Source organism: Neltuma alba, unplaced genomic scaffold, assembly GCF_004799145.2.
Source record: "Neltuma alba isolate B1F8T4 unplaced genomic scaffold, ASM479914v2 tig00005764_pilon, whole genome shotgun sequence".
Lineage (NCBI taxonomy): Eukaryota > Viridiplantae > Streptophyta > Magnoliopsida > Fabales > Fabaceae > Neltuma > Neltuma alba.
Window position 1 is genome coordinate 151,747 of NW_021634221.1, and position 72,089 is coordinate 223,835.

The 72,089-nt window shown below is 35.0% G+C and overlaps 1 protein-coding gene, 1 long non-coding RNA gene and 1 pseudogene across 2 annotated transcripts; all 3 read left to right on the forward strand.

The window, feature by feature from the left end:
* Positions 1-22,865: 22,865 nt before the first annotated feature.
* LOC114748613 (uncharacterized) lies at positions 22,866-23,495 on the forward strand. Its single transcript, XR_003740490.1, has 2 exons — positions 22,866-22,912; positions 23,093-23,495. It is a non-coding gene; the product is annotated as an uncharacterized LOC114748613 (long non-coding RNA).
* Positions 23,496-25,279: 1,784 nt separating this feature from the next.
* Positions 25,280-27,774, forward strand: LOC114748618 (adenosylhomocysteinase 1-like; annotated as a pseudogene).
* A 14,479-nt stretch (positions 27,775-42,253) lies between these two features.
* Positions 42,254-54,322, forward strand: LOC114748619 (adenosylhomocysteinase 1-like). Its single transcript, XM_028937056.1, has 2 exons — positions 42,254-42,958; positions 53,720-54,322. The coding sequence occupies exons 1-2, from the start codon at positions 42,254-42,256 to the stop codon at positions 54,320-54,322; spliced, it is 1,308 nt and encodes a 435-aa protein (XP_028792889.1).
* The last annotated feature ends 17,767 nt before the right edge of the window (positions 54,323-72,089 follow it).

The following is a 72,089-nucleotide window of genomic DNA, read 5'->3' on the forward strand; positions in this document are numbered from 1 at the left end:
CAGCACTGAAATTGATAAATATGATTCATTAAACTTTATATTCCTCGACGATGAAGCTCCAGAACATGATGAACTTGAGGAGGACCCTGAAGAGGATCCTAATGATCTCATTGAATTCCTTGAAGAAGACCTGGAGGAGTTAATGTAAGAACAACTACTTGAGGAACCTCAAGTGGTCTACAAAGATTCCAAACTTGGGTCAGAAACTTTATTCTCCATTGAAGCCCTCCGTGACGAACCTCACTTGGTCTTTACAGATTCACTAGATCTTCTCGATGAAACCGAAGTTGAGGAAGGAGAAGAGGTGAATCAACCATGTATCCCTGCTTTAGCTATGAGTATAGCTGAAAGAGATGCAACCAAACTGACAAACATAAAAGGCATTAATGGCGTGTTTGTCAATTACATCCAATACATGACTGATAAGAAGAATATCGAATTCTACCTTAAAGTCATAATAGAATATATAAGAGTAATAAGGGTTAGAGGCGGACCTAAAGACAAACCCATAAGGAAATCTTACTAGATTTGGTCTAGAGAATTAGTTTCCTCCTTTATGACCAAATCACACAAACTTAGAAAGCTGAGGAAAGCAATGCTTGATTATTGTCGTGCCCATATCAAATGATGTAATATTTGTATTTGCTTTATTAATATTTGCTATGTTAAGTTTTTGAGTTCATGCATTGTAAACAGCCTAAATGTCTTATTTTATTTAATGAAATTATTTAAATTATCATTAAATGATTATTTGTGAATAATATGTATATTTCTTTTTATAAGTGGAAGCTTTTAGAAGATGAGACTTCTAAGAGTCGCAATTTTAACTAAAATGGTTATATAAAATTCTTGATAGAACGTAATGATTATTGCTTGTATCTGTGTGATGGGAGATACAAACATATGCTCTTGATCATAGATCTTGCAGTGTCATTATTTTCTGATCAAGAATAATATGAATACATGACATTGTATACTTCGCTATGCTATATAACTGAAATGTTTTATGGTACGTCTCTCTTTTAGAGAGAACGTAGAATAATGTTGGATAAATTTGTCATAGAACTGAAAATGGCAACCAAGAAGATTATTACTGAGCTTAATAAAGGGAAAAAGCTTAACGGGGATAACTAGGACATTTGGCATCGAAAGGTCCAATACATCTTAGAGGAACAAGATGTTATTGAACCTCTAAAGACTGCTATGGTCAAACCTGAAGCTAGGAACATAGCCCAACATAGGAGAGACCATGAAGCTTACCAAGTTTGGACGAAGAAAAACAGCATAGTAAGAGTTAAGCTTCTGAGTACCATGGCCGATGACATAATGTGCAAGTTTGAGAAGCACAAAACTGAACAGGTTATGTGGATAACACTGAAGGATAAGTTTGGTGGTACTTCCACCACTAAACTTAGGAGGTTAACGATTAAGTTCGACACCTACAAACTTAAGGAAGCTGGACATGTTCTGTCTGATGAATAGCAGGTGCAGGCTATTATCAGATCGCTCCTTGCTAGCTGGGAGCATATGAAGGTTAATTTGACTCATAATGAAAACATCATTACTTTTAACGATGTAGCTAAGCACTTGGAGCACTTGGAGCTGGAGGATGAACTTTATAGGCTTACAAGACCTCTGGACAAGCTTATTACAATGAGGATGCTAGCATTTCCCAATCAAAGTCTGATTCCAAGAAGGGCAAGAAGTTCCAAAAGAAAGAGAAGAAGGGTGGTCCTTAACCTAAAAAGGGAAAGAAAAAATTTAAGAAGGGAAAGAAAGGCAGGAAGAAGAAGCTAGACCTGAAGAAGGTCAAATGTTTCGCCTGCCAGAGAATGGGCCATTTCGCGTGTGACTGTTCGAAACAGGCTGAGAGCGAAAAAGTATTAGTGAATTATGTGAATTCACATGCTTCAAATGTTTCTAGTACTGTTTTTCTAACAGAACCTGTTTCTTCTTCTTGGATTATAGATCAGGCTCCACAGACCACGTAACCAGGGATCGAGGATCCTTCATAGAGTACTGTCGGTTTCCATATCAAAGCAAGTGGCTTTATGTTGGGAACAACACAAGAATCGAGGTTAAAGGTTTTGGCACCTGCAAATTTACTTTGTGTGGTGGGAAGACCTTGATACTCCATGATATGTTTTACACTCCCAACATTCGGTGGAACTTGATTTCTGTTTTATGTCTTGTAGAATTTGGGTTTGATGTAAATTTTCATGGTAAAGTTGCAGACATTTTAAGTAACTCAGGCTTTTATAGTTCAGTTTTCTTGTTTAAAAAGTTCTTTGTTTTGGATATTATTGGTGATTTTAATCGTAATGAATGCTTTGCTATTTCTTCGAATAATGTTGATATAAATACCTGGCATGCTAAACTAGGACATATTAATCAAAATAGAATGATTAAATTAGCTAAAAAAGGGTTGTTAGATGCTATTCCGAATATGAAAATGTCACTATGTGAAAATTGTCTAGCTGGTAAGGCAACAAGAAAACCTTTCGGTAAGGGAACAAGAGCTGAAAATCCATTACAATTAATCCATTCCGACATATACAGTCCAATGAGTGTGAGGGCGAGACACAAAGCTTGGTATTTTATTACCTTTATTGATGATTTTTCACTATATAGTCATGCCTATTTGATCTCACATAAGTCTGAAGCTCTTGAGTGCTTCAGACGATACATAAACGAGGTAGAGAATCATATGGACAATAAAATTAAAGCATTACGCATTGATCGAGGTCGTGAATATTTATCTGAACCATTCAAATAGCCCTGTGAAGAAAAAAGGATAATTAGACAACTGACTATCCCTGACACTCCACAACAAAATGGAGTTGCCAAGAGAAGAAACAAAACTCTTCTAGACATGATTAGGTCTATGATGGCTCAAACAAACCTGCCAACTTCATATATGGGTGATGCTTTATTAACGGCAACCTTCATACTTAACCGTGTGCCCTCAAAATCGGTTGCTTCCACACCCTACGAGTTATGGATGAAATGCAAACCAGATCTAAGCATCCTAAGACCCTGGGGGTTAATGGTGTATATCTATGACGGTTCCCATAAGTATGGGAAATTGGGTCCTAGAGGAAAGAAATGTATCTTTATAAGGTACTCTGAACAATAAAAAGGATACGTTTTCATAGGTGAAAACAAAGATGGAACGGTGACTGAAATAGAAGCAAGAGACGCAACATTCATTAAAACTGAATTTCCTAATAGAGGAGATGTTGACCGCACTGTTTCTCTTTATGAGACACAGGAACAAAACAATGCAGAATAAATTGACAAACTAGAATAGTCTAGGTGTGTCAATTTGAGTGGGAGCCAAGAAAGGTCAACATTGAGACTTGAACAAAGAAAGAAAGATAAGCAAACAGCTCCCGTCAGAAGGAGTAATAGGAAAAGTATTTCCAAAAGATGCTTTCAAATAGAAGGTAAATCTTTCTTAGTTACTCCAGTAGGGGATGATGAGCCCCGTTCTATATGAGAAGCCTTATCAAGTACTGCTAAAGAGGAGTAGAAGAAAGTGATAGAAGAAGAAATGGATTCAATAAAAAAGAACCAAGTTTAGGTGTTAGTTGATCTGCCAAAAGGGTGTAAAGCCATTGGGAACAAGTGGGTTCTCAAGATTAAAAGAAAAGTGGATGGATCAATTGACAAATATAAGGCTCGATTAGTGGCAAAAGGATACACATAATAGGAAAGCATAGATTATGAAGATACTTTCTCACATGTTGTACATTTCAACTCTATTAGACTCATTCTAGCAATAATAAATAGTTTAGACTTAGAATTACACTAGATGGATGTAAAAACTGCATTCCTGAATAGTGATCTGGATGAAGAAATATATATGGAACAACCATTAGGTTTCATTAAAAAAGAAAAGAAGAACAAGGTTTGTAAACTTAAAAGGTCCATTTATAGATTGAAACAATCATCTAGAAAGTGGTATTTGAGGTTTCACAAAACAGTAATCTCATATGACTTCCAACTGATAGTGGAAGACCACTGCGTCTACATTAAGTGGTTTGAGGGTAATTTTGTTATATTATCCTTTTATGTAGATGATATACTGTTGGATGGAAATAGTCTAGATTCGGTGGTGGCTATTAAAGAATGGCTCTCATCGAATTTTGAGACCGGGAGAAGCAGAGTATATACTTGGAGTTAAGATCCAAAGAAGTTGTTCAAAATGAATCCTCTCTCTTTCACAAGAGAATTACATCAACAAGATTCTTGAGAGATTTAACATGAAAGACTGTAATCCCATGAGTAGCCTTGTTGCTACCAGAGTAACCATGAGTCTTGACATGTGTCCCAAAACCGAGTCGAACAAAAAAAAGATGAAAAGAGTTCCATATGCTAGAGTTGTTGGCAGTCTGATGTATGCAATGATGTGTACAAGATCAGATATCTGTTATGTAGTGGGACTGGCAAGCAGATTCCAGTCTAACCCTCGATGAAAAGCATTGGAAAGCAGTGAAGAGGATCTTAAGATGCTTAAAGGGCACTTCTAATTATGCACTGTGCTACGAAGGAAGCGATCTGTGCCTTGTTGGGTACCCTGATACTGATGTAAGCGGAGATGAGGAAGAGCAAAGATCAACTTCGAGTTATACCTTTTTGCTCAACAATGGGGCCATATGTTGGAGTAGCAAGAAGCAAACGTGTATTACCTTACATTCAATGGAAGCTGAGTTTGTGGCATGCACCGGAGCAGTGCAAGAGGCTTTATGGCTAAAGAGATTTATAGAACATCTTGGATTTGGAAATGAGAGTACCAATCCGGTGTTAGTGAACTGTGACAATACTGCAGCCATAGCCTATACCAAAGATCCCAAGTATTATAACAAGACCAAGCATATTGACATTAAGTATAATTTTGTTAGAGATTATATAGCACAAAAGATTGTTACTATACAATACATTTCAACTGAATGTATGATAGCAGATCCCTTAACAAAGCCAATATGCGAGAAAGTTTTTAAAGAACATGTGTAAGCCCTTGGCATGTGTAAAGCGTAATATGCAGACCTTATATAATATTTTTTACAATTAATGAAATTATATTTTTCTATCATCACTTTATGTGTCTGTCTGGAAGTATACAATGTCTAGTATGTCACACAGGTTAAAGAGGTTGGCTCTCTCACACGGGCAACTGCCTTTGACGCTCAGGTAAAGTGAGCAAAGATGAGACATTTGTGTTCATCAGTAAAGCAACTAAGAGTGCTGATATGGTAGGGAAGAAATACAAACTATATGTCGCCTTGACTGAAGTATAGCAAGTCAAGATGAGATCCACATAAGTAAAGTCAGATCAAAGCTTGGAATCCCACTTCTATAACACCTGTAGCTAGATGACAAACTCTTCAACATCAACGTCGTAAGTATGAGAAGAGTTGAGGAATTTGAGTTTAGATATTGAGTGTGTCTAGACTTAAGTCTGCACGGTGTTAACGATAAATGACATACGCTCTTATAGTGAAAGAGTAATACCATAGCATATGTTTCATACCACATGTGCTGGGAGAATTGCAAAAGGGAAGCAAATGAAAGATCCCTACTTCGTTGCTGTGTAAGTCCCAGGGAAGGAACAATCCTCCCATTGATGTCCTTTTGACGTTGACAATATCACGAAGATATGTTTCAGTAACTGCTACTTTCGTATGTTTCCTATAGTCATGATAGATGCGATCTAAGGTATTATGCTAAGAAAGTGACTGATTCATATCAAAGTGATATTTGAGCGAAAGGAAGATTAATTGCAATATACACATCTATGCTAGTGTTTATGACATGTCCCTTATGACATTTCGTTGTCGTAAGTATGGACACTAGACATACGAGAAGGGCAATCTGAGTCAAATATTGACTCAAGAGAGATTAGATTTGCCATGAAAAAGTGTATATAGGTAAATCTAGGACATCTGAGGTATAATTTTAAAATTCAAGCTACACGAAGGAGAAGATAACTTGTGCTGGTCCTATATAAGGATTTCTAGTACAGGCACCTAAATGAGAACGTCATGCCCACGCGGTCACGACAAACTACTAAGTATGAAATTAAGGGGAGACAAAGAGACTAGAATCGCAACATCTAATCCACCAAGTATGAGTGGGAGATATAGGAAAATGGGCTAGTCCACCCTTGGTGGATTGGACCCAAGCCCATTAACCTTGAGGCTCTGGTGTAAACAACATAATATGGGGGTCTCCAATTGTGATTTTACCTTTTGTTTAAACTGAAGGGCGGAGGGAACAGTTATCCTACGTGAGTATATGGGGGGAGTTGGTTATTCTCATATGAAAATGCAAACATAACTGAACCCACCGAAAACTCCCCCTCCCCCCTCCTCTGTTCTTCCCTCAGTGTGCATTTGCTGTGAAAGACTGAAGATTTGAGTTCGTAATCATGATCGGACCTCTGCATGGCTATCTGAGATTGTTGGACACTCCAGGTATGCTCTGAAAACCTATAGTTTATATGTTATATCGTGCATTAAAATGTCTCTTCATCTCTATAGCAATAAGACACATGATTTTCTTAAACAAAATATTTAGCGTACATAATTAATTCAATTGAAATTTAATTTATTGAAAAACTAGACTCCCAGTAATTTCACTTCCAAACTTGAAGTGCTTGGGAAAGAAAAATGGGAACGAGCTATGAGAATTGAAATAGAAGCCTTAAGCAAGAGACACTTGTTGCATAGAAACTTGTGGACCTGCTTTTGGTTTATAAGGAGCAGGACTTCGCATCAAAAATGCTTATTAGATGCAAATCATCTGTCGTATTAATTTTGTTATTTATAAGATGATTTTCTAAAATACATTGGTAAATAAATAAAAAGTAAAAAGTAAAAGGAAACGTGCACATTAGCCTTAGCCAAACCTAATCATGCTGGTCCAGCTTGAACATATGAGGTTGAACAAACGGAGAAAGGAAAAAAAAAAAAAAAAAAGAGGTTAAACAACCAGATCGTATATAATTCCTTTGACACAAAATGTTTCAGAAAAATATACGAAAGCCATTTTTAAGTATCCTTATGAAAAAATATGTTTTCCTAGTAATATACATTTTTACATAGAAATTTAAATATTTTTAAAGGGCTACATTTACATGGGAAAAAAGAAGATTCTTTTTTTTCCTAAACACAAGTGTCCTCCTATTGGAAGTTCCTGACGGGATTCAAATATTAATTCAGTACATTATAAAAACTAATCTTTTTTGTTAAACCCAACTCTTCCCTTTATTATATTCAATTCCCATTAGTACACGATTCTTTTTTTGGTTTTTGAAAAATGGAACTTTTACTTGGTTCTACTAGCCCAACTAAGTTTAGGGCCCAAAAGATAGGTTTGATCTATCAAGAAAACTCAACCCAACTGAGATCGTGGCCCCCTTACAACATAGTTTTTTTTTTTTTGGGTACCAAAACAAAGTAAAGTTTAAACGAACCCACTTCACTGGGAAGAATAAAAATATATAACACCAAGAAGCAAAAGGAGTTAATCATCATAACGTGACAATTTAGAATCCCTGTTGAAGCATGTTCTAAGAGAGCGCAATAAAATGGCTTATGCTCTTACTAAGTTAGGGATTTCCAATCTTACTTGATGCATGCCCGGATAATCAAAGGCCTCTTGTGGACAAAGATCATTAGGGTCGAGTTTCAAAAATTGCTACATACTACTTCTGATCCTTAATATAAGACCTACTTGACCAATTTAGGGATATTAAAAAAATTAATTAAGTTAGTTATTTGTTATAAATATGTATTGTCTTTCCTAGAATACCTGTCCTAATCATGTATATTAATTAGAATTACAATTTGATAAAACATTTAACATGTGTAACTATCATGAGAACTATTTAGAAAAAATGAATAAATATGAAAGATAAAATGAATTAGGTTATTATATTTAAGATCAAATTGAAAGTTAAACAGACTTTTATAATAAGGCATAGAGGTAGTAGTAGATATGAGATATAATAGGTTATAATGGGCTTTAGCCTTTAGGGTCAGATTGGCCCATTACCCGCCTGTAGTTGCACGTGACCTTCAAACTCAGCACTTTATAATTACATATTTGCCATTACTGAAAAACATGAATGATCCTTACCTAAAATGCTTTTTTAAGGAAAAAAGATAAAGCAAACCCAATAGAAAAGGTTTTGTAATGATTAGTTAAATATAAAATAAATTTGAGACTGTTATAAAAAATAGGTTAATATAATTTTTGGTCTCTCCAGTTTGTTCTTATTTTGATTTTAGTCTCTCAAGTTTCAAATCATAGATTTTAATTCCTCAAAAAGAAAAATGATCCAAGTCTTTATTAAATTATAGAGACTAATGTTTTAAATGAAAAGAAACTTTAAAGATAAAAAACTTAAGATTTGAAATTTAAAAGATTAAAAAATTATATTAATCCAAAAATAAAGAAATAAATAAATAAACGTGAGACTATGTGAGCGAGCCTTAACCATATATGTTAGCCTATATGAGGTGAGATATAAAATGAGTTAGGTTAGGCCAATCCATTTTCATATGGCTTGATATTTTCCTTGACCCACACTATCTTTCCAGATAGAAATTCTCTCAAAACCCTCTTCCTCCTTTTGTTTTTCACAAAATCCTAGTTACTCTTTCTGTCCTAAATATAAGACCCCTTTTATAGTATAAATTATACTACAAAAAGAATCTTATATTTAGGACTGAAAGAGTATTAAATAGGAAAAAGAGGATGAACATCCATTTTTTAAAATACTGAATCTCAATTATTCATTTTTTTGATCTACTAGTGAAGGTGAAATTTTGAGAGGGAGGGATTCTAAGAGGATCTGGCCCAGTTTTTCTTTAGCAATTGTAAAATTTTTGTATCTTGAATCTTATCAATAAGCGATACAAGTCATTTTAATCATATATATTACACCATCCGCATTACCTAATTTTTATTTTTATTTTTGCATAAGAGACAAGCGTGTGGATGCGATGTGGGTGCTTTGCATGACTGGACCAGGTCCAGATCTTTTTGTTTCACTTTTCCTTTTCCTTTTTATAATCTTATCTCTGCCCCAGGATTAGAAAAATGAATAACTCAGATTTTATATTTTATAAATTTATTCTTATAGAAATAAATATATAAGTTTAATTTCTTCTCTTGATTTAGTCATGAGAACTATGTCATTAGTGAAAACCATGCACTTAGATATTTCTCCTTGAATAAGCTCAGTTAGGAAGTCTAAAACAAGATCAAACAAGTAAGAGCTGAAAGAAGATCCTTGGTATAGTCTAATCTTGATTGAAAAGTCATCTGTTTCACCTTCAAGTATTCTCACACTAGTAGTTATCCCCTCATACGTATCTTATATGGCTTTGATATATGCAATCCGCACACGTTTCTTTTCCATAGCTTTACAAGGTATTTCTCTTAGCACACGATTATAAGTTTTTTCTAAGTCAACAAAAAATCATATGTAAATCCTTTCCTTTACTCCTATACTTTTCTATTAATCCCCTTAGTAAATAAATCGATTCTATTGTGTATCTCCCCAACATAAATCCAAATTAGTTCTCATAAATCAAAGTCTCCAACCTTAACTTATCTTCAACCACTTTTTCCTATAATTTCATTGTATGGCTCATAAGTTTTATTCTTGTAAATGGGAAATAAAGTGCTTTTTCTCCATTCATTTGGTATAGTTTTGAAGCGTAAAATTTCATTAAAAACGTGGTTAGTCACAATTCACCCTCATTGCCTACACATTTTCAAACTTCAATAGGAATATCTCAAGTCCAATAGCTTTATCATTGTCTCATTTCTTAAAAATTGCTTTAACCTCCCCAATGGGGATCCTGCCGTGAAAAGCCAAATTTTGTTCCTCTTTGCTAATTAACAAGTTCTTCAAGTCCTGAGTTGAACATTTGCTTCCCTAATTAGACAACTTGTAAAAGTAAGCCTCCCATCTATCCTTAATATCTCTATCAGTAACTACAACTTTACCATTTTTGCCCTTTATATACCTTACTTGATTCAAATTTCTCTTTTTCCTCTCGTTTTGCCTCACAATCTTGTAGATATTTCTTTCCCATACCTTTGTTCCTAACTCCTTATAAAACTCCTCATACACTTTAGAACATTCTTCACTTACTACTCTCTTCGTCTCTTTTGTAGCCAAACCATATTTTTCCTAGTTTTTCATATTAATGCACAAATGTATGGCTTTAAAATAATCTCTTTTCTATTTGAATTTCTCTGGTATATTCTCATCCCAACATCAAGTCTCTTTATCCCTCTAACCTCGACCTTTGGATTCTTCCAAAATTGTTTTAGCAACCTTACGAACCCTCATAGTCATCTCCTTCCATATGATGTCAGTATTTCCCTGCGACCGCCAAAACCCTTCCTTCAAAAGAGTCTTTTTGAAAAACTCCTGCTTCTAACCTTTTAATTGCCACCACCGGAACATGGGGTTAACAACTTGATGATACTTTTGTCTGGTACTCTTAAAACACACATCAATGACAAGTACCCCATGTTGGGTAGTCAACCCATCCCCCAGAGATAACTTTACAATTAGTACAATGTCTTCTGTCTGGATTTTTAACCAAAAAGAAATCAATTTGTGTTCTTGAGGCTCCACTCTTATCTGTGATTAAATGCTCCTCTCACTCCTTGAAGCAAGTATTGACAATATTGAGATTGTATGTAAGAGAAAAGTCAAAAATAGATTGTCCTTCATTGTTAAGCTCTTCAAAACCAAAACCACCATTAGGTATATAGGCACTAATGATATTGATAGTATCATTTCCAACAATCATTCTTAAAGATATTATTCTGTCCTCAATCCTCTTAGCTTCCGCCCTATCCTTCTTCCATGTTCCATCAATGATGATACAAACACCATTCCTTATACTCACTTTTCTTGTGTACCAAAGTTTAAATGCTCCAAATTCCGTGAAAGCTCCTCCAACGCATTTAGTTTCTTGGAGGCATAAGATGTTGATTCTTCTTTTTCTCATAATCCCCACTACCTCCATAGATTTCTAATACAATGTCCCAATATTTCAAGTGACAAATCTAATCTTGCTTTCATAAATTAACCTCTTTAGCCTTTCACAAATTAACTTCTTTAGCCACCTTTGTCCAGAAGAGTGTGGTAACTCTTGCTGCTCCGGCCACCATAAATAGTTCTAAATATTTCTTTTGATACAAAGCACCTAATACGGCGTGTTTAAGTAATATGGAATAGATTATGAGTTTCTGACCACGATAAATGGGCTTGCTCATATTTATTATTCTTCCAAAGAGTAAATGGTTTAAATTTTACCTTATTTTAATTATTTAGATATTTTTATTTATGAACACCTAAAATATGAAATAAAAATAATTTTCTAATCTTTTTGCAAAGTATTTTTCAACCTGAAAATTTTAAAAGAAAAGGTCTTATAATTAATGACTAATCTAACTGCTCCTTTTTCTATCTCGAAGAAAACCCCTTTCAGCAAACCTTTAATTTATAGCCAACAAATATAACTTAACTAATACTCTTAAAAAGATTTAAACAAACTCCAAAACCAGCTATGATTCAAAGGGCAAGTCATAATAGAATTCATCCACTTAAAATACGTAAATTCAAATTAAGACATGTACTTTTAACAAAAGAGGGTTTTGGCCTTGTTTAGTTCAACGAAAGGGATGGGGGAATTTTAATGAAGGGAAAAGGAGGAAAGAGGAGGGGAGGGCAGGACCTTATTTGGTTCAGGAGGAGATGGGAGAGAGAACATATTTTGGTAGGGACAATTTCATTCTATTTATTTTTATACGAAAAAATATTTTATATCCTTTTAAAACATGATTTTTTTAATTTTAACAATCTCATTAACTTATGTAAAAACATATGTACATAAAGTTTCCCAAATATAAAACAAGATAAAAAAACATATGTATATACATAATATAACATTTTTTTAACCAAAGGCAAATTTTATTAGATAAAAAAATTTACAACTAAAAAAAAAGGCAGACCTATCCCATGTGACCCAGTTGGGCAAAGCTAAACGAACCCAATAGAATAGGCCGGCCCAAGGTAACAAAAAGGCTAAAAGGAGAGCAAGCGAAAAGCGCCCAACAAAACTAACAAAAACAACAAAAACCAGCAGCACATGCGGCGAAAAACTTTATATAAAAGATGATTTCTAAAGCGAGGGGGTTCGTGGGGAGTGTCACTTTGTTGTGGCTCCAGTCGCGGTGTTGGGGGAGGCATCTCCACAGCGTAGTGAAGCTGGGTGATTCCTACCTATTGGGCCAGAAAAAAAGGGCTTCCTTGTCATGCTCCCGTGCCCCATAGGGACAGGCCCTAGTGGATCAAGCGTTAGGTGCCCTGCCCTTGGATCGTGGGTGAGCCCAACCCCTTTCCTAAAATTTCTTTACCAAAAAAAAAAAAAGATGATTTCTGAAAAATAATACCCTTTTCAGACTTACCCCTATTCAGTTCTGCTAAAAACCATGAGATGATAGATGCTACTCCGACCTCTATTATAAGGCACTTTATAAAAGAATTGATGATGATATGATACATATTATTTATAGTACACATATATTTATATTGTATATATGTGTATTAAAGGAAAACGAATGTCTCTTTTTCTTTAACTTAAATTTTCAATTTTATCATATTTTAATAGGTAAATTTTTTTATAAAAAAAAGGTAGCAAAATTGATGATAAATTTACTTTGGTTATAAATTTATAGCAATTAATTTTATAAATTTACTTTATCTAAAATTTATTATTGGGAAAAAGATAGAACAATGACAGATTAACTTGGGAATGATAGAAACATCTGTTGAATTTGCAAAATCCCATTTTGGTCACATGAGACCAAATTGGGATTATCATGTTAAAAGAAAAGACCAAATTACCCTTCATTTTATTTATTGTTTTTAAAATACCAAAGCCCCCCTTGGCCAGTCGGTCATTGGAGCTCCAGTGGCGGCAGTCATTGGAGCTCCAGCGGCGGCAGTCACCGGAGCTCCGGCGACCAGCCGACAATTGGTCACCTGAGCTCTGGCAGTCGGAAACAATTTTTTTGAAAATTTTTACAACTTCAATATAACGGTTAACCACTTTTGTAATGCTATTAACAACTTCAATATAGCAGTTCACAATAGGTTTTCTGGGAAATTCAAGAAGCTCCGGCGGCCGGAAATAATTTTTTTTTTGAAAATTTTTACAACTTCAGTATAGCAGTTAACAACTTTTGTAATGCTATTAACAATTTCAGTATATCAGTTAACAACAGGTTTTTTGGGAAATTCAACAATTGGTCACCGGAGCTCTGACGGCCGGAAACAATTTTTTTAAAAATTTTTACAACTTCAGTATAAGAGTTAACAACTTTTGTAACGCTATTAACAATTTCAGTATAGCAATTAACAATAGGTTTTCTGGGAAATTCAACAAGCTCCGGCAACCGGAAACAATTTCTTACAAAATTTTTACAACTTTAGTATAACAGTTGACAACTTTTGTAATGCTATTAGCAACTTCAGTATATCAGTTAACAACAGGTTTTTTGGAAAATTCAACAATTGGTCACCGAAGCTCTGATGGCCAAAAACAATTTTTTGAAAACTTTTACAATTTCAGTATAACGGTTAACAACTTTTCTAACGCTATTAACAACTTTAATATAGTAGTTAACAACAGGTTCTTGAGTTTGTTAACGGCATTACTGAAGTTGTAAAAATGATATTTTTTGAATTTCTTGAAAAACTTGTTGTTAACTGCTATATCGAAGTTGTTAATAGAGTTACAAAAGTTGTTAACCGTTATATCGAAGTTGTAAAAGTTTTCAAAAAAAAGTAGTTGTTAAAGTTATAAAAATGCTATTTTTTTGAATTTTTAAGAAACCCTATTGTTAAATGCTATATCGAAATTGTTAGTAGAATTACGGAACTTATTAACGACATTACTGAAGTTGTAAAAATGCTACTTTTTAAATTTTTCAGAAAACTTGTTGTTAACTGCTATATTGAAGTTGTTAATAATATTACAAAAGTTGTTAATTGTTATACTGAAGTTGTAAAAAATTTTCAAAAAAAAAAAAGTAGTGCTAAAGTTGTAAAAATGCCTTTTTTTTTGAATTTTTAAGAAAACATGTTAAATGCTATACAGAAGCTGTTAATAGAGTTACGAAACTTGTTAACGCTATTATTGAAGTTGTAAAAATGCTAATTTTTGAATTTCTCAAAAAACCTGTTGTTAATAGCGTTACAAAAGTTATTGACTATTATACTGAAGTTATAAAAATCTTCAAAAAAAATTGTTTCAGGCCGCCGAAACTCCGGTGACCAATTGTTGAATTTCTCAAAAAACCTGTTGTTAATTGATATACTGAAGTTGTTAATAGCATTACAAAAGTTGTTAACTGTTATACTGAAGTTGTAAAAATTTTCAAAAAAATTATTTCCAGCCACTAAAGCTTGTTGAATTTCCCAGAAAACCTGTTGTTAACTGCTATACTGAAATTATTAATTAATAGCGTTAGAAAAGTTGTTAACCGTTATACTGAAGTTGTAAAATTTTTTTAAAAAAATTGTTTTCGGTCGCCGGAGCTCAGGTGACTAATTATCAGTCGGTCGTCGAAGCTCTGGCGATCGGGCTACCAATGGAGGCTTTGGTATTTTAAAAACAATAAATAAAATGAAGAACAATTTGGTCTTTTCATTTAATATGATAATCCCAATTTCGTCTCATGTGACCAAAATGGGATTTTGCAAATTCAGCAGACATTTGTCATTCCCAAGTTAATCTATCATTTTTCTGTCTTTTTCTGCTACTTCAAGAGTGATTTAAAAAATGTTTTCTTGCATAAAGATCCCGCTGAATGAATTCACGTGGGAGTTCCACTTTTTTTTAATCAATATATACCACAAAAAAAAAGCTTACTAAGAAAAGTAATGTTTTATTTTTGATCAAATTGTAGTTGATACAATTTTTGATGCCTTAAATTTGCCCTCATCTTAGTTTGGTACCTCAAATTTTAAATCATAAGTTTTAGTATCACACCCTCCTTTTAAGACCACATTATATTTCAAATAGAACCATTTGGAACCATTTCTTATGGCCTTAGGTTAGAAAATTTTAAAATTTAAAATTCATTTAATTCGGATTACTATTCATGTAACCCTAAACTAAGGCCAAACTTTGAAAAATCATAACTAATTTTAGAACAATCAAAACGAGATGATTCTAAAGTTTATTTAAAGCTCTTAATATGATCTTCAGAGAAAAAATCCTCTCTGGTATCAAGCCCTTATCATTCAATCCCAAAATTAACACAAAGTGGCACTGTTCATTTAGTAAATTTCTGTTTTTTCAGAATTTATGCCTAACTTTAGATAGGCATAACTTTCTGTACATAACTCCAATTTTGATTAATTATCATATGTTCTAAAGCTAAAAATATAATCTACAAGTTTACCAAGTTTCAGACAAAATCTCAATCATTTGACTAAAATCACCTTGATGTGAAAACAAGGCATTTTTAGAGTTATTTTATCTATTTTTCATGCTTTTTCTTAACTTTTCTCTTCTTTTAACATCATGGAATCATTCCATTCACATACCACATGTTTAAGCATGATTCCTTAGTTAAACATTCACATTCATGACATCTTAGATCATCATTACAATAGTCTAAGACAATTCACATAAGGTTACAAAACAATCTTCCAAGAGGCATCAAAATCACTTTTATTCCAAGATAATCTCCTTGCCTTCCTCCTTGCTTGGTCTAACTCCTAATTGGTGAATAATTTGAACATAAAGGAATGAGATTTCATAGGAAATTTCCATAGCAATGAATCACAATTATCATGCTAGTCATGCTATGCAAAAATGTGACACGTTACTATGGAACTACAATTATTATTCACAAGCTTTCATATACGTTTTATTGCCATGGAAAGAGAGCCACACATCATATTATCAAGCCACTCACATTACCTATTTCCAAGGCATATTATACATAGAAATTCACGCACGATCACATAGCTTGCTCAATCACGACATAATAAAGCAAATAACACATGCATATTCAAGCAAGCAAGATAACAATCAAATTATAAATTCAATACTACCTCTTGCTTAAGTATATATCTCGGCCTCTTAAGGTCTTCAGCGCTCCTTCTTGTTTTTTTGCATAATGCCTATTAATCTAAGCATAAACACATTCCACATTACCAACAATTCAAAGCATAAACATCATTACTCAATAGCATACTCATATAAACCCCTTTTTTCTTGATTTGTAACATTATTGTGTCCTCTTTGTTTTAACTAATCTCTTGGGCCATTCCTACATAATTTTTCATGTAGAATCCAAATATCAATTTAGATTTAACAAAATCATATTTTTCCCCCTTAATTCAACTTGGCCAAGAAGGGTGTTTAAGGGGTCATTGTTTTCCATTTTTTATTCTCATGATTTTAAATACTTTTTTTTTGGCATTTACCACACAAAATCACCTTCTAAACTCATTAGAATTATCAAATCATGTTGAAACAATTTCTAACCTCAAGAATCAAAAGTGTCGGAGAGGTACCCCTAATAACATAACTTAGGATTTCTTCTAAAATTCAATCCAAACACCAATTAAACATTCCATTCTAAGCTTATATTCAAGGTTTCTATCCTTCCCTAATCCTTTCTCAAAATGACCAAAATTTTGGCAGCATGATAGCCTAGGATTTTGCCATGAAACCTTAGCCAAAACAACCCTTGTACATAGCCAAAATCAAGTTTGAACATATCTTAATCAATCCTTGATTGAAGCTTAGTGATTTTCCTCTTCTCTTTTACGGTTTTAGGTCTTGTTTTGCTTGAGTTTTTAGTGTAGCAGAGTCTTCCCTTGTTTGTCCCAATTTTGGCTGAAATTGAGCTCATGTGAGGGGGTATTTATAAAGCTCTTTAGCTGGCCAAACTCCCTTCTCTGTGGCCTAAAATTCTACCAACTGAAAGGCCATGTGTCCCCTCTCATAGCCTTTCATCCTTAGGTCATGCTAATTGTCCTTTGACATGTGATTTTTCTTGGTTCCTTGGGCTTGTTTTAGGCTTGAACACTTCTTACATGAGGGACCATAGGCTGCACGAATTTACCATGTTTCTTTGGCCCAAAATCAGTTAATTATAGGGACCAATACAAACAAACATAAAATTATAGCACACTTCATTCAAACTTGTAAATCCTTTTTCCCTAAAAAATCATCAGTTAATTTTTACTGAAAATTAAAAACGGCAACTCAACGTGACAGAAGGCACACAGAATAGAAGAACTGGAAAGAAAGCAAGGAACAAAGTGCCCACCAAAACTATTAAAAACGGCAACTCAACATGACAGAAGCTACCCATCGTCCGTGGATTCAGCCATAACAGCTCCACCCTCTCAACCAAAAAGGAGGTTCGATTTCCTGACGTTTTGGGAGGCATTCCTATTTAAGTTAACAACTGATGATATAGTACAGATTCGTCCTGCCTAACATTGGTATCATTTGGAAAGAGCTATTCAAGCGCCCTGCCTTGGGAGATTGAGTTCAAACCCCTGCCTAAATTTTTTTTTTTTAAACCAAAAACAAAAAAACGTGACAGAAGCTTGAACCCAATGATGCTCAGATTTGTCATGCAAGGTTGAGGGACTGATTTACGCTTCGCTGCCCGGGAACGATCTGGATACAACACCTCAGAGAAATCTGCCTTGGAAGTTGACAGTTGCACCAGGTGAAGAACACCTTCAAGATGAAGGTAGAAAGAGCAGCAAATGTTGCACAGACGAGCCCTTCAAAAGAGAACCTATTGAGCAATCAAAAACATAAAGCAAGCCAAAGAGTAGCCTAAACCAAAAAAGCTCCAATCATGGCACTACCCATTCGATGCTTGGATATTAGAGCATCGTTCATAACTCGTCCGGCCGAGCTTTTCTGGCTGAAAGCTCGATGAAACCCAGAGCCTCTAACGATGGTTCACCACCATTCATAACTCGATCCTCACGAGTGCGACGAGCTCCAACTCGGCGAGTTAGCCCATTGAAGTCCCAGGTCCAAAAGTTCATTTGACCAAAGCCTATTGGATGACCCCAATATCCGAAATGCCAACTCAAAACCATCCTCTGCTCCAGGCAACACAAAGATGCGCCTACAGGTGTTCGAAAGTCGATTGTGCAGAAGCAGCGGCTGGTCAAGCTCAGGTGGGTAAGAGACTCGAAGGTCATTATAGAGCTCTCTAAGATGATCGATGAAGAAATCGTCGACCTCGATATATATACTTGAACCTCTGAAACTTATTGAATCATTTTTCCAGCTTTCCTTAACTGACATAAAAATGCAGTAGTGCGTGTTCGGAGAAGCTCTAGGAGTGAGAGGGGAAAACGGGTGTCATGCTGAGGAGGATTGATATATAAATTCCTCTATTTGCTCGCCTCATCTACACTGTGATTACTCCTATGCTTAGGCTTCTTGGCTATAAAATTAATCAGATCGTTGGATGGCTTCCTTTTACACATGTATGGCTATAAAATGATTTGGAAGTTTTTTTTGTTTTTTTTTTTGCTAAAATATAGGCATCCTTTTGTTGAAGGTAATCCTATTCAAGGCATTGTCGGATACTAAGTGTGGATACTTCTCCCAGCGGGGATTCAAATCTTAGTTCTTCACATTGTGAGAGATTAGTCCCTTCCACTAAACCTAACTCGGTTGGTATTTAAAAGTTCATAATAAGGATATTTTAGAGAGAGAAAAATTTTTCAATGACATTGCCCTTCTCTGGTTGGACTTAAGGAATTATTTGGGCTTGAACATTGCAAGGAGCCTTTAACAACTAAGCCCAAATGCCTCCTCAGATAATAAGAGATTTAAATGGGCTGATTTTGGCCCATGGAAAAAGTGAAAGACATTTATCTCTAAGCTTCACCGCCCTGGAGCATTTAATAGCAGTATGACCCACCTCAAGACAATTAGCGCAAATTTCAGAAATAACTGATTCATAAATAAAAAATAATTAGTTAAAATTAGTTTAAAAATAAGTAGACTAGAAGTATTCTTTTGTTTCCAAATATAACCTTATAATAAATGAGGAAAAAGATAAAAGAGAATGTGGAGAAAAATATGATAAAAGAAAAATAAATAATGGCAACATTAAAAAAAATGCATTAGATGTTGAGATAAATCCAAATTAAAGCTTCTAAAATAGATTACACCCTTTCTCAAATTTGAAACTGATAAATAAAACTGGAGGGAGTATGCTCGAGATAGCCATAATATTTTTCTCCCATCCAAATTTGGTGGGAAGAGAGAGGAAAAAGACAAAATTTTCACTCAGAAATGTTTTTTGGTTCTAATATTGCTCTAGAAGTTTAAAATTGTAACAATTTTGTTTTTTACAATAAAAAATCTAATGTTGCTCATTAAAATTTTTAACAGAAAGGGCAAAATCATTATGATTTTAAACTTCTAAGACAATATTGAGCTAAAAAAAAATTTTCAAATGCCCAGCGCTTTTTAGTAAAATCTTTTAAAATAAATTTACATTTTAGCCCTATTCTTTGCGAGGCCAGAACTCTCTTTTTGTTTAAGCCACCTGATTTTAGGCTCCACCCATCGACCAAGACCCTATGTATCCTTTGCTATTAAGAATATTAAGTGCTAAAAGATAGCATTGTCTTATCATATAATATTCTGAGTAATCATCGATTTTGAGCTATACATATGCAATAAAAGAAAGTTATTTATGTTTTTAATATGCCCGGAGTACTAGTAAATTCTCGAATAAAACAAATTATTGATTACATATTTATATATAGCTTAGAATAAACAAATTCTATAAAAACACGTTATGAAAGATATCAAAATAGTATATAATAGTGGGTTATAGATGAAAAAAATATGTTGGAGATCTAGCTTGAGCTCGAGTAGAATATGCTTCTTTACTTAAAAAGAAGGGGAAAAGCTGGCAAAAAAAAAATATTATTAATGGTCGAAAGTAAGAGAAAGGAAGCTTCCTTTGCCGTTTCGCGAGCGAGTCACGGAACAAAGATTCTTGAAGCATCAGATCTAAATTAATGATGCATGCTGATTCGACATGGGAGTCAGCTCATGATTTAAAGTCACAACTCAAAATTTGAGAAAAAACAAAAGTTAACGCAGGCGAATCTAGAGCTACCTAATTACTTTGATGGGACCATGTCACCTAATGAGCAAGCAAACACTTGTACCTAAAGGGTGACATTTTATTCTAGCAGCTCTGTATAATTATCATTTAATTAATCCTTGCTTGTAAAAGCTTAAGGGGTCTTATATATCAATCAACATGTAAGGGCTTTGAAACTATTCAAAAACATGTGTAACATTCCAAATTTATTTAGGTTTTACAATTGTTAGCGGCTATTTAAAGAGGAACAACGAGAATTAAATTATTAACAAGTCAAATTTAGCATAAAAGATTAAAAAAAATCAGAGATTTAAAAGTGAATCAAATTAAAGGATGTAATCACATATAATTATTTTATTTGTATATATATAAATAAATAATTGCAATGAAAGATAAAATAAATTAAAATTCAAAATATTTTAAATATCTTGTTATTTTGAAGTTAGTTTTAAATGGAAAATAAAAAAATCTGGTTTAATTTTTAAAATATTTAACATGATTGTGTAGATTTCCGTATACTCATTTTGTATGTTTAATAGGATTTAAAATAATAATAACATTAAGATAAGAAAAAAAACTAAATTAATTAAATGTAGATTTATTAATTTAAAGATATATTAACCTAATCCTAATTCTCTTTCCCCTCACTTTTTTGTTATTGTTAGCTGTCACTCTTCCCACTATTTTGGCTATCGTTGCTCCTCCCTCTACCCTGTACGGTCATGTTTGGTACGCGCTGCCCTTCATTTTAAGGGAATGGGAATGTGGTTGGCACTAGGATAGTAATAGGATTCAGATTGGAATTGAATTATAAATTTTTTTTGATCAAATCAATTATAAACTTATTAACTTTCTTATTCACTTCTACTTGAAGGAAAAAAACTACTACTCCTCCGGTCTTTAATATAGGATCTAATTGTTGAGTTGGTTTTAGTTCTAAATATAAGACTCATTTTCCATATTTATCAATTTTTTCTAAATTACCTCTATGGATATTCCTTCAACCATAATCAAGTAGAAGAGGAAGATGGGGTATTAAGAAAGATGATTATAGTATTTTAGGAAAAACGTGTCACATTTTTTATAATTAACTAACTTACCTAACTTCCTTAATCTAATCAAATTAGTTAAATGGGTCTTATATTAAGGAGCGGAGGAGTATTATATTCATGAATATATAAGTATATGCATTTTAAAGAGAATTCTACATGATAAAATATAAAAGGTAAAATAATACACACACACACACACTCTTCTATCTGTCACACGAGTATACAGTTATATCATATTTATTATAATTAATTAATTAATTTAATTTTTTTTAATATATCTGAATTGATTAATTGAGTCACACTGTCATGAATTCTGAACCTTGGACTCAAAGGCCGAATCTAGACCGATCCTTTATTTTTTATTATTGAAGTAGTATTACTGGTTAATAACAAATTAAAATTAATTAGAGATGCTGGAATCTAATAATAAAGAAAGATGTTGACTAAATTTTTAAGCATAATACTTACATCAAATTTCATATATTCATTATATTAAATTCTCCAATCACACATAACTATATATGTCTTATTTTTGAAATATTAACATTTAATGACATTTAAATATAAATCCATTGAAATAAAAAAAGACACATGGTCATGCATAATTGGAGAATTTGACATAATAGATATATGAAACTTGACCTAAGTTTTTATTTTTATTTTTAAAGACTAAGATTATATTTGGATGGAGGGGAAAGAGGAAAGAAAATAGAGGGAGAGAATACTAGGAAGGTATTTTTGGGAGTTTTTTTTTCCTATTATTCTTTTACCTCTAATTTTCTCCTCATTTAAATATACGGTAAATTTATTAGTTTTGGCCTTTTGGGACAAATAACTCTTAGCAACGAAGCAACGATGTAATATAAAAATAAAAAGTTCCATAAATGGGCTTGAGGTTCATGCCGATTTCAAATTAAATATGTCGATTGGCCGTGCTTGCATCATCTTTGTTTAAAATTATTTGATTATTTCAAAATTGCCACACCCGCTTTGTTGAGGGAACTGGCGTTGACAGTCCCATGATCACATCGCGGATATCATTTACAAATAAAAACAACTTTTGTAATGGTAAAGATATGAAGTAATAGCTTCAAAAAGAAACAATGAAGAATTGAAAATGTCAAAAATAGTTTAATTTTATAGTTTATAATAATTAAAATTTTAATTATTAATTATATTACCATCTCTAGTCCATAATATAAGACCCGGTTGACTAATTTAGAGAAATTAAAAGAGTTACTAAGGGCCTGTTTGTTTACCTATTTTCCAAACAGTTTTTTGTTTTTAAAAATAAAAAAACATGTTTGGCAACTTATTTTTAGCTACATGTTTTTAAAAACAACAAAACAGTGATTTGTTTTTAAAAACTAAAAACACGAAACAATTTTAAGATGTTTTCTAGTCTAGTTTTCTGTTTTGAAAAATAGGAACCCGATCATCCGACTTTCTATGCTGAATCGATGGCCATTAGAGGGCTTGAGGACTACCGGATGCTTCACTCGTGTTTGTTGTCCCCTCAACTTCTGTTCTCATTGCTCACTGCTCATTGCCTTCATGGCTTGATGCTCGTTGGCTTCTCCGCTCGGTGCTTGCCGCCTCTAATCCCTCCTTTCTCCCTGCTTAGTCCTCAATCAGTGAGTCCTCGGCCTCTACTATCTCTTTTTTTAGATTAATTTAGTGGGGTTTTGAACTAAAATTTGATCTGTTTCATTTAGGGTGTTTTTGTGTATATGGTATGTTTTTGTTCCTTGCTCTAACCCTCATCTTCCTTGCTACTCTAATGCTGGGTACTTTGTAATGATATTTGTTCTCAGAATACATTGATTAAGTTTTACAGAGGTTGTGGCTTCGTAGACGTCGCGCTCAAGCTGTTCGATGAAATGCCGCATAAAGGGTTTCTTGGTCCTCTATGATTTCTTGCGTTGTGAAGAATGATTTTGTTTTCAAATCTCTGGTCCTTTTTCAGCAAATGCAATCAAAGGAGGATGTCAAACCGGATGGGGTTATTATGCCAAGTGTTATATCTATGATTTCTATCCTGGGTGCATGGGAATTGTGGATTTGGGTTCATGTAGTAATTGCCAGGAGTGGATTGCCTCTAACAATTTCATTGGGTACTTCTCTTATTGACATGTATTCAAGGTGTAGGTGCATTGATTGCTCAATCAAAATTTCTAATGAAATGCTTGTTAAGAATGTTATTATGTGGACAGTTTATAACTGGATTGGCAGCGTGTGGCTATGGTAGAGAGGCTTCAAATACATTTTATGACATGAAAAATTGTCATTTTTAGCCTTATAGTGTTGCATATTGGTGCTTTACTGGCTTGTAGTCATAGAGGTCTTCTGGAGGAGGATTGGAAGATTTTTATGACAGATGCGAAGTTGATAAAGCTGGGGACTATTTTACAGTAATGATAGATAAATATGAGATCAAACCATCATTTAAATACTATACTTGGGTGGTTGAAGTGCAAGGCCAAGCTGGACTAATCGAACAGGCAGAAGAACTAATAAAGGGCATGCCAATAAAGGCAGATGCTGCTAGGCGGGCGTCTCTGTTTCTTGTAGGAAGCATACTCTTGGGCAGATAGGTTGCTAACAAGTTACACATAATGATTATAGCAATATACTATCATATAGTTCTAGTGTGGAGATATAGTTAATTTTCTTCATTTTGGAGTCATCTGCAACATTTTTTTTTGAGTAATTCTTTACTCAGCACTATATTGTTTAATGGAACGTCATTGGTTCATTTTTCTTGTGCAGAATATTCTCTCATTACTTATATTCATAGAAAGGAGCTATTCTTTGCACTACACATAGATGTTCCATTTCCAAAAATCGAGATTACGCGTTGGGAAGTTCTGAGTTATAGTTGACATGATTTGTTGTTTATAGAATGGGAGAATATGGATCTGACATGGGTGGAGGATTTGACCGTAAACAAAAATTCAGAAATTCAAAATTTGATGGGAAATACAAATGTAGAAAATACAAGTTACAATCTAAACAACTTGTCGAGAATATCTGATTAAAGTGTAGCAGAGATGTCAGCATATCGTGATCAAATTTCTAGTAGAATGTGGTTGACTCATTACAATTCTATGAATTATATGTTGACATGATTAGATATTATTTTTGACACTATGTTTAAAACAATGTCCATTTAAATTTTAACCATGTTATTATTTGTAGTAAATCATTTTTGTGTTATTTATTGGTTATTCTATTTGATTTTTTATTAAATTATTTTTTTTACCAGCTTTATCCAATTAGTTTACATTATAATAGGAATTAATTTTAAACTTTTAAGTTGATTTTAAAAATAATTTTTAAAATTCATCATCCAAACAAGTTTTTATATTTTATTGTTTTTAAAAATAATCATCCAAACATGTTCTTTTATTTTTTTCCTCAAAATTTGTTTTAAAAAACAGTTTTATAAAATTATTTTGAAAACAAAAAAACAGAAAACAAAACCAAACAAGCCCTAAATTACTTTAAACTATTTGTATTTATCAATTAATTTTCTCCAGACTAAATTGCCTCATTTAAAAAATTAATATATAATATAATGATCTACTTAAATATTTTAGAGAGATCATGTAATATATACTATAATTAAGTAATTTAGTAACTTCATTAATCTCTTTAAATTAGTTAATTAGGAAAAGTTTTTGAATATTTGAATGTGATTGCTTTACGACCTTTTTTCTGCATGAATTTGGTGAACCTTTTCGGCATGTATACCACCTACACCCGGTTGTTTAAAATGCCTAGATGTTGGTGTGAGGTGCCTGTTGCTTTGATGAGCAGCAGCCTACACCTACTCAGAATCTGCTGAGCATTCGAACCCCATTCTTCATTTTATTCAATCATTCCACGGCACGCTATAAATACCCAGCTCCACTTCTGAAGCAAGGCCACCACACCTTCTTCTTCCTGTTGTACAGCTCTGCCTATTCTTCTGTTGCCACACAGAGAAACTCTTCAACGCCATGGCCTTGGAAGCTCAAAAAACCACCGGTGGCCGTGAATACAAGGTCAAGAACCTCTCTCAGGCAGACTTTGGCCGCCTCGAGATCGAGCGCGCCGAGGTGGAAATGCCCAGTCTCATGGCTTGCCTTGATGAGTTCGGGCCTTATCAGCCTTTCGAAGGCGTCAGAATCACCTTTTCCCTCCCCGTGAACTATCAAGCCGCCGTCTTCATTGAAACTCTAACTGCTCTTGGAGCCGAAGTTCGCTGGTGCTCCTCCAACATCTGTTCCGTTCAGGATCGCGCGGCTGCCGCCATCGCCCGTGACAGTGCCTCCGTCTTCGCTTGGGAGGGGGAGACTCCTGAGGAGTATTAGTGGTGCACCGAGCGCGCCCTCAATTGGGGTCCTGGCGGTGGGCCCGATCTGATTGTTGACTACGGTGGGGACTCTACCCTTTTGATCCGTGAGGGTGTGAAAGCTGAAGACATTTATGTCCAGACTGGTCAGTTGCCAGACCCCTCTTCTACCAATGACTATGAGTTCCAGACTGTTCTCAGCATCATCAGGGATGGGTTGAAGACTGATCCCAGGAAGTACCACAGGATGAAGGACAGACTCGTTGGTGTCTCTGTGGAGACAGCCGACGCTGCTGAGAGGCTTTACCAGATGCAAGCTAATGGAACGCTCTTGTTCCCTGCCATCAATGTCAGCCACTCTGTTACAATGAGCGAGGTAATTAATATCAGTGACCATATATAGTTCAGTTTCCATTTCAGATTTCAAATTCATTAACTTTAGAGTCAATTCTTCAAATCTAATGATGAGTAGTCTGAACCTTTCAAGTTTGTACGTGCTGTACTTTGTTTGTTACAGTCCTCCATATTCCATATGGTCAAAATTTACCCCTTGTTTAATGTTGTCTTCTTTTTTTTTTTTACTTCAAAAAATGTTCACTTTTTATTTTTACCTGAGCTTTGGGTATTATCTAGATAATACGCTAGATAATACTCCTAATTCACACGTGGAAAGAGAAAATATTAAAGAAAAATTACAGTAAAGTCTCACAGAAGAGAATTAAATACAAAAAAACTTTTAAAATCATAAATTATTCTGAAGTTCCAAGAAGAGATTTTATTTGTTTAATTACCAAATTACCCTTATTTTTTTTAAAAATATACATTGACAAACAAGAATGCAATTATTAACAACTTAAAGTGTAATGATTAACAACTATCGTGGTAGATATTGACAACCATACATTTCATTTTTGTGATGTGCTAAAAAAATGTTATTAATACCTGTCATGATAGTTGTTAACTGTTACACCTTAAGTTGTTAATAACTGCTCTTTCAGTTGTTAACAACTGCTTAATACATGTTTAAAAAAGAAATAAGGACAATTTGATAATTAAAAAATTAAAATCTTTTGTAATGAGGCTTCTTGGAACTTCAAAATGATCTGATGATTTCAAGAAATCTTTTTTTATTTAATTTTCTTGAGATATTAAACCCTATTCCCGGCTTATTTTATGATAAAGAAACTTTTTCTATCTCTTACCTAGGCTATTCCGTACCAGTAATTGTGCTCTCTGTTTTTGTGCGGAGTTGTCAGTTTAGATCTCTTACCAATAACTGTGCTGTGTTTGGCTTTTCATAAGCAGCCTTAGACTCTTTTTTTTTTTTGGGCCAACATAAGCAACCTTAGACCTATCTTGTTGCTACTTTTGCAAAACTCAACATTATATATCTGACGTATTCTATGTTTGTGTTAACAGTTCATTAACTTGTACGGTTGCCGCTACGCTGTTCTTGATGGGATAAAGAGATCCGCCAACATGACGATTCCTGGGAAAAAAGCTGTTGTGTGTGCATATGATGATGCTAGCAAGGGATGTGCTATCGCACTTAAGCTGGCTGGAGCTAACGTGGTTGTGTATACGGATGATTCCAGCCATGCCCTTCGAGCTCTCTTAGGAGGTTTCGAAGTTATTAAGATCCTCGACGATGTTGTTCCTGAGGCAGACATAATCGTGACCAATATCAAACGAGACAATATCGATGTGGTTAAACACGTGAAGAAGATGACGAACAATGCCATTATTTACAACATGGATCCAATATTGGGCCTTCACAGAAACATAGATGCTGGAGTGGAGCAATGCTTCTGTGGCATGAAGCGCACCATCCTCGATCTTCAAACCGACGAATGGGTCATTCCTGAGACCAACTCAAGCATCATCGTGTTGAGCAACACGGAGTACCCTCATCCGATGCGGTCTTGGTCTTGTACAAGCCATCTGGTTGCTATGCTTGAGTTGTGGAGCAAGAGAGGGACTGGCAAGTACCAGAACAAGGTTTATGATTTGCCTGAGCATCTTGAAGAGAAGATTTCTGCTCTTCACCTTGCCAAGCTTCTGGACGCGAGCGTGGCTACGAGGGGTAAGCCTAAGAAAGGTGATAAGATCAAGAGGATCCTAAAAGTCATCGGTTCTAAAGCTTGTGGGTTTTTGGAATAGTCGCTCTGGGTGTCATAAATAATGCCCCATGAATGGTGCCAGAACTAGGATCTCATTTTTTCAAAGTTTGCATTGATCTCCTGGTTATTTGGGCTGCGGAGCCCAATGCTTTAGGATTCTAAACATTGCATTGAGGGCTCCGTAATAAAATAAAGTGTTGTGGTTCATTTTGAGCTTGAGCAACGTAATGGATATTCTCTGTGTCTTATCTTCAATTAGGTTTCCATTTGCTATTAAGAGAAAGCGGCTCCTTTTTTTTAGTAAGCACGCGTATAGAAAAATCTAATTCGAACTACTTACTATTCATGAATGTTAAAGCTTGTTTGCTTCTAGGTCTTAACAAGGCATCCAAAATTAAAATGGAGCTCTCACTTTTCTGCTATTTGGGGGTAATTAATTAAAGGACGAGAGAGAGGGATTTTGAAATTCTGTCATTCAACAAGCGCATAAAATGGGTTTAAAGTTGATAGCTAGTCTTTTTATTTCTAATATCCAGAGGCCCCTATAATCATATAGCATGTCAATCTGCTTAATTAGTTAGCACTTATAGTGTATCTAATTAATGTGTAGCTAATTAGGTTCCATTGGATTATCGTATCTTAGGAAGCTCAGCCAATCAGATTACCATTTACTAAAGAACCAATTTAATGGTAATGACTTGCAGAGAGGAATGTCTCCATTTAATTTAATCCAATCATTTATTACAAGTCCGCGCAGTTAGATTCATAACAAGATAGGAATCCAACAAATTAAAGCAATGAAAATTTCTTCCACCAATTCACAAACAAAATTAAATCTACAAATCTCGAAACTGGATCAGTCAAGAGACTCACCGAGCCATTGCGCAATAATGTTAAGGAAGGAAAGGACAATCAAAGTAAAGCTCCACAATAATGTTACCCAAAAAAAAAAAAAAAAAAAGCTCCACAAATCCATTAGGATGAATGAAGTTATAAAAGAACAAAATAGCTAAACCTCAATTATGTTGAAAATGATCCGACCACCCTTTATACACGTCAAAAACTTTGGTCATACTTTTATAACAATTAATTTTATAAATTTACTTTATCTAAAATTTATTATTCTGGCCGCCACTTCAAGAATGATTTAAAGAATTTTTTCTTGCATAATGATCCTGCTGAATAAATTCGCATGGGAGTTCCACTCTTTCTTCTTTTTTATCAATATATGCAAAAAAGCTTATTAAGACAAGTAATGTTCTATTTATGATCAGATTGTGGTTAATACAATTTTTAATGCCTTAAGTTTACCCTCGTTTTGATTTTAATTCCTGAACTTTCTTTTCATTTAAAATATTAATCTTATTATTCGATAAAAATCTAGATAATTTAGCCTTTTGAGTGTCTAAAACCTGTGGTTTGAAATTTGATGGATCAAAATTAAAATCAAAATATACTTAGGGCGCCAATTCAATGGGATATATGACTGGGCAAAATTATGACTATAATTTTGAATCCACTATTCTCTGTTTAATTAGCTCAGCCACAAATATCTTTGGATTAGTTTTTTCCCCTTATTTAATATTTTAACTTGAACCCAATATAAACAAACATAAAATTATAGCACACTTCATTCAAACTTGTAAATCCTTGTTCCATAAAAAATCATCAGTTAATTTTTACCGATAATTAGAAGCCTTCTTTTCTAATCGGCCACTACCACACCTGCACACTCCAAAAATTCTTTTTAATTATTATGCCTTTTAGCTTATAATTTATTTGCATTGAAAAAGTTTTCTGTTAGAAAGTTTTGTGCACCATGAGAAGATATATTATTTATAATTTTTTATGCCTATGAGATTTTTTTTAAAAAAAATAATGGGTATCAAAATATCTAAATAGTTCTTCTAATGCAAAGCACCTAATAGCTAATACTGCGTGTTTAAGTAATGTAGTAGAGACTTCTAAAGTTCTGAGCATGATAAAGATGGGCTTGCTCATATTTTATTATTCTTCCATTCAGATTAAAATTGAATGGTTAAAATTTTATCTTTTTTAATTATTTAGATATTTTTATTTATGAATACCTAAAATATGAAATAAAAAAATTCCTATTTTTTTGGAAGCAGGTTTCAACATGAAACTTTTAAAAGAAAACCTTTAGGCTTTGTTTGGTTCACAAAAAGAAAGGGAGGGATTTTAAAAAAGAGGAAAGGAAGGAAGAGGAGGGGAGGGAAGGACCTTGTTTGGTTCAGCCCTTATTTTATTTTTATATGATAAAATATTTTTATGCTCTTTTAAAACATGATTTTATTAATCTTAACAATCTTTAATTAAGCTAAAAAATATTTATATAAAATTTTCCAAATATAAAAACATATGTATATATAATATAACTTTTTTTCGGAACCAAAAACAAATTTTATTCAGATAAAAAGAGCACAACACCCCGTCACATTTGGCCCGATTGGGCAAAGCTTAAACTATCAAGATTGAAAATAAGGGGAAAAAATTAGGATTGAGATTGAGAAAAGCTCAGGTGGGTAAGAGACTCGAAGGTCATTATAGAGCTTTCTAAGATGATTGATGAAGAAATCATCGACCTCGATGTATAGATACTTGAACCTCTGAAACTTATTGAATCATTTTTCCAGCTTTCCTCAGCTGACATAAAAATGCAGTAGTGCGTGTTCGGAGAAGCTCTAGTAGTGAGAGGGAAAAACCGGTGTCATGATGAAGCGATTAATATATAAATTATTGTATTTGCTCGCCTCACCGACACTGCGATTACTCCTATGCTTAGGCTTCTTGGCTATAAAATTAATCAGATCGTTGGATGGCTTCCTTTGAAGTTCATAATAAGGATATTTTAAAGAAAAAAATTCCAATCACATTGCCCTTCTCTGATTGGGCTTGAGGAATTTTTTGGGCTTGAACATTGCCAGGAGCCTTCAACAGCTAAGCCCAAATGCCTCCTGAAAGAAAACCAGTCCCCTAAGAGATTTAAATGGGCTGATTTTGGCCCATGGAAAAGTGAAAGCCGTTATCTCCAAGCTTCACCGCCTTGGAGCATTTAATAGCAGTATGACCCACCTCAAAACAATTGGCGCAAATTTCAGAAATACTCCGTTCTGTCCTCATTAGTCATTACGAGCTTCGAAATAACTAATTCATAAATAATAAATAATGAGTTAAAAATTAGTTCAAAAAAATAAATAGACTAGAAATATTCTTTTGTTTGTAAATATAGCCTTATAATAAATAAGAAAAAAGATAAGAGAGAATGTAGAGAAAATATAATAAGAGAGAAATAATAATGGCAACATTAAAAAAAATACATTAAATGTTAAAACAAGTCTAAATTGAAGCATATAAAATTAATAACGCCCCTTCTTAAGTTTGAAACTTATAAATAAAACCGGAGGAAGTATGCTCAAAATAGCCACAATATTTTTTCCCCCTCCAAATTTGGCAGGAAGGGGAGAGGAAAAGGACAAAATTTTTGCCCAAAAATGTTTTTTCGGTTCTAGTATTACTCTAGAAGTTTAAAATTATAGCAATTTTATTCCTTACAATCAAACATCTAATGTTGGTTGTTAAATTTTTAACAGAAAGAGCAAAATCACTATAATTTTAAACTTCTAAGGTAATTTTGAGCCAAAAAAAAAATTCAAATACCTAGCACTTTTTAGTAAAATTTTTAAAATAAATTTACGCTCTAACCCTATTCTTTTCGAAGCCACAGCTCTCTTTTTGTTTAGCCCACCTGATTCTAGGCTCCACCCATCGACCAAGACCCCATCCTTCACTATTAAGAATATTAAAAGCTAAAAGATAGCATTGTCTTATCATATAATATTCTGAGTAATCATCGATTTTGAACTATATATATATGCAATAAAAGAAAGTTATTTATGTTTTTAATATGCCTGGAGTACTAGTAAATTCTCGAATAACACAAATTATTGATTACATATTTATATATAGCTTAGAATAAACAAATTCTATAAAAACACGTTATGAAAGATATTCAAATAATATATACAGTAGGTTATAGATGAACAAAAAATATGCTGTCGGAGATCTAGCCTGAGCTCGGGTAGAAGATGCTTCTTTACTTAAAAAGAAGGGGAAAAGCTGGCAAAAATAAATAAATATTATTAATGGTCAAAAGTAAGAAAAAGGTCGCTTCCTTTGCCGTTGTGAGTGAGTCAGGGAACAGATTCTTCAAACATCAGTTGTAAATGTAATGGTGCATGCTGATTCGTCATGGGAGTCAGCTCGTGATCTAAAGTGAAAGTTCAAGAATTTTTTTGGGGGGGGGGGGGGGACAAAAAAGAGTTGACTAGGACAGGCGAACCTGGGACTTTCATGGGACCATGTCACCTAAATAAACAAGCGAACTTTTATTTGCACATAATCAAACAAGGGAAAATCACAAATAAAGATCCTCGAATTAGTAAAATTACTCTATGGTCACCTGAATAAGCCAAATTACTATGAGGGGCCCAGTCTCAAATTGCAAATAGCAAATATTGGTGAAAAGACGAAATTGCCCCTCAATGATTTGAACTAGCTGAACCCGCGGCACGTAGTCCCCCCCACTATCGACAACTTCCCACTGTTCTTTGCATTCTCCCCATTGTCTCCATTTTCGCGCACCTGCTTACCGCCATGTTTCCGTAAGAGTAGTGTGGAGAGGAGTGTTGCAACCGTGAAGAGCATATTTGCTGTGACAGAGGTGAACAAAGCTGTGGTTTATCGGCATTGTGGAAGGGTTCAGAGAAGTCGAAGGCATCGTTGAATAGTGCGGCGGCAATCGCTTTGGGTGATCAGAGTTAGCAGCTACGTTGGGCGACTGATTGTGGTAAGTTTGCTGGCTAATTCTGTTTGGATTGGTTGTTGTAAGAATGTGCGAATGATTGGTGAGAGTAAAAGAGTTTAGGGTAGGAAAGTAGAAGTACCCAAATTTTGATTGAGTGATGAAGAATGTTTTACTGTGAAAAATATAGGTTTTTTCTGTTAAATAACCTGTGGGAATGGAATGTGTGGGGAGGGAATGACAATATCAGTTTCGTAGATAACAATAATAGTAGGGAAAATAATGACATAGGATATAGTCAAGGGTAAATTGAATTGAAGAGGTACTAAGTGTGTTTTGTTGTAAATGAGAAGGTGGACGGTGGGATTTGACAAGTTCAGTAATGAAAATGGCAATTTAAGAATAGGAAATGACAAGTTGATTAATTGGGAATAAGAAGATGTCAATGCGAAATTGACAAGTTGGTAATGAGAAATAACAAGGTTATAATAGTGAATAACAAGATTTGTATGCGAAAGTAAGAATTTGATAATAGGAAATGACTTGTTTGAATAACAAAGCTGAGTATAACAATATGACAAGTTTATCATTTCAAATGACAAGTTAAATGACTAGTGTATGATCAGAAATGACAATTATGATAAGTATGTGGGATAACAAGTTGAGCTTAAAGAATTAACAACTTTTGTAGAGAGAATAACAAGTTTATCATAGGCGTTTGATTGACAGAACGAGTGTTGACAGAATTGTTGTTAGTCAGTTAATAAGTTGTGTTAGTGAACTATTGTATGTTGAATATTTTGCAGGAAAAAGGACATGGCATCTGAGGGAGCCTCCGGATCAAAGCCGGCACACAATGGCTGGTTGCTATTCAGAAGGGAGTATTTGGCGACATTAGGTGACAGTGATATCAGAGGCACACAAAAAAGAGACGCTGTGTCAAAAGTATGGAGAGCTTTGTCTAATGAGGAGAGGAAGAGGTACACAGAGGAGGCGAAGAAAAAGAAGGCCAGAAAAGATTGAAGAGTAGGAAAAAAAGAAATATGTACCATCATTTTTAACCCGAGTATCTTTGAAAGGTTTTAAGAAATTACTGCACTTTGTGAATAATAATGATGAGTTAAGGGATAGGGTGGAGAGGATATGATTTGGAAGCTTGTTGAAGGTTGGATTGAAGAGACTCCCCCGTGATCTCATTGTGACTATGCTAAGATCATATGACCCACCAACACATAAATTTACAATCCAGGGGAAAACTGAGGAAATAGGAGCAAAACATGTTGAGAAGCTCCTAGGAATACGCCATGGTGGGAAGAAGATTAAAATTGAAGTTTCGGAGGATGATAAAATGTACAAGAACTTGAAGAATTAGTATCAGAGAGTGCCATTCAGCAAAATACTGGATGACATTATTTCTGGGGAGGAAGATCACAGATTTGAATTCTTATTTGTCCTATACACGCTGGGTACCTTTCTATGTTCGTCATCTAACTCAAAAGTGAGTGAGAGGCTGGTGAGAGTCATGCGTTCCACGATGGATGATTTTAAAAAGTATGATTGGGCAACACATGTTATGGAGGACCTATGGAAAGAGATGGTCGACTTTGTGAAGCTGTATAGACAGGGTAATGATGGGCAGGGGAGCAGTACTGTTGGTGGCTGTGTATACTTGCTTCTGGTATGACTATTTTGTTTCTCACTGTGCAGTACTTTATTGGCAATATGAACAATGTAATTGGTGATGATATATGGTGTTGCAGCTTTTTTTTTTGTGAGCATTTTAACCTTATCCAAGGTTCACAGCGAGGCTCCACCAGTGCTATCCAATACTGGACAAATGAGAAGATCAAAGAATTGACAAATACTGAGATGAAGAGCATCAGGGGACTGTTGTATGGTGAGAAAGGGAGTTATGTTGTGTCTGGCAAAGACGAGAGGATAAATGTTGATTCTCTAGACCCAGTATGTATATCTTTGATAGAGTAATATTCTTGGTGAAGTGAACTTCTTGTTTGTGATAGTTACGTTGTCATTTGATAAACTGAACTTCGTATATATAAAACTTACATTGTGATTAGGTTTAGTGAAGTTGTCATTTGTTATAGTTGACATTGTTACTTGGTAAACTTAACTTGTTTAAAACGGTACCAAAGTTGTGATTGGGTAATGTGAACTTATCATTCGGTAAAGTTCAGGTTTGGGTTGTTATTTGATGAAGTTGTTATTGATTATGCCTGAGTTGTGATGGGGTCAAGTGAACCTGTCATTTGTTACAGTGTAGTTGTTATTTGATGTACCGAAGTTGCTAATTATAATTTATCAGTTGTGATTGGCTAAATTAAAGTAGTGATTTGATATAGTAAAGTTGTTCTCTGACATACCGAAGTTGTTATTTATACTACTGATGAACTTGTTATTCACAATAGTAAGAGGTTGTTATTTGTTATAGTGTAGTAAGCTTGTAATTTCATATATTGAAGTTGTTATTTATAATAGTTAACTTATCACCGGGTAAAGTGAGCTTGTCATCTGCAATAGTAAGATCATGATGTGGTATAATTATGTTGCTAGTAAATTGATAAAGCCATTGTCATGCAAGAGCTGAAGCAGTTACATGCATAATTAATGAAGAGGATAGAAGAAAGCCATCAGAGGTTGATGAATATGGTAGACGAGGAGCTATTGAAGGTGCACATTCCAAGAGAGACAAATGGGAAGAGAAAAGGAAAGGCTCCTGCTGAGACACTCGCATCAACTATTAGTGGGTCTGAAGATGATGATGATGAGGAGAGATAACATGCTGGTGAGACTAGTGAAGCTGTGCAGAAGAATGATGGAGGGAGTGATGGTGAGAGTAGTGACGAGAAGGAGAAGGAGAAAGGTGACGGAGGTAGTGATGATGGGACAAGTGAGGAGGAAGACAAGGAAAAAGATGATGGAGAGAATGATGAAGATAGTCAAGACAAGGATGAGGGACAGAGTGCACAGAAGGACAATGATGAAATGGAGGGTGACATACCCACGCCTACTACCCCCATAAACCTGTCATCCAATGTTGAAGGTGATAATGCAGAGGGTGACACAGCCATGACTGTATCCCCCCTAACAATTGTCGAATATATTGACCCTATTGAGAGCCAAACCCCCATCATGGTGGAACCTGTGACAGCAGCTGAAGGTGTGCAGGCACAACAAGTAAGGAGATCTACCAGGGTTCGCTTCAATAAAATTAAGTCTCCTTGGTTGGAGTTGAAGGCACAAACAAGGTTGAAGAGGCCTGCGGAGGATAAAGATATTTTCTTCACCATTGTCAGCCAAAGTGTGAAAGGTGATGAAGGTGACTAGTAAGTATTGTGATACTTAGCTTTTCTGATGAGGTTTTGTTATCACTTGTTAACATAACCCATATGCTAACTCACTTCAACCATTGTCAGTCATTTGATTAAAATGTATGATGAAGACATTACCCGACGTTTGTTGCATTCTCTTAGGGGAAATAACAGAGTTAGTAATAAGGTCATGTCATTAGTTTGTAAGGCTATGGTGGATGAGTAACAAGTTGTGGAAGGGCGAGTAAGGAGGCATATTTTTGATGCGGACTTCGTGGTGAGGTCTCTTCATTAGTTTGTGAAATGATAAGTTTGGATATGAAAATTACAAGTCTTCAAAGGAAAATGACAAGTGTAGTATATAAAGTAACAACACTGTTAAGGGAAATAACTGTCTAAAGAAAGTAATTGCAAACTGACAAAATCAATTTGTGTTCTTTATCAGGAGCTAATGATCCGTGACCCAGCTCGGTGGGACCCTAACTACCATGCATGACAAATAATTCCTCAATTTGTCAGGTACAATATAGGTGACTATGACTTGGTTATGGGTCCTGCACTTGTTGGTGAGCACTGGTTTTGCTTTGCCCTTGAACCTAACACCATGAAGTTCCATGTCCTGGATTCCATGTGAGGAACTGTTCACCCTAAGAAGACCATAACTAAGAAGAAGCAAGCAGTCACCTATGACCCTCAGGAAATGGCCATAGCAGGATGTGTAAGAATCACCTAGGCATATTACATTGTATTATTATTGTCTGAAATTATAGTGATGTTGATGAATATCTGATATATGTGTAGAGAGAAAGGTTCCACGACATTATCGGCATGGTTAGGCCAAATCTGACTGTGAAAATGCTAAATTTGGAAATTGTACGGCCTGATGTACCTCAATAGAGTAATTTGTGAGTATACATACACTGCACATGTAATTTGCTGATTTCCTATATTTATTCTCTAATTGTTAAGCTGTGATGGTGGTGTTGTTCCCAAGAGGGACTGTAGGGTGCATGTCCTAATATGGCTCAGTAGATAGGAACCCAATGTTCCACTAGAATACACCCAGGTGATGTGGTTTGCTTAATTGTTGTGACTAGTAAAGGGGCAAAGTGAGATTAACTTGCTGTTGAATCTGTTTTGCAGGGAGATGTGGCAGCTTTTCAGCGTGATCTAATATGGTGGCTGGTGAACCATGATAACAATGAATGCTGTGAGGATGTGCTGAATCTTATTCCACATCCACAGAAGGGGCGAACGTCTAAAAGGAGGAGAAAGTCCTTATAGAGAAAGAATTTGGGCCATAAAGGACATTGACTGGAGATAATGTTACTACGTTATCATTATATGTAGTGAACTTGTTGTCTGGCCTAACTGCTACCTAGTTATGACAATTATATAATGGTGAAATAACATTTTTATTGATATAATTTAAATTGTGTTGAAGTGATGCTATTTCCACTTTTCTTTAATGTATGACAACATCAGTATGTCAATTAACAAGTCCGTTAAGCAATACATGAAGTACCTTTTTTTTATAACAAAATGACACTATTTCCACTTTTGTTTAACATTTGACAACTTTAGTATGCTAAATAACAACTCCAGTTAAGCGATACATGAACTTCAATTTTTTGTAATGAAGTTACACTATTTCCACTATTGTTTAACGAGTGACAACTTCACTTAGCGAAATAACAACTTCAGAAGTGGAATTGGTGGAGTTCATTTTTTTCTTGTTTAAATGACAATATTTCCACTTTTGTTTACCCAATGACAACTTCAGTTTGCTAAATAACAACTATGGAAGTGGAATTGGTGAAGTTCATTTTTTCCTGTTTAAGTGACAGTATTTCCGCTTTTGTTTACCCAATGACAATTTCAGTTTGAGAAATAACAACTACGAAAGTGGAATTGGTAAAGTTCATTTTTTCCTGTTTAAATGACAGTCTTTCTACTTTTGTTTACCCAGTGACAACTTCAGTTTGCGAAATAACAAGTTTGGTTAACCAATTGGCAACATCAGTATGCCAAATAACCATAAAGCACAGGTGGTTTGACAGCAACCTCAATTTTCTAAGATAACAAGTAAGCAATATGCATTTACAATACAACCAAGGGAATTTACAGCAATACTAAGTCAAATAACCACAAAGCACAAGTGGTTTGACAGCAACCTCAATTTTCTGACATAACAAGTAAGCAGTCTGCATTTACAATACAACCAAGGGAATTTACAGCAATACAATGTCATTTAGCAAAAAGTAAGAGGTTTGTTTACAACAACTAGATTTTGCAATAGTCAATAACAAAAGGACATTAACAACATCGTTGACTTCATTTTCTCTTGTCAGCAAACATATTACTTGCAAAAATAGCTGTGTAGCTATACAAATCTAGCAACACCCTTCTCCCAAAAAAATTAATAAGGGTGGAGCGTATATACACCAAAAAATTAGTTATCCCTTGTAGAAATTAACTTCAAAATGGGTTGGAATTTTTGGAAGTCCTCCTCGTGTGTCCAGGTTAGTGGCATCTGGTGCAATGGTAGACTTTTTTATTCTGGAATTGTGATTCCTGCCGTTTAGTCCTTGGTCTTCCAGGAGGCCTACTTGTATTTGGTGGTAAAAGCAGGGTTTGTTCAACAAGATTCTCAAACATATAGTTATTTGGGTTAGGCATATCGATTGTTACCACTGGAACCATGCTCCTGCCATATATTTTCTCCTGTGCTGAAATTTTGTAACAGTCTTCAACATATTCATATATATTTCCCCCCACAGTCTTAATGGCTGCACAAGCATGGAAGCATGGAATTCCTGACATTTGCTAACCAAGACAACTACATTAGTATATACCAAGGTCTACTCTTTGATCTCCACAAGATGTATGTACACACAGTCTTCTGCCTCCATAATTGTCACAGCTCATATACCTACTAAAATACACATTCTCCAGAACCTTTGCCTCAGTTTTTGGCCCAACAAAATTCCTCCACTTACTCATAAACATATATGATGCATGCATCTTCCTTGCTACTTTCTCCCGATGCTCATGGATCATTTGGGCCACATTATGCTTTCTCTCTTTCACTATCCAAGCATTGAAAGACTCAACTATATTGGTTGTTATATTGTCCCATCTTTTAAATGGGAACTTGCTCATTGCCCGCCTATTCACATCATCTTGATTGATAACCCAATCATGTAACTTAGGAGACATAGTTCTCAGCTCTGCCATTGCATTATCAAAGTCACTGTCAACCCTTACATAAGCTACTCTATCAAGAACCTTTAATGCATCTTCTTTTGACCATTGGCTTGTCCTTTTACCTTTGTTTACTTTCACTTGTTCAGTACTGAAGTTTTCCTTCACATGCCTATAACAATACGCATGTCTTTCACCTTTAAATATTGCTTGAACAGCTCCTATTGTGGAATTGTGTTGGTCTGGCACAATCGTTACCTGTACCGAACCAACAATTTCTTTAATTTTGAGCAGAAACCAAGTCCAGTCATCAAGATTCTCTTATTTCACCACTACTATTGCAAAAGGCAATAAGTCATTATCTGCATCATATCCCAACACTGACAATAGTGTTCCCTTATATGGACCACTTAAATGAGTTCCATCCACATATAATATAGCCCTTGCACCACTCAAAAAACCCTCAATACACGAACCATATGCAATGAAAACCCGCTTAAATGTATTACCAATGACAGCCCATTCAACAACTATTTTATCATCAGTTTCCTTCAATCTTTGGCATATCCATGGTATGAGCATATAGGATTCTTCCGGTTTCCCATGTATGTGTTCCATGGCCTTTTCCTTTGCTCTGTAAGCTTGAGCATATGTTAGCCTCACACCATATTCCCTTTCCAGTGTCTTCCTTATTTCAGTAGGACGCTTTTCGGTATGGTTCCTTATCTCCTCAAGTATTATTGATGACGTCAACACAGCATCGCTAGCATAAGTGACATCTAGATTATCTTACGCTGAATGAATGTGTTCATTAACGAATGTGATCATGCGTAATAAAAGAGTATCCCTCCCAACAGCATTTGCACAAATCTTCCATGGACACCCTTCCACTTTACACCTCACATTCAGCTTCTTCCTACTATTTCTCACATATGTCGTTGCAAACTTCTGTGCAATACTAAACTTGTACACAGCCTCCCTAAAAGCTTGGGCATGTGGAATATATTGCCCCACTCCTGTAATAACTCCAACCCATTTCATACAATTCAAATTACCCCTCAATGTCCCTTCACTCCCTGAATCGTCACTGAAGTTTGTTTGACTTAAACCCCCTCCTTCATATGTTAAGCATTCAACACCATAGTCAACACTAAGTGGTTCGTAGTTATCACCAAGGTTCACCACACCTTCAGTCATTTCTTCTGACAGCCCAAACAAATTCTCACCCCTACACCAGTAATAACAACATTCGAATAGAAATTAGCAACAACACATTAGGAACTAACAACATTCTACTATAACAAACTTAGCATAATAACAAGATTTGTATGGGAAATATCAAAATTCATTATAAAATAACAACTTACTACTGCAACAGACTAAGCAATATAACAACATTTGAATGGAAATTAGTAACAACTCATTACCAAATTACAACTTCCAACCACAACTTCATTACCTTAATTACAAGATTTATATACAAATTAACAACAATTCATTACCAAATAACAACTTTCTACTGCTACACAATACACATAATAACAACATTTCTTTGGGTATTAACAATAATCCATTATCGAACAATAACTATCAACTACAAAACTTTAACCACTTACATTTCTCCATCATACACTGCTCCACCTTCCTTTTGGTTCCCTTTCGCTGCTACATACAAATGAGCACTGCCATCGTTATATCTAAACATATTGCAAATATCACCTTCATGATAAAGATCAATCAGTGTGCCCTCAGCAAACTTAACTATGTACTTAATTTCACACCCTTTAGCATCACTGTGTACCCATTGTGATATTGTCCCCCTTAATTCCTCCAGTGTTATCCCTTCTTTTATGCTGCTTGCTCTCGCACTCCCTCCACCGTATTTAACTTTACCTTCACTGTTTCTTTCAAAATAACCACCAACATGGAAAAAACAAAACAATTCCTTCCAACAACATGACCCATTGTTACAGTTCATTTTGTCATGCTAACCTGGAACAACAATTTACATATAAAAAATATATCAGCTTCAGTATACTTTTATTCAATCAAATTTGCACTTACAAATCAAGACCAACTAACTCTTCTCTTCCCCACTTGACATTAGGGTTTTACAAGTTGGACATTCTAAATGACAAGATCTTCACTCCTCTCCCCCCACTGCACCATCTTAAACTTCACACTCAAACTAATAATTATTACCTCCTTCCATTTCCCCTCCCCCACTCTCCCATTCATGATATTCCTAATAGAGATCAATGACAACTTACGTCATGAAAATCACATGTCAACAATCTGACTACAAAGACTAATATTTTGAATCTCAACCCAACTGAACCCTCCTCAAACAATATTATTCCATGATCAACTCCACCGCTCACTCCCTCCATACCTATCACCCAACGACCCATAATGCCACTCACTACATTCAAGAACAACATCACATTCCTGGGTCTTACAGGGTAGAGAAGAAGAAGAGTATACTTAGAAACATTGCAAACATTACTTACTTGATTCTCAACCAGGTGCACCACCAATCTTCTCCTCCAAGTTCTCCACGATCACATTGTTTGTCTCAGCCTTCATTAATAAAGTTGATTTACTAAGGGGCAATTTCGTCTTTTCACCAACATTTGCTATTTGCAATTTGAGACTAGGTCCCTCATGGTAATTTGAATTATTCAGGTGACCATAGAGTAATTTTGCTAATTCGAGGGTCTTTATTTGTGATTTTCCCATCAAACAACCTTTTTAATTTGTTTTTGTTTTTGTTTTTTTTTTCTTTCATTAACTAAACATGGATTTGAAATAAAAGTAGCGTTAAAGGGTGACACTTTATTCTAGCAGCCCTGCATAATTATCATTTAATTAATCCTTTCTTGTAAAAGCTTAAGGGTTCCTATATATCAAGCAACATGTGAGGGCTTTGAAACTATTCAAAAACACGTATGGTTGAATCTAGGGTAAGGCCAGCTGGTTGTCTAAAATACCTAAATGGTACTGAAAGAATAAGTTGGTGTGAGGTGCCTGTTGCATTGTTGCTTTGATGAGTAGCATCCTACGGCTATAAATACCCAGCTCCACTTCTGAAGCGAGGCTACCACACTTCTTCTTCCTGTTGCACAACTCTACCTATTCTTCTTTGGTTGCCACACAGAAAAGCCATGGCCTTGGATGTTCAAAAAACCACCGGTGGCCGTGAATACAAGGTCAAGAACCTGTCTCAGGCAGACTTTGGCCACCTAGAGATCGAGAGCGTTGAGATGGAAATGCCCGGTCTCATGGCTTGCCGTGCTGAATTCAACCCTTTCCAGCCTTTCAAAGGAGCCAGAATCACCAGTTCCCTCCCCATGACCATTCAAACCATTGTCCTCATCGAAACTCTAATTGCTCTTGGAGCCGAAGTTCGCTGCATCTCCTCCACTCAGGATCACGCTGCCACCGCCATCGCTCGTGACAACGCCTCCATCTTCGCTTGGAAGGGGGAGACTCTTCAGGAGTACTGGTGGTGTACCGAACGTGCCCTTGACTGGGGTCCTGGTAGTGGTCCGGATCTGATAGTTGGTGACGGTGGCGACACCACCTTCTTGATCCATGAGGGTGTGAAAGTTGAGGAGATATATGCGAAGACTGGTAAGTTTCCGGACCTGTCTTCTACTGATAACACTGAGTTCCACTTCCACATTGTTCTCAGTATGATTAGGGCTGGGTTGGAGGCTGATCCCATAAGGTACCACAAGACGAAGGAGAGACTAGTTGGTGTCTCTGTGAAGACAGCCGATGCTACTGAGAGGCTTTACCAGATGCCAGCTAATGGAACCCTCTTGTTCCTTGCCATCAGTGTCAACCACTCTGTTACAAAGAGGGGGGTAAATATCAATGTGGAAGCAGTTTCAGTACTCATTACCTTAATGAGTACTAAAAACTTATCAAATCTAAACTGTCTATATTTGATTTGAATAATTCAGATTTAAAATATTTAATTAATTATTTTTAAATAAAAAAATTATTTTTAAAAGAATGATAGTTAAGAGATTATCTTTATTTTATATTTTATACATATTAAAATAATTATTTTAAACAAATAAAAATAGAAAAAATCAAATCTGAACTATTAAAATAAGATATAAATGATCTAGATATGATGAGCTTCGAATGCCCAAAGTAATGATAGTTCTATTTCTATTTCAAATTTCAAATTCGTTAACTTTAGAGTCAATTCTTCAAATCTAATGATGAGTAGTCTCAACATTTGTAGTTTGGACGTGCTGTCCTTTGTTTGTTATTGTCGTCCATATTCCACATGGTCAAAATTTCCCCCTTGTTTAATGTTGTCTTCTTTTTATTTATTTATTTTTACTTCAAAAAATATTCACTTTTTATTTTTACCTGAGTTTTGGGCATTATCCCAGAAAGACAATACCCCTAATTCACACGTGGAAAGAGAAAATATTAAGAAAAAATTGCAATAAGGTCTTATAGTAGAGAATTAAATATTAAAAAATCTCTTAAAATCATCAAATTATTATGAAGTCCCAAGGAAAGATTTCATTTGTTTAATTACCAAATTACCCATAACATTTTTTTAAAATATACATTGATAACTTAAGGTGTGATGATCAACAATTATCACGGCAGATATTGACAATTCATACATTACATTTTTTGTGATCTGCTGAAAAAATGTATTGTTAATACCTGTCATAATAGTTGTTAATTGTTACAGCTTAAATTGTTAACAATTGCTTTTTTAGTTGTCAATGTATACTTAAAAAAGAAATAAGGGCAATTTGGTAAGCAATTAAAATCTCTTCCAATGAGGTCTCTTAAGACTTCAAAATAATTTAATGATTTCAAAAAACTTTTTTGTATTTAATTCTCTTGAGTTGGACTTTATTACAATTTTTTCTAATATTAAACCCTATTCCGGTCTGTTGAATAGGAAGCTAGTCACTTGAGGTCTCTTTTTCTTCCCGTCTTATTTTATTTTATTTTATTTTTTGATGAAGAAACTTTTTGGGAAAATGACAATAAAATACCACTTGAATTCCAAAAAGACAAATAAGGGTCCTGAATAAGCAAAATGACAAGGAGGTTACTGGGAACCAATCTGGAATTAATATTTTCGGCCAAAAGACTGAAATACCCTTAAGATGTTTGAAACTTGAGGAGATGGAGAAAAGGAGGAAACCGACTCCTCGGCGAAAACAACACCCCAGTCGACGAAAGAGGAACTGCTTCCACTCAGCGAAAGCAACCCCCCACTAAGTGAAACAGGAACTAGAACTACCTCCCCTAGTCGACGAAAGCAACCCGCCGACCCGACGAGAGCAACCCACCGAAACAGAAAGTGCCCCCACTCGGCGAAACCAAATCGAAGGTCCTCTAGTAACGAAAAAGCGGTCGCCGAAATCACATTGCCGCCGTCGCTTTCGAAACTAAACAGGTAGGGAACTTGAATATTGTTGTTCATAGAGCATTTTTGATGGGTCCCTGAAGCTTAAAATGTAATTATGCAGTGATGCTCTTTGTGGTTCCGTCTTTGTTGTTCCCATAAAAGTTGCTCTAGGACGAAAAAAGTTGTTTCCATGTTATTGCTGATGTGTTTGGTTGTGTACATATTTGGAAATGATTGTGATTGATAGTGTTTAATCCATTTTGGGTGGCCTTTAATTGGAACAGGGGATTGCTTTTGTTGTGGGGATTGGTTTATTTTGATTTGAAGGAAAAGAACAAAATGGAAAGGATAGTTTTGTCGGTGTTAATTGACTTTTCTAAAAAGAGTATAGCTTTCTATGTGGAGAGGGTGGGATTTTAAGGAAGTAGAATTCCACTAATTTGGTCTGCATGCGCGGCAATGACAAAGTTACTTTCATTTTCATTGAATGGTTTAGGGTGAAAAGTTTGTCCTTGCGTGGGTAAAATTTGCAAAGGTTATCCTGTTGTAGTAATTTAGCAAGCAGTAATTCTATTAGCCGAGTAGTAAATTTGATGAGGTAAGTAGTAAATAGTACTAGCGGGTTTGGTTTTGAAATAACAACTGTTGGTCTGAGAAGGACTAAATTTGTGTTGGCAATGATTACATTTGTTAACTGATATGTTAATGAAATTTACAACATTAATTAGAGTAATTGACTACATTCGGCAATGGAAAATAATAGATTTGGTAAGGGAATGACAACATGCTTGTGATGCAAATTCAATTGAGTGGACAATGATATTGAGGTGATATATTACTGAAATTTACTACATCAGTCAATGAAAGTAACCAGATTTGTTACGGGAATAACAACATTGTCGTGATGCAAATTCATTTAACTGTGCAATGGTTTTGTAGGTCATGTTAATGAGATTTACTACATTTATTAGTGGAATTTACTACATTAGTCAATGAAAGTGACCAGTTTTGCTAGGGGAATAACAACGTCGTGCTGCGAATTCATTTGACTATGTAATGGTTTTGTAGGTCATGTTAATGAGATTTACTACATTTATTAGTGGAATTTACTACATCAGTCAATGAAAGTGAGCAGATGCAAATTCAGTTGACTGTGCAACGGTTTTGTAGGTCACGTTAATGAGATTTACTACATTTATTAGTGGAATTTACTACATCAGTCAATGAAAGTGACTAGATGCAAATTCATTTGACTGTGCAATGGTTTTGCAAGTCAGGTTAATGAGATTTACTAGATTTATTAGTGGAATTTACTACATTAGTCAATGAAAGTGAGCAGATGCAAATACAGTTGACTGTGTAACGGTTTTGTAGGTCAGGTTAATGAGATTTACTACATTTATTAGTGGAATTTACTACATTAGTCAATGAAAGTGACCTGATTTGTTATGGGAATGACAACATCGCCGTGATGCAAATTCATTTGACTCTGCAATAGTTTTGTAGGTGATATGTTAATGATATTTACAACATTTATTAGTGGAATTTACTACATTAGTCAATGAAAGTGACCAGATTTGTTACAGGAATAACAACATCGTCGTGATACGAATTCATTTGACTGTGCAATGGTTTTGTAGGTGATATGTTAATGATATTTACTACATTTGTTAGTGGACTTGACTACACTTGTTAATTGAGTGGACAATGGTATTTTGATGATATGTTAATAAAATTTACTATATTTGTTAGTGTAATTGACCACATTTGTTGATGGAATTGACGACATTGTTGTGAAAGAAATATAGTACTATGAATGACTAACAAGTGGTGTCATTGCAGCAGGGAAAATGGAGTTACAAGTACAAGTAGAAGGACAAGGAGAGGGAAGTAGACAAGTAAAGAGTGGGTACATGCTGTTTCTGCATGAATTTAAGGCGGGCAAAGAGTTTAGGAATAGGAGAGAAGAAGTTAGGGAGGGAGCAAAGGCATGGAGGGAGCTGCCACCAGAGGAGAGGAAGAAGTATAATGATAAAGTGAACAAACCAAAGAAGCAAGGGACGAAGAAGAAGCGGATGAAAAAAGTTGCTTTTAGCACCCGTTGCTCAGTCCGGCAATACAAGTCATTGGTGGAATTTATAAATAGCAATGACAGATTGAAAGCCAAGGTACAAAGTTTGGGATTTGCAAGTTTGCTTGACATGGGATGTGAGAGACTCCCTCGTGACCTCATAGTACGCATTCTTCGAGCATATGATCCGCCTACTCATCAATTTACAATAAGGGGGAAGATCAAGGAAATTGATGCACAAGATGTTGCGGAGTTGTTGGAGGTACCCCACACAGGGGAAAAGGTAAGAACGGATGTGGATGATGATGATGAAACATATAAGAGGTTGAAGAATGAATATGGTAAAGTCTCTTTTACCAAGATACTCAAAGACATTAAATCTGGGGAGAATGAGGAGAATTTCGAGTTCTTGTTCATGCTGTACACACTTGGGAGTTTTCTAGCTCCTACCTCACAAACAACAGTGAGTGACAAGCTAGTAAGGGTGATGTGTTGTACTATGCATGAATTTCACCAATTTGATTGGGCCACATACATTGTGAACAACTTGTGGAAAGAGATGGAAGATTATGTTGAAGTGTATAGAAACGTAGGGGAAGACAATGATGAAGGGAGTTGCAACGTCGAAGGATGCATCTACCTCTTATTGGTATGTATTTACTACCATTGTTTTTTGTTCTATGTTTGAATGGAGTGATGATAAAATTAATAATTTGATGTTGCAGTTATATCTTGCTGAGCGCTTCCCATTATCTAAATCTGTTAGAGATGGGTCAATAAGTGCTATTCAATTCTGGACTGATGAGAGGATAAAGGAGATGACAAAGAAGGAAAGGCAGAGCAACAGAGGCCTATTGTATAAGCAGAAGGGCTCGAAAGTTAGGGTTGGAGATGAGGAGAGAAGAAGGAGAAGTGTCGCTGACTTACACCCGATGTGTTTATTTGCTTCGTAATTTCAATGTGCATTAACAAGATAAAGTGTTTGACCTTTTTTTAATGATGTGATGCAGGAGTTGCAAAGCTTACATCAAAAGTTGATGGCTGTAATTGATTTAAGCTACAAGAGACTTGTTAGTGCAGTAGAGGATGAGCTACATAAGGTGCACATAACGATGGAGGAAAATCGTACTGTGGGAGATAAGGGCCCTAGTGAAGTTGGAGCTGAATATAAGGGAGAAGATGAAGCTGATGATGGTGATGATGAAAATGAGGGAGATGATGATGATGGACAGGACTCAGGACACGTACCTTATCATGGAGATGACTCGGACGAGGCTGACATGGTTGATGTTGAGGAAGAAGGAATACAAGCAGGAGATATGGATTCCCCTGATGTTTCCCCCATGGACAAGAATACACAGCCCAGGAGATCACAGAGGGAGGTGAAGTCGGCCATAAATTCTCCATGGATTTTGACGATACCTGTTAAGAGGAAGAAGAGGAATATGGAGGAAAAGGACAAGTTTTTTAACATGATATCCCACATGTGTTCAAGGCAGGAGGGTGACGTGTAAGTTACTATTCCCATGACTGTGAATGATATTACTTATCGGTTGTTTACTAATTAACTACACACATAATGATACTGGGAACACATTTTTAGGACTTTAGTTAAAATATCTGATGAGGATATCACTCGAGATCAGCTAAGGACACTTGGAGGAATTGAGAGAATAGGTAACCGAGTAAGTTAGTATTGTGATCTTCGGCTGAGTACTATAAATTTTTATTTGATGCTCATGTATACCTGTGCAAAAAACTAAAATTTACTTGCAAACAGCTTATGTCAGTTGTGTGCAAGACTTTACTGGCTGATATGAAGAGCGAAGGAGAAGTCAAGCGACACATATTTGATGCTGACTTTATGGTAAGGTTACTAAGATTAATACAAAATAATTACTACTACATGACTAATCATTCGATGCTGCAGGCAATACTAGCTGCGAACCCATCTTGGTGGGATGCTAGAAAATGAGAAAAGCAGTTGCTGCCTGAATATGTCGGTTACAACATAAGAGACTGTGACTTGATATTTGGACCTACACTTGTTGGTGCTCACTGGTTTTGTCTTGTGCTTGAGCCTAAGACAATGAATTTCTATGTGCTGGACTCAATGAAGCCAAGTTTTCCTGCTAAGAAGAGTAAGAAGAAAGGTGCAGCTGATGATGATATGATGACTGTGGTGACCGGATGTGTAAGACTATTGTTACTGTTCTTGTGTAGCATGCTCTTTGTTTACCAAATTATTTACAAATGCAAGTATGTGTTATGCAGAGGGATCGATTTTATGACATGATTGAGATAGTAAAGCCCAATACCATTGGAAAGAAGCAGATGAGTGACATTATTTGGGCCCCTGTTCCTCAACAGAACAATCTGTGAGTGGTATTAGTTGTTGATGTAATAATGTATGAATGCTACTTCGTGTTTCACTCATGGACATTGTTGCCATGTGCAGGCGAGACTGTGGTGTTCATGTTTTAATATGTTTGAGCAAATGGGAGCCCGGTGTGACGCTTGACTACGGTGAAGAACATGTTGCTGATTTCCGACGAAACCTAATGTGGTGGCTTGTTAATCATGAGCTCAATTCAAGACGTGAAGAAGCATTGAACTTGCTGTCATCCGTAGAACCCACACCGAGGAAAAAGCAGCGTGCATCACGGCAGTAAATGACGCTGTCTAAGTTTAGTGATGTGTTAGTTAATGTCATGTATGTAAGGGAATTTGCAAACTGTTTTCAGGGATTGTAAAGGCAACTCATTTTCAAGTAATGTTAAACCATTTTCCCAAATTGTTACAACACATGTGACGAGATTTACAACTGTAGAAGCGAATTTTACCACTTCTTGAAGGGGTTTGACAACCTGTTTTGAGAGGCAGGACAACTCAAGAAAAACACAAATACCACACTGAGTTTGACAAAACACATAGTGGGAATAACAACTTTTACAGTGAGTGTTACTACTTGTTCAGTAGGTTTTCCAACCGTATGTTTATTGGGATGTGCTACTTCGTCCTAAAACGGTAAAAGTTGGAGGTGAATTTTGCAAAACACACGGAGGGATTTACAACTCTCCAACTGAGATTTACTACTTTTACAGTGGGTTTTGCATCCCAAAAAAATTGGCCTGCGCAACTTTGGTCTCAAAACGGTAAAAGTCGGAGGTGAATTTTACAAAACACACGGAGGGATTTACAACTCTCCAACTGAGATTTACTACTTTTATAGTGGGTTTTGCATCCCAAAAAAATTGGCCTGCGCAACTTTGGTCTCAAAACGGTAAAAGTCGGAGGTGAATTTTGCAAAACACATAGAGGGATTTACAACTCTTTCAGTGGTATTTACTACTTTTATACTGGGTTTTGCACCCTCTTGCCGGGCTGGGCAGATTTTCTGCCATGAACAATACAATGCAGCAATATGACAGCAGATACATTACATATATTCAAATCACTGCACCTCAAGTACATCACGATAAACATGAACCGTTTACTTTCATACCAGCTACACTACACGTGCAATGGGATTTACCATTCACGCAACACTATTTATCAAAAAAACAGCAGCAATATGACAGCAGATGCAGTATTTTTGACATGATTGAACCATTAACTTTCATACTAACTACACGTGCAATGGGATTTACCATTCACGCAACAGTATTTACCAAAAACCAGCAGCAATATGACAGCAGATGCATTACATATATTCAAATGACTACACCTCAAGTACAGCACGGTAAACATTGAACCATAACTTTCATACTAACTACACTACACGTGCAATGGGATTTACCATTCACGCAACACTATTTACACCAAAAAATCACCATATCTATTGACATCTAAGTTCAACTTGGGCTTGGATTCTTGCATGTTCTTCTTGTGTGCCCAACTTGTTTGCATGTGCTACAATGGTAGATCTTCCTATTCTGGAACTGTGACTCTCGTCTTTTTATTTTAGGCCTTCCTGGCGGTCGATTAGTCAAAGGCGGTGCCAAGAACACTTGACTTCCTATATTTTCCACCCAGTAATTGTTATGATTTGGCATGTCTACTGTCGCCACTGGAATCATACTCCTGCCATAAATCTTTTGCTGTGATGTAATCTTGTAGCATTCATCAACAAAATCATACACATTGCAATTCACAGCCTTAATAGCTGCACAGGCATGGGGACATGGAATGCCTGACATTTGCCAAGCTGCACAGGTGCATTCGCCTAGACCAAGATCAACATGTACAGCTCCTTTTGCTGTATGGACACACACCCTACCTCCTCCATAAGGTACACTCAGCATGCATGCTGATCTAGCAACATTGTCCACCAATTTTGCATCTATGTTTGGGCCTACACCATTTTTCCAATTACTCATTGCTATGCTTGCTGCATACATCTTCTTTGCCACTTTCTCACGATGCTCATGTATAAGTTGGGCAACATTATATCGTCTCTCTTTCAACATCCAAGCATTGAATGACTCAGCAAGGTTTGTTGTGATGTTATCCCACCGTTTAAATGGGAATTTACTTAAGGCCCACCTTTCAACATCACCATGATTAAGAAGCCACTCAAATAATTGTGGATTGAACTTTCTCATGTTATCCATTGCACCATCAAACTCGGTGTCAAGCCTTGCATATGCAATGGCATCCAGGTATTGCAGTCCCTCCTCCCTTGCTTTCCCACTAGTCTTCCTCTTTCCTCTATTTAATTTAATCATTTGTGCACTGAAGTTTTCCTTAACATGTCTGTAACAGTATGCATGCCTCTCACCACCAAATATTGCTTGCACGGCACCTATTATTGCATTGTGTCGATCTGACACAATTGTCAATTCCATCGAGCCAACTATCTCCTTAATCATATATAAGAACCATGTCCAATCTTCAAGTGTCTCTCCCTTTACAATAGCAATCGCAAAAGGTAACAATTCGTTGTCAGCATCATAAGCAGACGCCGACAGTAACGTCCCCTTATACGGTCCACTTAAATGACATCCATCAATGTACAGTACATGTCTAGCACCAGCTATAAAGCCTTCTATACAACACCCATATGCTATGAATGCACGCTCAAATTTGTTATTAGTATTACCCACCCATTTGGCCACGGTTTTGTTATCTGTTTCCTTCAACCGTTCACATATCCACGGAATAAGCATATAAGACTGGTCAGGCCTGCCATGTATGTCCTCTAAAGCTTTTTGCTTCGCCCTGTATGCTTGTTTATATGTCAACTTCATACCATAATCTCTTTCTAAAGTCTTCCTTATATCATTTGGACGCCTGTCTATGTGATCATTTACCTCATCTGTGATGATTGATGCTGTCAAGCTAGCTGAACCACAATGTTCCACATGAAGATTGTCTTATGCATTATGGACATGCTCATTTATGAATGTTGCCACACGTAAAAAGGGAGTACTCTTTCTACCCACTCTTGCACTTATCCTCCACGGACAACCTTCAACACTACATTTCACATACATTTTTTCCCTACAATTTTTCACATACTTGTACTCAAACTTGTTTGCAATACTGAACTTATGTACTTTCTTCTTGAAATCTTCTGCATTTGCAAAAGTTTGGTTCCGTCCTAACAACAATTCCTTTCATTTCAAAGAATTCATCTCCGACAAAGGTGTAGGTGCACTCACTACTCTGTATGGTAGGCTTACATTAGGTCTTTCACTGCCTCCAGAACTTGTACTTTCCAAAGCATTTCCCTCCAACGTAGGCTCATCACTCTGTTCTGACAGTCCTACCATTCTTGAGATCCTGCATTTATAATTACCACTGTTGTTAAGAGATTTACTACAATATTACAACAATTATCAACTTTCATAACCACCAAAAAAAAATTTCTCACTTACATTTCTGGATAACCCATTCCTTCCTCCACATTGTCATTACCTTTATGTGCTATATAAATATGTGCATTACGATCATTATATTCAAATAGATTATCAACTTCACCATCATCTATAAGATCTACCAATACCCTCTCATCAAAACTCAAAGTGTATTTAATATCACAGCCATGACAATCCATGCTGAACCATTCGCCTATCATTGCCCTCAAATCTTCAAGTTTTGTACCCTCATTTATTACTCTTACTCTGACAGTCCCACCACAGTATTTAACTTCGCCATTGTCATTTTCCACAAACTTCCCATCTACGTGAAAATAACAAGCAAGTCTTTTTGAAGATGTTGATACAATGTTACAAGACATCACCACTTGCTAACCTGCAGCAAACAACATTAAATATAAAAAAATTAACTTCTCCGCCAATTAGTTTCCATCAACGTACGTAACACCCAAAACACACACAAAGAGAGAAACTTTTCTTCTATTCGCAACTTTATTATAGGGTTTCACAACTCCATTATTGATTTTAACAACGTTCACCACTTGAACGCAAACTTCACGCCTACGTAATTGCTTGCCACCTTTTTTGATTTCCGCTACATCATTCAAAATAGTCAATATAAAGTATAAAACCTCATCTCCAGCACACCCGTCCCCACCATTGCGCCATAAAGCAGACACAAAAAGGAACTACCCAAACCCCACCATCAGTTAATGCGACATGTTTACTCTCTCTCTTGCTACAAACCCTCTTGCCCACAACCAAAATCTATTAAATCAGCAATCCCAAAAAAATGATGATGCGGAGGAGTAAGATTATACCATTTCCAAAGACTACCGACTTAAACTCACCTCTTTTCAGCTCTAATGTGTTCTTCCAGCGTTTCTCTTTCCTTCTTCATGTGCTCAACCGGTGCTCCATCTTTATTTTCATTTTAGTTTCACTTCATTTTACCTCACTGATAAGAGCATTTCGGTCTTTTGGCCAAAAATATGAATTCCAAATTGGTACCCAGTGCCCTATTTGTCATTTTGCTTATTCAGGACCCTTATTTGTCTTTTTAGAATTCAAGTGGTATTTTATTGTCATTTTCCCAAACTTTTTCTATCTCTTCCGTTGGCTACTCCGTACCAGTAATTGTACTCGCTGTTTTTGTGCGGAGTTGTTTCTGCCAATAATTATGATGTGTTTGGCTTTTCATGAGCAACGTTAGACCCTATCTTGTTGGTCCTTTTGCAAAACTCAACATTATATCTGACGTATTCTATGTTTGTGTTAACAGTTCATTAACTTGTACGGTTGCCGCTACGCTGCTCTTGATGGGATAAAGAGAGCCGCCAACATTACGATTCTTGGGAAAAAAGCTGTTGTGTGTGAATATGATGATGCTAGCAAGGGATGTGCTACCGCACAGTCCGCACTTAAGCTGGCTGGAGCTAATGTGGTTGTGTATACGGATGATTCCAACCATGCCCTTCGAGCTCTCTTAGGAGGTTTCGAAGTTACTAAGATCCTCGACGATGTTGTTCCTGAGGCAGACATATTCGTGACCAACATCAAACGAGACAATATTGATGTTGTTAAACACGTGACGAAGATGAAGAACAACGCGGTTATTTACAACATTATGGATCCAATATTAGACCCTCGCAGCAACACGGGATACCCTGATTTGATGCCGTCTTGGTCTTGTGCAAGCCATGTGGTTGCTATGCTTGAGTTGTGGAGCCTGAGAAGGACTGGTATAAGTACGAGGACAAGGTTTATGATATGCCTGAGCATCTTAAAAGGAAGGTTTCTGATCTCCACCTTCCCAAGCTTCCGGAGGCGAGCGTGGCTACGGCTGGTGACCCTAAGAAGGGTGATAAGGTCAAGGGGATACTAAGTCATCGGCGCTAAATTAAAGCTTGTGGGCGTTTTGGAATGGCCGCTCTGGCTGTCATAAATATTGCCCATGAATGGTGCCAAAGTTAGGATCTCATTTTTCCAAAATTTGCATAGATCTCCCGGTTATTAGGGCTATGGGGAGACATATTAGAATAAAAGCCCAGCCCATTAGTGTCAATTCTCAGCCCAATGCTTTAGGATTCTGATTCCTTGATGTAAGTTTTACACGTGATACACTCATCACGCTTTTGCCCTTATGCCCAGTGTTGTATAGTTCATTACTTCATTCTGTGTTTGAGAAATGTAATGGATATTCTCTGTCTTGTCTTTAAAAGAAAAGGGCTCCTTTTTTTTAGTAGTCAGCACATGTATTATCTTATTAGGGTCAACTTATTCAAATTACTTATTATTATTATTATTATTATTATTATTATTATTATTATTATTCATGAGTGTTAAAGGCTGTTTGCTTCTAGGTCTTAACAACGCTTCCAAAATTAAAATGGAGCTCTCACTTTTCGGCTATTTTGGGGTAATTAATTAAAGGACGAGAGAAAGGGACTTTGAAATCCTGTCATTCAACAAGCACATAAAATGATTTTAAATTTGATAGTTTTTTCTTTTTTAAGCATCTTCAGACTCCCATAATCATATAGCATGTCAATCTAGTTCATTAATTAGCACTTATAGTGTATCTAATTAATATGTGGCTAATTAGGTTCCATTGGATTATCATATCTTAAGAAGCCTGGCCAACCGGATTATCTTTTCCTAAAAAACCATTTTGATGTAATTACTAGGCATAATAATGTCTTACAAGTCCGCGCAATTAGATTCACAACAAGATAGGAATTCGTCAAAGCAATAAATAAATAAAAAATGCTTCCACCAATTCACAATCAAAATTAAATCTACAAATCATGAAATATGTATTTAATTAATAAATACACAACAATCACAGCTTTTAAGAATCCCCTGTTCAAGCCGAGAAAGGAAAAATACAAGTCGAATTGAGAATCAAAACTGGATCAGTTAAGAGACCACGGATATTAAGCTGATCTCAGGCTTCTCATGGAAGGAAAGGGCGATCAAATTAAAGCCTCACAAATCCTCTTAGCTTGCTCGGCCATGGATGCACCTTGAAGAAGAAGAAGATGATCATCACGTTCTAGACTCCTTGAGACAGCCATGAAGCTGCAACCCACGAGACCAAACCGAGGTGAATCTTGAGATCAAGGAGAGGTTCTGGTGGAGATTATATTGAAATGGATGATGAGAATGAGATGAAACAATGGATTTAGACAGTGACATATATGGAAGATGTAGGCACGGCTAGGGTAGAGGAGGATAATAACCTACTTAATCATAAAATTATTAGTCTTAAATGATAGTTTTTGTAATAGTTATGGTTGTTTTGAGAATTAAACTTAATATGGTAGTACTTGTGAATGTTTTATTAACGTTCAAGGTCTTAATATTGTTATTTTTTTATTAATGATTTTAGGGTTAAAAGACTAAAAATTAATTTCTTTTAAAATTAAAGAACTAAAAGTATACCTTAGCAGTAGATTAAAGTTAACTAACATAATGCTTCATGATTAGTGAATATTTATGTGTTATACCATGAACTAAAATATCTATATTTCTAGCAACAAGAGACATCGTTTTCTCAAATAAAATATATATTATAAATAATTTTCTTTTTAAAGTTTTCCGCTTCATGAGCCTCGTTGCCCTGCAATATTACAGAACGCCAATGCTTTTCTCTCAATCCCTTTGCCACATGTTTTATAGTTCTAGCTTAGACACAGTACCCACTTTATCTTATAGCCATTGCCTCTAATTCCTGATATCTTTAAAGCTTCGGAAGGTTAGGTGTTTGAACATAAAAGATGGATTTGAATCAAAAGGAGCGAAATTAACGATTTAAAGATTGAGGGCAGTAAAAGTCAAAGCAATAAAGATATGATATTTAGAACTGTTAAGATTGATCTTAAAAGTTTGGATGCCTAGTTAAAAAAGCACTTTTGAGAAAGTTAGTTCCCAAGAGGCCTTAAGAAGAGTAAGAGTTTGATTTGGCCAAACTAAATATCCCATATGCTTTTGCTCATGGGGTTTATGTGCTATTTATAAGGGGCACCTGTAAATGCAATAACCAAGAAGCTATAATGGAAATATCAAATTGGATTGAGGATTGTGTCACCAAAATGGCTGAAACTGCCACTCTATGTGCATACATTAAACAAGAGGTTATTGCTTGGCATAAACTTAACTATTTGAATGTCACAAAATTTATTGGAGCATCGATGGGAACTTTGAATCTTAAAATTCCAACAAATTGCTCTTCAACTAACGGGCAAAATCTTCTTTGATTTAGGGCATGTTGTGTTGTTGTTGAGTATTTTCATGGTGAGAATAGGTTGAAGAAATTAATTTGCTTCTAAGATCGTGTGCTCTTGGATCTCTCTGGAAGAATTAGCTATTTATAATTGAAGAAGATTGTACATGTTGATGTCAAAATTGAACATATGTTGCTAAAAATATATGATTTCGGAGTTGCTTGTGCTAAAGCTAGGAATCTGAGTGACATAATAGGCAAAACAAAAACCCTTACCCTCTGTTTGGATAGGAAGAAACGTTGAGTAGAAAGAAAATGAGAAGAGAGAAAATGGAGAGGAGAGAAAATTGGAGAGAAAATATTATCACCTCTCATGTTTGGATAGATAAGAGAAAACAAAAAGAAAATAAAATGAGTAAATATATAAATAAATAAAATACCCTTTCTGTTATATCAAAATATATCTTGATTAAAATTAAATTAATTATCATGATGAAAAACCATATTTACATTAACATAATCATATAATTTAAAATCAAATTATTTGATAAAGATATATTATCATGTTATTATATTTTAATATCAAATAATTTTGTAAAAAAAGAAAAAAAAATTTTGTATAATGTAATGCTAAAAAAAACCAAAACAACAACTCTACTTGTTTTTCTTTTCGGTTCATTTTGGAAGAATTTTTACAATTTTAGTGATTTAACTTTTCAATTAAGCAAACACAGAAGAAAGACTTGATAATAATAAATAAAGTGAAAAAATAAAAAAATAAAAAGGTATTATTTTGCTTAAAAAACACATGTAAGGGCAAGGAGAAAAATATGTTTTCTTCTTATTTTCTCTTTATATATGGAGAGAAAAATTGGAAGGAAAATGAGCTGTGGGATCCACCTTATTTTCTCTCCAACTGTTCTTTTCCTTCCACTTTTTTTCCTCATCTAAACAGGAAAAAAACCACTTCTCCTCCTGTTTTTCTTTCTAATTTTCCTTTCTCCCTTATTTTTTCTCCATCCAAATATAGCATTAGTTACATGGCACTAGAGGTTACAGAGGGCAAATCTTGTAGCCGTAAATGTGGTGTCTATAGCTTTGGCATTATTTGCTTGTGGGAAAGTTATTATTGTGATATGTCAGGTCTAACCCGTAGCTTTGTCATTGTTTCGGACATAGATGTTCTTCATAATGTGAAAATTTATATTAACCTCTCTTTTTGGATAAGGACTCAACCATCCTTCACACCTAAATCATATGCTAAGACTTCTATTTATAGAGTCTAGAAGTGATTAACCAACCAATGACACTTTAAAACCTCCAACATTAATTCAATGCAAACTTAATTTATTCAAGAACCAGGCCCCTCAATAATTTTACTTCCAACTTGAAAGTATTGGAGGGGAAAAAAATAGGAACGAGGTATAAGAATGGAAATAGAAGCCTTTGGCAAGAGACAATTGTTGAATGAAAATTTGTAGACTTGTTTATAAGAAGCAACACTTTCTTTTTTTTTTTGATAAAATTATAAGAAGTAACACTAATTGCATCAAATTTGATGGTAATGGAAGACAGTTGTTGGATGAAAACCATTTTCCAAATAAATAAATGAAAATTGCACAACAGTTTAGAGACTGAGTCAACCTACTCCGGTTTGTGGTAAAAAAAAAAAAAAACCTACTCCGGTTGGTCCAGCTTGAGAGAAACGGAGTAAACTTTGTAAGGCACCCAGAGGCAATGGGTAGCGAGCTGTAAGGGTAGTTATGAAAAAAAGAAGACCAAAATACTGCTGAAAGGAAAAAAAAAAAAAAAAAGGATCGATCAGAATCCTTCTATATATGCAAAACAAATAAAATTGTAATGATTTTCCTTACTGTTAATTTTAAAAAAAATTTATGCTTGGAAAATAGAATGAATTGGGTCATACGTACCTTTTCGACATCTTACTACTTTTCTTTCTTTCTTCTTTCTCCAGCGTTTTTGATGACTTGCCATTATTATTAAACTTGCCAGTATGAGTAGTAACCATTAATTAATAGTTCATGAGGCAGACCAACACAAAGGTAGAGGTAGGATGTCAATTTTCCTCTCATTTTCGGTTGGAGAGAAACACCTTTCCTATTTTTCCTTGGTCCCACTTTTCTTCCCTTTCCACCATTTTTCCACCTATTTTTCCCTCTCTCGTTTTTTTCTCTATCCAAGTAAGGGTATACGGTCAAACGGAACTAAAGAGAGTAAAATAATTCATTTTTCTAAATGTTAATATTTTAATGGGATTAGATAGTTACATGCTCAAGAAGTGCCATGCATAAATCAATCATAATTTTTTTTTTTTTGGAGTTTGGCAAGGGAAAGCTTGAGGTAAAAATACTTTTATACACACACGCGCAAATGCGTAACTTCATTGAATTGAAAAAGGAAGCTTCCATTTACGCGACGTTTCGTTAAAAATTTTACTAGCCGGCTGGGTCATAAGCTAATAAAAAAAAAAAATTATGTACACACCAACACACATTTATGGAAGCACATTCCTATATTCTATACTCATAGTAAATATCAGCATGGAGTGATAATTTTATTCTGAATCATTTAGATTAATTTTGGATAGATCAGATTTAAATTAATTATGCATATATTTTTTAAACATTTCAAACATCCAGCTTCAAAATAAGAAACAAACTCCTTTTCGGTGTATTAAAAAAAAGTTAATATAATCTTTAATCTTTCAAATTTTAAACCATAAGTTTTGATCCCTTTAGGGACAAGATGATCCAAGTTTTTATTGAATTATAGGGATTAATTTTTTAAATAAAAAAATTTTGAGAGACCAAAACCTACAATTTAAAACTTAGGGATCAAAACCAAAATGAAAACAAATTTGGGAGACCAAAAATTGAATTAACTCCAAAAAAAAATAAACTTCTAATACGTTGAATTTATTTATCTTTTTTATTTCCTTAAATTAAAAACGCCATGTCTGGCACCATTTAGCAAATACCACTGATAATTGTGTTTACATGAATGTTGTGATTAGAGGCGTTTCCCAGAAATATTAGTGAAATTGTGAAACTATATATGAGGCTAGAAAGTTTAACGGAGATCCCATTCTAAGTAGTTCGAGGCTTCCATTCTAAATCTCTTCTTCCCAATGGTAGAAGTTAATGCAGGTTAGATGTAACCATTAACAGCTGCTTCACCCCGAGAGGTGAAAAAGAAGGTGCTGGTTTTCGAATAGAGGAACATAGCAGATAATTAATAGTGTTAATACAAATTCTTTGAATATACATGGAAGTTACACAAAACATAATTATGATTTTAGAAGCAGAGACAGATGAAGGAGAAGCATTTTCAAATACACACGAGGCAGATACTTACGCACCGATGAAAGTATCTGACAGATGAAAGCGGTAACCGGCGAGAAAGACGAAGGCAGCGAGTGAGAGAGTACCTAACAAAAGACGATGAAGACAAAACTGAGAGCGGGTTAGAGGGCCGAGCGCCCGAGAGCGGTGAGAGAGCGGCGGCGACGAGCACCGGCGAGCAGCGGGGCACAGAGAGAGAGAGAGAGAGGGAGAGGGAGGCGACTGGCGAAAGAGACGTGCGACTGCGAATGAGCCGCGAGTTAGGCCTGAAATTCGATCCGGGCCGTCCCATTTACGAATGTGTATGATAGAGTTGGGCTTATGAAATGATAGGGAAGAGAGGTGCAAGAGTTAACACGGGACAAGTTTCGCCTGGTCCTTAAAAACTCACTCTTTATTTTGGGATAATTAATATGGAGCACTGCAGGTTGAATTCTTATGATTTTTCCCTTTTTTTTTTTTATCATGTCTTTATACTTTTACTTGTTTTTATTTAAGATCCCGTTTAGCAGAGTGGTGAGAATTTCCCATAAGCCCGTTTCATATAAGTTGAGACAAAACTCCTTTCACATATTTGTTTCATATTCCGTAAATTTTTGTAGTTTTTTTCCTTTTTATTAAGCGTTTGAGTCTTTATAGTTCTAATCCAATGGCACATATTCTGCTTCTTCATTTATCTTTTTCGCTTGATCTCCTTAGCAAACTCATGGTTACAAACCAGTTCAATTTCAGTACGAGTTCTTCAATTGCCAACTAAAAGATGTCACTCAAACTGTGACCATTTGCATGCCTAATCATTGAATTTGGTCGTTTTTTAAGAAAATTATAGAAAAAAATAAAAACAAAAACAAAATTTAGTTCTTACGAGCCTCACTCTAAGCCTCGATCATTAAGGCTGAGTTTTGGAAATTGCTGCTAGATATAAAAGAAACAGGGCTCTCACGACCTTAAAACCTACTACTATTCTACGTTCTTAATACAATAATTAAATAACTAATATACATATATTAAAAAAATTAATTAAGTTAATTATTAGTAATCGATAAATTATCTTTCCCAAAATATTATTAGTACTTATATGCATTGAAACTACTCTTAATAGAACACCTTAATATATGTAATCACGATAGTAATTATTTGAGGATAAAAAAGATAAATATTGAAAACAGAGTAAATTGGGATATTATATTTGGGACCAAATTAAATCTCTAATGAGCTTTTATATTAAGAACATAAACTAATATTTGTTAATCACACATAAGGAATTTAATTGTTCACATTTGAGTTATATGACCTCATTTTATCACTCTATTCTTTCCTCCACGTTTTATTTTCACTCATCACTCCATCCCATCCTCGCTCCTTTCTCTTTCTTTCGCTCCTTGTTTTCCGAAAAGAAGTCCGCGGCCCCGGAAAAACTTGATAAACTCGAACTGTGGTTTATTCATTCTTTTAATTATATAAACCCTAAACCCTATAATTATAATAGCAAAGTATTCCGTTGTAATAATAAAACGAGTACAATAGCAAAAAAAAACCATTTATATACGACTGTGGTGGAAAAAAATCATAACTATGGTTTATTCATTCTTTTAATTATTTTTTCTCAATTATGTGGACTATTTGTAGCAATTTTTTTGAAAAAAATAGTATGCATTTAACATCCTGAAATATTTTTCTTAGTAGCACTTATTATTTTGAAGTGATTTTTTTTTTGGCATAATTTTATCCTTAAACTAAGTAATTTTGCCCTTAAAATTTTCGATAATCAATTTTTAATTTTTTTCAACAATCATCTTAGGCACTATTTTTCATATATTCAACTCAAATCTTTAATCATTTTAAGTACTAAAAATATGAAATATAAGTGCTGAAAATATTTAATATGACTATTAAAAATTGAAAGGTTGAGTAATGAGAACATGGAAGATGAGCGATGGAAATAATTAATTTAGGATCATTTTAAATGGATGATTTCAATTCCTCAAAAAATTCTGTATTTTCATTCATGAAAAAATATTTTAAGGATAAAATTGTACCAATAATCGTTTTAGAAAATTGAGTGATATAGATTGAGAAAATAATTTAGAGTATTGAATGTAGTTTAGCTTTTTAGAAATATATATATATCTACACATTTTCTACAAGTCCATATAATTTTTAGAGAATAATTAAAAGAATGAATAGATCATAGTCATGATTTTTTAACTTTCAGTCGTATATACATATTTTTTTTAAAAAAATAGAGAGAATGACTAAAAAAAATATTTATTGGGAAAGGCATTAAAAATGTGATTATTCAGGAGGATCAAGTATCAAGATATAAATTTAAAAATACTAAAACATCCTCAACTAAACTCACATTTTCTCTGACCACCACCTTAATTTACAACTGATTTTGGATTAGTTTTCATTGGTTAAAGCATAAATTTGATCCTTTAATTTTATACACATTTTTGGTCCTTTACTTTAAAAAACATTCATTTAGTCTTTTAACTCTAAAATTGCTAAGCTTAAATGACGATTTTCTATAACAATTATAGTTATTTTAAAAATTAAACTTAATATCTTAGTATTTGAAAATGTTTTATCAACATTTAATATTTTAATATAATATTTCTTTTATTATCAATTGTAGGATTAAAGGACCAAAACTATACTTTTAAAGTTAAGGAATTAAAATAAAAATCTTTATAAAATTAAAAGACTAAACATATATTTTAGCTTTTTTTATTAAAGAAATATTTTTACGCCATCATTTTAGTTTGGTATCCATATTTCTATGGATCTCAATTTTCAGGTCTAAAACAGTAAAAATTGCTCAAACCAAATAAATTTGGCGCTATATTTACTTCAATTTTGAAGCTATGATCTCACTCCATTTATACTTAATTGATCGTAAACAAAAAAATTATAAACCAAATAAATACATTCAAATTAAGTAAATCAAATAATTGCATGTACAAAGTTTGAAATAGCAACATACATAATAGCAACATACCGACAGCAAAAAGTATTAATAAACGGTATAGATTATCCAATCGAATATTTGAGGCAGTAACATAATCAATCACATCTCTCGGGGAGTGTCAAAACTAATATCCGAATATTATCACTAGCATTATTAATGATCTTAGAAGGACTCAAACCATTCGTTAACTTGTTGAAGATTTAATAATTAAATTGAATCAATAATTTAAATTCAAAATTGAAAATTAATGGCTAGAGAAAAGGTAGGAGATTTGGGTAGCAGTACTTTAGTACCTTTAAATTTATATTTTGCTATTTGGTCTCAAAAAAAAAATTCACACTTTTTGAGATCATTTCCAATAAACATGATTTCCTCTAAATCATTATCTCTAGTTTTTTCTTTTGTTTTTTTTTTTGGCCATTATGGTCATGGGTAGTTAAGGGTTATCATTTTTTTTGGGCAAAAAAATTGCTTTTGGAAAAACAAAACGTGGAAGAACGAGAAGGGAGTGAGTGAAAATAAAATCAATATGTATGAAGGAATAGAGTGAGAAAACCAAGTCGTTAATATGTCATGATTTATTGTTTATTTCATGCACCGAATCTTATCATTATCATGTTACTCGTTATGACACTTTTTAGTTATTAATTACTTATGTATGATTGCACAATAGTTCTTTTTTTTTTTTTTTATCCCTACCCATAATAATGATTTCATCCTCTGAACTCCTCCTTTATATAACATCATTATTTCCCCTTTCAAATTCAATTCTAATTTTGACTTCGTCGGTCGTTTCTTTCTTTCATTTGGTTCATCCAATTTATAACGACCAACCCGGGTGGTCATTGGCGTCCTTCTTTTCAGCACCACATTCCCTCCCAATTTGATTCCAAAATTCCCATAGCTAGTTTAAGAAACAACATGAAAAGTACCTTTGGACATAGACGGACATCATATCATGCTAGAGATATAGAGCTCAAGAAATAATATGAAACAAACCACGACGGGTGGGCGTGATGGTTTGGTATTTTGTCCCTCAAGCAAGTGGTTGGGGGTTTAATCCCCAACTCTTGTGAATAGAAAACGCCCCGTGGCCTGTCTCCTACGGTCCTACCACTTCGTGTGCTGATAGTAGAGACAGGGGATTAGTCCCATGGTTACCGGCTGTGGGGATGCCCCGGGGAAATCTGGAAAAAAAAAAAAACATGAAACAACAACAACCATAAAAATGCCACAAACTTGTGTTTGGATTACACATCTACTGTACTTAATATGAACCAGCTCGGTCCGAAAGAGCTGGCCCATAATTGGTTATGATATAAAAGTGCTGAGCTCAAGAAATAACATGAAACAACAACGACCACAAAAATGCCACAAACATGGGCGTTTAGAGAGAGCTCGAGAAATAACGTGCAAAAATATCTTTGCTTTTTCTTGTAGCCCGTGGGCTTTCCAAGCCCTTTTCGCGGTGTCTCAAGCCAGGGCTACGGGCAAGGTTCCCACCTGCTTAGCGGAAGCGCTTGCTTGCCGTATATATCAGTTTTAATTGGGAAAAAAAAAGCCCTGATCCTTTTCTTTTGATGTGTGTTTTTAGAGGGCATTTTTATCAAAATATTGTAAATATTAAAAATTATTATCCAAATGCTACACTATGAAAACTATTTCCTAATATGCTGCATCTTTGAGAAATCGTTCACGCTGTAATGAACTTTCAATTTGACATCCATATTTTTAAAACAAAAACCAGAAACTCGTTAATCTAGAGGGTGTTTGGATAAAAATAAATTATTATTTTAAAACTGTTTTTACAATATACAAAGTAAATATATGGAGGAGCTTACGGGTGTGTTTTGGATAGCGGTGGCAGAAGTAACTTTTTTTCAATATGACTTTTACAAAAGTCAGATTGAGTAAAAGTCAGATAGTGTAATGTGATTTATGTTTGGATTGAGTTTTGGAAAAAAAATCAGTTTGAAAAGTTGAAACTTGTTTAGATGATAAATGTAAAAGTAAGTTTGGATGTAAAATGACTTAAAAGGACATGAATTTTATTAAATACTACATATTAGATATATATATATAATGTGACTATTTTTTAAGAAGTAAGGAAAATAAAATTATTAAAAGTAAAGAAATTATATATATAATGTGACCATTTTAAAAGAAGTATTGAAAATAAAATTATTAAAAATAAAAAATTTAAGTTATTATTAGAAGGAAATTGAAAAAATAAAATACTTAATTATGTAGATTAGCTTTTGGCAGCACGCTTTGTATTATCCCCTATTAAATACATTTCGGCTCCCAATTAATTTTCACCAGTATTATCCTAACGCCCTCCTCACCCACAAAAAAACCCCTTCTTTCAGCTTCTTGCAGAAGTCTATTTCGGCTCCACAAGTCCAATTTTATAAACATGGGTCCAAACATAATTGTTGAGCAGCCTGATGACTTCTTTAGTAGGAATGTACATTTGAGGGCCCAAACATGATTCCAAACACAGCCTACCTCGTTTTGCGAAAAAGTACTTCTAGGAAATACTTTTAGGGAGTGTTTGAATAGAAACCAAACCATAGTTTCAGAAGTGCTTTTACAGATTACGAAGTAAATATATGAAAGAGATTACCTCATTTTACGGAAAAGTGCTTTTGAAACCATGGTTTTGTGTTTCCCAAACACCCCTAGTTTTCCAAACACCCTCTTAATCTGACAACTTTTTTTCATTTTCGGCAAAAATTACAGCTAAAACCCCATTTCATCAAATGCTGCCAGCCTGTCACGCCTCCCTCCGCCTATTGAAATTTAGAGAAAATTACAATTAATAGCCCATCCTTTCTAAGATTGACCAAAAACAAAAATCTCGAAAATATTGTTTGGTACGAGGGAAATGGAGGGTGACGGAGGAAAAAGAAAATTTTAATAAACTATATTTAAAAAATTAGATAAGTGAGATTTTTAAATTTTAATAAAAAGAAAAAGTAATATAAAAGAGTAATAAAAATTAATTAAAAGTTTTTAACCCCAATTTTTTAATTTTTAAATTGAGCTCATTAAAATTTTTTCCTCTCCTCTCATTTTTTCTCATACCAAACATATCCTTAAAAAAAACATGAGTAGATTTTGTAGAAAAATTACTTTTTATCTTGATACTTAAATTTAGAGAAAAATATTTAAATAAATATAAAATATTTATAGATCTTTTCTAATTTATTCAAAGTCGTTCCATTAGTAAAAATAATAATAATTTTTTTATAAAAATATCTTTTAGAAAAAGGAGGATGCATTGATGAAATTTTAAACAGCTGAACAAAAAATAAGAGAAGTAAATTTTATTTTTATGTAGCTAAAATAATGATTAAGAAATTAAAATTAAGAAATACCACTTAAGAAGTTCATAGTTTTCCGTGTTTGTTTATGAAATTAAAATTATATTTTTTTGATTTCCTTTAAGTATCAAGATAAAAAGTACTTTTTTTTTCCTTACAAAATCTACTTTGATGTTTTCATTCTGCTGTTCAAATTAAAAAAAATATTTTAATTTCATAAACAAACATGGAAATTTTCTTTGATGACATACTAATTAAAATTTTCTTTCGCCTGTGTCACCCTCCATTTCCCTCGTACCAAACAATATTTTAAAGATTTTTTTTTTGGTCAATCTCAGGAAGAGATACAGAGCAGCGGGATTGGGAAGGATGGGGTTATTAACTGTAATTTTCTCTAAAATTTAATATGCGGACTGAGGCATGACAGCATTTGATCAAATTGGGTATTTAGCTGTAATTTTTTCTGAAAATGAAAAAGAAGAAGTCAGATTGAAAGTTGATGAGCGGGTGAACAAGTTTTTGCTTTTTACTTTAAAAATATAGATGTCGCGTGAACGATTTTTAAAAAATGCATCATATTGGGAAATAGTTTTTATAGTGTAGCATTTGGGTAATAATTTTTAATGTTTACAATATTTTGATAAAAATGCCGTTTTTAGAGTCCATACTTCAAATTTGCTCATTCCACAACTAACCAAGCCATCCTCGAAACCTTCAAAGGAAAAACGCGAGTTCATGTCATCGATTTCAGTATGAACCAAACGATGCAATGGCTAGCTCTCATGCAAGCACTAGCTCTCCGACTTGGTAGTTACCATTGTTATCGATGGTGAAGTAGATGAAGTTGGAGATAGTCACTATCTATCGCAGAGCAAGAATGGAACAAAGAGGGAGAGAGAGTGTATTGAGAGGGGAGAGAGAGCATGAGACTCAAATGACAACTAGATAAAGTGGGACCCTTTGATTCCTTTTGGAAATTTCCTCGGTCAATTTCACTCTCATTCAAGCATTTATTTTTCTTATGGAAACTATTGCACGATAGTCTTCCTTCAAATGACATTCTTACAGGCCATCATCATCTGGATTCCAACAATATATGTCCTTTTGGATTTGACGTTCAAGAGCCCTTGGATCACAGTTTTGTCGCATGTCTTTATGTCAGAGCTATATGGTTTGGTTGTTTGTCCATCAAGCTTGATATGTATGAAATTAATTCTTCTCATTCTTGGCTTAAATCAATGTTAACAGAACTACGCAAGGATGGACACCATATTCTGTTAAAAGGTATCATCATGATGGAAGAGTTTGGCCACCAAAAGCTGTACTTCAAGAAATTCTAAGCTTTTTAACTTTTCCAGCTATGGCCTTTTCTCACACAAATAGTCCTCGAATCCTCAATCATACTTGTTGCTCCTCACATCTTTTTTGACAAGGGATGGACTGTTATCATGTCCAAAAAGAAGCAGAACAAAATTCCTTTTTGCGACATCATTATATGCCTGCATGGATTACCTTTGCAACAGTTTATTTGGAAACATAATTATGCTCATCCTCTAATGTTTCTTGCATCTTGCTTTCATGGTGACTTGTCATGGATTAGTCACTCAAATATTGGAATAAGATTCATCTCCCTAGATCGATTATGGAGCGAGTTGGGATCTACTATTTGGCATGATATTTTCCATTTGTTTGCATCCTTCACAGGCATAGATGTTCACATAGCAAAGCCTTTTTTTAATATTTAGATTTTTGAGTTTGCATTCTTGTGTTGTTTCTTTTTCTTCCATGCAAACATTGGAACCAGTTTTGGTGCTTATTACTTCGATGAGTACCCTAAGCTTATCAAATCTAGATCATCTAGATTTAATGTGGATGATCCAAATTCAAAATTTTTAATTAGTCATTTTTAAATAAACAAAATTATTTATACTATGACCAAACTCTTTTTTTACACTACATTTCGGTCCTCAATATAAGAACTAGATAATTAATTTACAATATTACAAATATTAGTTGAGTTAGTTATTTGTAATAATGAGTATTGTCTTTCCTAAAATACTTCTGACAGTCTTTAATAATTATTACTGCTCTTTTCACTTTTCATCATAGGTGAACCCTGAAACATAAAAAGATGCGCAAAGAGGATAGGGAGAAGACTGCCTTCTGTACTCATTTGGGGTTATATGAATGTCTAGTTATGCCGTTTAAATTAACCAACACACCAGCCACATTTCAGGCACTCATGAATATAATCTTCAGGCCATTCATCTGTCGTTTTGTCTTAATTTTCTTTGATCACATACTAATTTACAGTCCCACATGGAGTCCCATCTTACGCATCTTGAATCAGTCTTAGAGATTTTATTGCATCATCAGGTATTTGCGAAAAGGGCGAAATGTAAGGTTGGCACGCAACGCGTGGAATATTTGGGTCATGTAGTTTTAAAAACGGAGTTGAAATGGACCTAAAAGAATTAAATAAAGGCTGTACAAGAATGGCCCATACCCAAATCAGTTACCCAATTAAGGGGATTTTTGGGCCTTAGTGAATAATGTCATAGATTCATTAAAATGCCCCGAAACCAGAGCCCTTAACTAAATTATTGTGCAAAAATGCCTTTATTTTGTCTTCGGTGCCCCAAATTGCTTTTGACGAAGTGAAGCAAGCTTTAACACAGGCCTCATTATTAGCTCTCCCTAATTTCTCCAAACCCTTATCTTGGAGACAGACGCCCCTGGCAGTGGCATTGGCGCAATGTTGAGTCAAGACCAACACCTTATTACTTTCTTCTCAAAGCAACTCTTTCCACGAATGCAGATGCTATTAGTCTATGTACGTTAGTTGTACGCAATCACTGAATCAGTTGCCAAATTTTGATAGTACCTCTTTGGCCGTCTATTTGTCATTCAAACCGACCATGCGAGCCTTTGGCATCTAACAGATCAAACTATCTAGACTCCAGAGCAAGAGGCATGTTTACTTAAACTATTGGGATACCAGTTTTCCATTGAGTATAAACCTGGGTGACACAATCAGGCAGCAGATGCCTTATCTTGTGTCACTTGCATGGGCCTATCAGCTATTAATGATCCTTTGATGGATATGGTTACTCGGGACATCCAGTCATAAGGAGAGAAACAGGGATAGAGCAAGGTGAAAGTATTGAATCTTAGTATAATATTCAAAATGGGGAATTATATTGGAATAATTGTTTGGTGATTCCCAGTGATAAACCTCATTTAATCAATACTATCCTAACTAAGTTTCATTCATTAGTTGTGGGAGGACATGTGGGTTTTATGTAGAATTTGTACCACATCGCTGGTACATTTTCTGGAAACACATGCGTCGAGATGTGCGCGATTATATTCATCGTTGCTATGTATGTCAACAAGCTAAAGTAGCTCAAATGAGTGTCACAGGGCTGTTGCAACCGTTGCCCATTCCAAACCGCATATGGGAGGACATTACTATGGATTTCATTGTAGGGTTGCTAATGGTTAAACATTATGCGGCTATCCTTGTGGTTGTTGATCGCTTGTCCAAATATGGGCACTTCATTGCTCTTCCTAGTAATTTTTCGAGTGCCCAGGTGGCCGATGCTTTTGTTCACCATATTGTCAAGCTTCATGGTCTGCCCAAAACAATTATGTTTGATCGCGATAAGGTATTTATGAGTGCTTTCTGGTGCCATCTCATGAAATTACAGGGAACGCAATTGCATTTCAGCTCTGCTTATCATCCCTAGTCGGACGGTCAATCCAAAGCTCTTAATAAGTGTCTTGAAATGTATCTACGATGCTTTGTTCATGATTAGCCTTGACAGTGGCTTCGGTATTTAACCTGGGCTAAGCTGTGGTATAACACTTCTTTCCACCATTTGACGGGAATGTCTCCATTTAAAATAGTGTATGGTAGGGAACTGCCGCCAATCATTCGCCACTCCTCTCTCAAAGATACACCCTTCGATGTACATTAACAGCTCGAACAGAGAGATGAACTCTTGGCCATTTTGAAGGCTAATATCAAAAGAGCACAAGACAGAATGAAGAGATATGCTAATGCTAAACGGCAGGAGGTTGAGTTTTCTGTTGATGTTTCGGTTTTGGTCTGCTTACAATCGTACCACCAACACTCTGTTCAGCTCCGTTAATTTCAAAAGCTTGCTCTCGTTTACTTTGGACCATTCCAAGTGATTGAGCAGATTGCTTCCATCGCTTACCGCTTAGCACTACCAGATCATGCCAAGATTCATCTAGTCTTCCATGTATCTGTTCTTAAAAGGTTTTATGGGACTTAACTAGTTGAATCTTATTTACCGCTTCCCCTGTGTACTGCCCCCAAAGGTCCCATTTGTCAGCCAGTGACCATTCAGGACATACGTTGGATCCACTATGGCAATGACCGCATTCAATAGCTCTTGGTTCAGTGGGATGGCCCTCTGGAGCCCACCTGGGAGGATTATGAGACCCTCAAGATCTTGTATCCATCGTTGGACCTTGAGGACAAGGTCTGAGCTTATGAGGGGGGTATTGTAATAGATGCGGACAATGTGGACTTCGAAGATGATAATCCAAGAGTTGTGGAGCAACCCAATATGCTGCAAACGAGCCAGTGAGCCCGAAAGAAGCCTTGGAAACTTGAAGAATTAGAGGATACGGAAGTTGTTATATAATGACAGGTGGTTAGAGGGAAGGGGTGTAAATGATATTGGTTATTTTTCTCCCTGGCAGATTCTCTGTAATTCCTCTCTCCCTGCATTATTTTGTCATTATGTTCTTTCTGTTATTTTTGTATCGTGTGGCTCAATCCTTTGAGGTTGAATAAGCTCTGTAATCGCATTCATATTGATACACACACACACACACACACACACACACTCAGAGCTGTCAATTGCTTGTTCCAATTTCTATCTCATTCACTAACGTGACAACAACATCGTTACGTTCTTTCCAAATGTACCATTCCTAGCTTTCTTCCAAACAAATTTATCCTGATATGATGAGAAGTTCAGTTTGATATTACCAATGAGAGGCAAAGTATCTGCTAGAACAACTAAAGAGATACTTCTCAAATTCTTGGAGCCTTTATCTGGTAGCAAGTCCATGGTCTCATTAGAGTGTACAGTAGCATCCAAACACATATTAATAGACTTCCCATCTAAACCAGGAACCCAATAATCCTTCACAGAGAGATGGATTTACCATTTCCAATTAGCCATTGATAGTCTTTTTGAATGAAAGATCTGCCCAGGATAATACTTGACCAAATCCAAAGGCTTTATAACCTTTCTAAGCAGCCAAACACTAGTATTTGGAAAATACACTCCTTAAGGACTTTAAACGACAGAGAGTTTGCTAAGTCACGGAATCCTATGCCTCCCTCAGATTTTGGTAATTTCATATTTTGGTAACACCTTCACCCTATTATTTATTAATTAATTAAATATTTTATGTGCTATTTATTGTGTAGGCAAAAAAATGTTATTTATTAAGTTATCGTTTTAAAAAAATTATAAATTTAAATTTGTCTTTTATGTAATATTATATTAATTTATGTCCTCTTAAGTAATTTACAGTACTAAAAAAATACTTCTGATAACAACCATCTAAACATTCTCATTTTATCAAAATAATTTTATTTTACAAAAGTTATTCTTTCAAAATCTATTCTTAAAATAGTTTTTTTTTTTCACTTTTCTTTAGAAATTATTCTCAAAATCATATTTTGATTTTTACCCAAATACCCCTGTAGTCTTATCCAGGGA

What these genes read in the sequence shown, in the direction of transcription:
- LOC114748619 (XM_028937056.1), top strand. Translation starts at nt 42,254, where the DNA reads ATGGCCTTGGATGTTCAAAAAACCACCGGTGGCCGTGAATACAAGGTC. An exon ending in ACTCTGTTACAAAGAGGGGG is followed by an intron (nt 42,959 to 53,719) that starts GTAAATATCAAT and finishes TTGTGTTAACAG; the next exon opens with TTCATTAACTTGTACGGTTG.